The sequence below is a fragment of the Oncorhynchus clarkii genome, chromosome 32, assembly GCF_045791955.1.
Source record: "Oncorhynchus clarkii lewisi isolate Uvic-CL-2024 chromosome 32, UVic_Ocla_1.0, whole genome shotgun sequence".
NCBI lineage: Eukaryota > Metazoa > Chordata > Actinopteri > Salmoniformes > Salmonidae > Oncorhynchus > Oncorhynchus clarkii.
Genome location: NC_092178.1, coordinates 20,374,615 through 20,432,609, shown reverse-complemented (window position 1 = coordinate 20,432,609; position 57,995 = coordinate 20,374,615). Strand labels below are relative to the sequence as shown.

Genomic DNA, 57,995 nt, shown 5'->3' with positions numbered 1-57,995 from the left:
ACCAGCAGCGACATGGAACAGCAGACAGATACTGTACTGTGTCCTGATGGAACCAGCAGCGACATGGAATAGCAGACAGATACTGTACTGTGTCCTGATTCTCCTCTCTGTATTCATGTGATTCAAATGCGACATGGAAAAACACTGAAGAAACCAACCGTAACAGATTATGTTTAACAACCGCTGATCAAACTCCTGGCAAATGTAAGACTCTGTGACAATGTTAGACTCACGTCCCATACATTCATGTTTCACTTATCAGACATTGAGCCAACAGAAATGTACTACTTAGTCTGTATCATACCATCTTAAACAATAGACGAGAGTGACACAAACAGACGCACAGACGGACAGAAAGAGAAAGAAAGACAGGCACTCTCCATTTCATGAAGCTTTATCCCACAGCTCCCCCATGGCAGGAGGCCTAGGCAGCCAGGCTCATATACATGTACACACTGCTCTGCTCCCTCTCCTAGTTCAATAACTCAATTATACAAGACAAAAAGAACTAACACACACTTTGTTCAACTTAAGATAACAATAGCAATAGAATAACAACGATGATGATGATAATAATAATAATAATAATAATTACAACCATAGTCAAATATTGTATATTTCCAGGTCTTATAATTCTCAAAAATTCCTAATATTACACTGTCAGTCGTTTTAAGGTGCACCATAACCTCTGCATGTGACATTTTCAATAAAACTTAACACATGTTGCACTATAACACACCGTGAAGAAGACAGACATCATTTTTTGCTTTTTTTTGTTCATTTTTCAACAAGTATTTCTTCGCAGAGTTTTCTTCCTCCTTCTCGACCTCTGCGGCATTAGATATATGTTTTTAGTGATTTAAAAGCAGTCCATAGTTGTTTTTTTTTGTTTGGCACACTTTTTATTTCTAAGCTGCTGTGTCGTGTGGCACAAACTGATTGGATCGACCGGTGGCCTGGTGTCTCAGAGGACTTCTGGAGGGAGACGAAAAGGAGGGAGAGAGGAGGGGGGAGAGAGAGAGCGAGAGAGAGAGCAAATCATTCATTTGTGCTTCAATTGGGAATATGAGCTATATTCTACAGTACATAATGGCCTACTGTGTATGAGGACATAATATAAGATGTAATTGGTCCTAATGCTTTCTTTGTTTGCTTTGCTTGGTTTAGGCTGTCTTCCAGACCGGCTGTGGGTTCTTGGCATGATGAATGGGGACTCGCTTCCCAACCCAAGGGGCCTGCCCAAACAGGACTGGGACCCCTTTCCCACATAGGGCATGTTGCCTAAGCTCCCTGAGGCTGAGACCCAGGCTTGGGGATAGTGGTAGAGGTTTGGAGCCCCCTCTCTGCATACTGTAGTAATAGTTCTAGTCTAATTATGCTATAATTAGCCTGCCTTTCAGGCTGCCTTTAAGTTCTAGTTAATTGCAGCATAATTAGACCTGCATTGTAGTCATTTAGCAGACACTCTTATCCAGAGCGACTTAGTTAGTGCATTCATCTTAAGATAGCTAGGTGGGACAACCACATATCACAGACATATAAAGTACATTTTCCCTCAATGTAGTAGTCAGTGCTAGAAGGGGGGGGGGGGGGGTCGAGGCCTGCCTTTAAGGTTGCCTTTATGTTCTAGCTAAATACAGCTAGAACTGTGCTGAGCTATACACATGCTGGTATTTTGGTTATAGAGCAATGGATTGCTTATAAAACACTTTATTTGTAATGTTGAAATAAGCATTTTGATCATAAGGCATGTATGTAGGAATTAATCCTGACCTGCATAGCTACCTGCAGCATGCTGAGGCTTCATTGGACATGTTTTCATGAGGAAGGGCTCCAGGATTGGGTCACTGACTATGTCACTCCCCAGTTGCCCTGGCCCGCCGTTGCTGCTCCCGCTGTGATTGGGCATCTGAATGATCTGCTCAAAGTCAGCAGCCTCACCATTGGCTGAGAGACCGTTCTGGTGTTTGGCTGGCTGGACACCGTTCAGCACAGGGGCAGACTCTGCTGCACTCTGCTTGCTCTCAGGAGCTGCAGAAAAAAAAGTTAGTCAAGGACCATTTTCCATTGTTGACTGGCTTCTTTTTTTTCACATGTTGGAGAGTCAGCAGAGTGACACTCTACAAATGTAATTGATATAGTTTACTCTTAAACAAATACTGTACATAGCCCTTAACAGGCTGGGTTTTCAAGGATGGAGAACAAAGTGACATTGCAAGTTACATCGCAGTGAACTTACCTTTACTTCTGTCCGTAGTGTCCTTGCCATTGGCCTGTGCTGGGGAAGTGGAATCCTTCGGCAGTGTAGGCTAGAAGAACATAAAATGGCACATGGTTGCCATGCATCAACCAAGGGTGCTACACATTGGTGGTGCTTTGACGATCTGGAAGAGCACTATATAAATGCAGTCAAACAAAGAGGGGGGGTAGGTCTATACGAAAATAAGAAAATGTATACACTCACTACTGTAAGTCACTCTGGTTAAGAGCATCTGCTAAATGACTCAAATGTAAATGTATTAAGGTCTATAAAGCACTATATAAATATAATGTAGTATTATTATTATAAGGGTTTTAATATGAAGCATAGGCCTTACACTACTCGCCTTTTCTCCAGAATCACGACTCACCCTTTCTCCATCATCACGACTCACCTTTTTCTCCAGCATCACAACTCACCTTTTTTCTCCAGCATCACAAGCCACCTTTTTTCTCCAGCATCACGACTCACCTTTTTCTCCAGCATCACGACTCACCTTTTTCCTCCAGCATCACGACTCACCTTTTCTCCAGCATCACTACTCTTACGTGTCCTCTTCATGATCTCCTCAAGGCGCTGTGAAATTCAACCGCAGAGGCAGATTAAGTCATCATCATTTCATTTTTTACAACTAATGTATTGTATTTCAACAGATTTTTATATAGACTTAGATATTTTCCTTGTAAGGATACATGATAGGTATTTTGATACACACTGTAAAAACTACAGACATGCTTGACTTCTCCACTTTGCTTCCCCCTCCATCCCTCTGTCTCTGATCCCTCCATCCTTCTCTACCTTCTTTCTCTCCAGGCGTGCCTGTTCCTCCTTCTGGAAGTGCTTCTCTCTCTCCAAGCGCTGACGCTCCACCTCCTCACGAGCTCTGACATCAGACTCTTCCCTCTGACACAGACAGACAGGGGAAAGCAACATGATCAATAGATTATCAATAGTATGATTGAATAGGCCTACTATATGTGCTGTTATTATGATAACAAGGAAATTACTTGACAATGAAATGGAACCATGTCAATCTTGATTAACGAAAAATAGAATTAGGATACATTCTTTCAAGGTAATTTGTAAAATGTATCATTTTGCCAATTTGAACATCTAGGGAATTGGTTAATAAATCAATTCCCTAACCACTAGGTGGCAGTAAAAGTCTACACTACAGCAGGCACTGTAGGGCAGGGCTTGATGTCTCAAATAATAATTCCCTTACATGGCTCACAGGGTAGTTACATTTATTTAACTAGGCAAGTCGGTTAATAACAAATGATTATTTACAATGACAGCCTAGGAACAGTGGGTTAACTACCTTGTTCAGGGGCAGAACGACAGATGGTTTACCTTGTCAGCTCTGGGATTTGATCTAGCAACCTTTTGCTTACTGGCCCAACGCTCTAACTACTAGGCTACCTGCCACCCCTTTATTACTGAGTAATCAGTAATAAACAGATTTTGTGAATGGAGGGATGAAAACCAAGCTATGATATGTCAGAATCACATATGTCATTAATTAGACCAACCGAGGGGATTTTTAAATTTTTAATTAATTTTACATCTTATTTAACTAGGCAAGTCAGTTAAGAACAAATTATTATTTTCAATGATGGCCTAGAAACAGTGGGTTAACTGCCTTGTTCAGGGGCAGAACGACATATTTTTACTTTGTCAGCCTGGGGATAAGATCTTGCAACCTTTCGGTCACAAGTCCGACGCTCTAACCAATAGGCTACCTGCCGCCCCAAGTTAAAGCTTGGTCGGAAATACTGCAGGCAGCAAGGAAGTAAATGACAACATCAATAATATGTTATGCTTCACAAATAGTGCAAAAAAAACGAAACTACCTACAGTTAAAGTCGGAAGTTTACATGCACTTAGGTTGGAGTCATTAACTTGTTTTTCAAACACTCCACAAATATATTGTTAACAAACTATAGTTTTGGCAAGTCGGTTAGGACATCTACTTTGTGCATGACATGCAATTTTTCCAACAATTGTTTGCAGACAGATTATTTCACTTATAATTCACTGAATCACAATTCCAGTGGGTCAGAAGTTCACATACACTAAGTTGACTGTGCCTTTTTAAACAGCTTAGAAAATTCCAGAAAATGATGTCATGGCTTTAGAAACCTCTGGGATGCTAATTTACATCTTTTGAGTCAATCGGAGGTTTACCTGTGGATATATTTCAAGGCCTACCTTCAAACTCAGTGCTTCTTTGCTTGACATCATGGGAAAATAAAAACAAATCAGCCAAGACCTCAGAAAAAAATTGTAGACCTTCACAAGTCTGGTTCATCCTTGGGAGCAATTTCCAAACGCCTGAAGGTACCACGTTCATATGTACAAACAATAGTACGCAAGTATAAACACCATGGGACCACGCAGCCGTCGTACCGCTCAGGAAGGAGACGCGTTCTGTCTCCTAGAAATTAACGTACTTTGGTACGAAAAGTGCAAATCAATCCCAGAACAACAGCAAAGGACCTTGTGAAGATGCTGGAGGAAACAGGTACAAAAGTCTCTATATCCACAGTAAAACGAGTCCTATATCGACAACCCGAAAGGCCGCTCAGCAAGGAAGAAGCCACTGCTCCAAAACCGCCATAAAAAATCCAGACTACGGTTTGCAACTGCACATGGGGACAAAGATTGTACTTTTTGGAGAAATATCCTCTGGTCTGATGAAACACAAATAGAACTGTTTGGCCATAATGACCATCATTGTTATGTTTGGAGGTAAAAGGGGGAGGCTTGCAAACCAAAGAACACCATCCCAACCGTGAATAACGGGGGTGGCAGCATCATGTTGTGGGGGTGATTTTCTCTAGGAGGGACTGGTGCACTTCACAAACTAGATGGCATCATGAGGATGGAAATGATGTGTATATATTGAAGCAACATCTCAAGACATCAGTCAGAAAGTTAAAGCTTGGTCGCAAATGGGTCTTCCAAATGGACAATGAACCCAAGCATACTTCCAAAGTTGTGGCAAAATAGCTTAAGGACAACAAAGTCAAGGTATTGGAGTGACCATCACAAAGCCCTGACCTCAATCCTATAGAAAATTTGTGGGCAGAACTGAAAAATCGTGTGCGAGCTAGGAGGCCTACAAACCTGACTCAGTTACACCAGCTCTGTCAGGAGAAATGGGCCAAAATGCACCCACCTTATTATGGGAAGCTTGTGGAAGGCTACCCGAAACATTTGACCCATGTTAAAGAATTAAGGCAATGCTACCAAATACTAATTGAGTGTATGTAAACTTCTGACCCACTGGGAATGTGATGAAAGAAAGAAAAACTTAAATAAATAATTTTCTCTACTATTATTCTGACATTTCACATTCTTAAATTAAAGTGGTGATCTTAACTGACCTAAAACAGGGAATCTTTACTCGGATTAAATGTCAGGAATTGTGAAAAACTGAGTTTAAATGTGTTTGGCTAAGGTGTATGTAAACCTCCGACTTCAACTGTATGTTTGCTATGGCATTTCAATGTTCAAAGTTGCCTGGAATATTAAACTTGCTTAGTCATGGTTCATGAGAGAGCTTAAACTACTGTCTGATGCCTGACTATCTTGACACACTGCATGGAAGATGGCTGGCAGTGTTAGACAAATGGCAAATTGAACTGTGCTTCCCTAGGTGGAGAAGGGACTCAAGTGCGTGTGAATGCTACAGGCATGGGTAGTGGGTACACTGTCGCTCCCTAGCCCCTGTCAGCTCACTGCAATGCGCAGACAGAGGGAGGACAGAACTGTCACCATCTCAGAGTCACAACGGCCCTCTCAGCTCCACTAAATGCTGGGCCAACACTATTATGAAGGTCAACAGCTGGCATCTGCCTAGACTGGGCATGGAGGCTGGTACATGCTGATGGTACACCTCACAGTAACACACATTCCCTCCCATACCTAGACGTACTTAGATGATAGAGCTTCAGAGGATAGGTTTCAGAGTTGGAAATTGGACTGTTCAGTTTATGTATTTTAATATGTTGAGAATCCTTTCATTTGTGGTTATCAGGTGGCTGGCCTGATGGACTATGCAGAAAGCAACTTTGAAGGCTGCCTATCATATCTTCTATGTCAAGACTCTGTTACCCATAATGCTGCTCTCACCTGTTTCTGCAGGCGTTCATTCTGCTCCTGTTCAGCCCTGGCTCTCTCCCGCACCACCACCTCCTCCTCCAGACGCTGCGCCTCGTCTCTCAGACGCTGGTCCTCTGCCATGAGGTGCGCCTCCTCCTCCCTGCGCCTCCTCTCCTCCACCTCCCGAGCCATGCCCTCCTCACGAGCAATCCTGCATGGGGAGCACGCACCGTTAAGTCTGCACATGCTAAGATACGCTCATACTGGACAATATTCTCATATCAACACACACAATGGTTAATGCCAATGCTACACTCTTATATTCGTCGCCAGACCCACTGGCTCCAGGTCATCTATAAATCTATGCTAGGTAAAGTTCCGCCTAATCTCAACTCACTGGTCACGATAACAACACCCACCCGTAGCACGCGCTCCAGCAGGTATATCTCACTGGTCATCCCCAAAGCCAGTCACATTTGGCTGCCTTTCCTTCCAGTTCTCTGCTGCCAATGACTGGAACGAATTGCAAAAATCGCTGGACACTTCTATTTCCCTCACTAACTTTAAACATCAGCTAACTGATCGCTGCAGCTGTACCTAGCCCACCCAATATACCTACCTCATCCCCATATTGTTTTTATGAACTTTTCTGCTCTTTTGCACACCAGTATTTCTACTTGCACATCATCATCTGCTCATCAATCACTCCAGTGTTAATTTGCTAAACTGTAATTACTTCGCTACTATGGCCTATTTATTGCCTTACCACCTCACGCCATTTGCACACACTGTTTATAGACTTTCTTTTTTTCTATTGTGTTATTGACTGTACACTTGTTTATTCTATGTGTAACTCTGTGTTGTTGTTTGTGTCGCACTGCTTTGCTTTATCTTGGCCAGGTCACAGAACTTGTTCTCAACTAGCTTACCTGGTTAAATAAAGGTGAAATAAAATGTAAAAAACTTGTCTTGTACATTCAGTAAACCCTTCACGTCTATAGACAGACATATAAATACACTCCAGTCTATAATACTTCATTATTAAACAGTGCTATAATATTAACACAATGACATTTTTAATCAACTCCAGACAGTTTTAGACTGACCTTAACCTCTGCTCCTGCTCAAGGCGCTCCTGCTCTTCTCTCTCCCGTTGCTCTCTGGCCTGTCTGCGTTTCTCAGCCAGCACTCGTGCTGCTTCCTGTGGGTCGTTGGTGCCGGCTGAGGGTCTGGAAGCTGGAGTAGATGAGGTAGCCGGGGAAGCTGAGGCAGCCGGGGCAGTTGGGGTAGCCAGCTCAAGGTTTGAGGCAGGAGTGGAGGTGACCACTGTGACTGGTGCACTCAGCGATGGGGGTGTCACCGGCGCCGAAGACACCATAATGGCAGGAACGTTACTGACGCCTGTAAGAGCAAGAGGGACAGGAGAGGCCTCTGTTTCAGATGAGAAGCCACATGATAGACCATGACCCTGGAAAATGCTTCAGGGCTCATCTGAAGCAAACATCAAAGTCTAAACAATCTGCGTGTTTTTTCCAGGCAGAGAAGAAAGACTAAGTAGCAGTTGAAGAGAAACATGAGACCCACCTGATCAGTGGGACCGTAGTAATAATGTATGGCCTTTACAGTAGAGTAACTCTGGATAATAAAAGATACATGAACTCCAGAGAAACAAATAGATAATGGAATGTCAGAATATACAGTATGTGCTTGTGCTGAAGGCCACACTCAACCACAGGAGTTTGGTGGCACCTTAATTGTAGAGAACGGGCTTGTGGTAATGACGAACAGAATAAGTGGAATGGTATCAAATACATCAAACATGGTTTCCAGGTGTTTGATGCCATTCCATTTACGCCGTTCCAGTCATTATTATGAGCCGTCCTTCCCTCAGCAGCCTCCACTGCACTCAACGTGTGCTCTCCAGTAACACTACTGGTGTGGCTGTAGGCCAAAACATTTAAAAGACACCCTGGCGCTTGGATACAGTAACCATGGTGAACACACTTACTCTTTGTCTCAGGAGTGTCGGGCTGATGAGGCTCGCTGTTTGTTTCCACGGCGACAGCGGCGACCGGCTGGGGCTGTACCCTGGCAGGTGTCTGGGCTCGTTTGGGGCGGGTTTTGGTGCCCGAGGGGGTCTTCTTGTCTGTGGAGGGGTTTTTGGGGGCCATTGGAGGGCAGGGGGACAACGGTCTGCTTTTGGGCGCCGCAGGCGACGGAGGTCTGTTTTTCGGTTTGGGGGTACTGCTGCAGGAAGGGAGAAAGGAGAGGAAAAGATGGAAAAGGAATGGAAAAGAGAGGGGAGTGTAAATAAAAACAGCAGTATCATATCTGTAGTTTTCCTTTCAGCCAGGTTGCAGGTTATTTAATTTTTCAACATCAACTCTGTGGTCTTGAACTAGGTCAGAAAAAGTATTATTGAGAATGACTGACTGAATCTCTACGTAAACGTTCAACGCTCAATAACGCTGCCATGGTCCCATGGCCCTGTTGTAGTCAGACGTGAGATGAGACCATGGCTGATTCCCAAATAGCACCCTCTTCCCTATGTAGGGCACAACACGGGCTTTGGACAAAAGTAGTGCACTATATAGAGAATAGGGTGCTACTTGGGACGCAACCCATGGTTCTTCTCGGTTTCCCAGCGCTGAGCAGCACCAGCATCACTCAGGGAAACCCCATTCTGTCTGAGTGCTGCTACCTCCCTCCTGCTCCTGGTCTTGGCAGACAGGGCCCTCAGCTGAATGGTGTCCAGCGGCTCTTTGGGCCCAGTTAAAACAGTCGGGACCATCTGTCAGTGAGACAGACCATTTAACCTGGCCCGGGGCTGAACCTCGATCCCCCTGCTAAGCACTAAGCTAACCCGATGCGGATCTCTTTTCACAAACACTCTATTAGCATCTAATACATAAAGGTCAAATACAAGATGGCTGTCTTGTCTTGGTCAATGATTATAGAGAGAGCTAATGTAGCAGAGAGGAAAATAAAACAGTTTGACAGTATATATAAACTGTAGATCAATAGCTTTTTTTAACAAACAAATAGGATTTCTAACTTGAAAGGCTGACAGTATAAGGAAGACAGAGTATTCTACTATAGGGACATGTGGTATAGGACAGTTTAGAGTAGTTGTGCTGTTAAGTCTAAGACCAGATTCTGGGCTCTGATCTGTAACAACACCTTGACGCCGGCCTGGATCTGGTGGTGGTCTGGGTCGTTGTTGCGGTCTTCTTCTTCTTCAGCACGATCTCTTTGGAAAGAGCATTCTTCTCTTTTTCGTTCTCCCTCTCCTTGTCTTTCTTCTCTTTCTTTTTCTTATCCAACTTTGAGAAACAGAGAGAAAGTGGTGACCAGTTAGTGCTAATGACATGGTGGTTGGGAGACCGGAGGAGGGTAGAATACATGTAACTACACATCAGTGTGTGTGTGAGGATGTAAGCTAACCGGCGTTGAGCTCCGTCGGCGTTGGCGCTGTGTGATGTCAGGCGTGCTTGCGGACACTCCTCCCCTCCAGCGCTCAGAGGTGTTCCGGTGAGGGTGGTGGTGGGAGCAGGCGTCCAGGGGGCTGGCGGAGGCTGAACGGGAGCAGTGGTGAGAGTCTGAGTACAACACAGAGATGAAGAGAAACAGGCTGGATGGACTAGGTCAGGTCAAGACTCCTCTTACAGTTATGATAATGATAGGCCACTTAGGCCAGCTACTGAGAACGTGATGGTGGCAGATAGCCACCCTGAATGGTTGTGTCTGGCAATATTAGGTTCTGAAGGATTTAACCACTCATGTTTGTGGCTGAGGTGAGTTTACTTCCTATGGCTGAAATAAGGCATGAAATCATGATACTGTAACTAGTGGGAGTATGATGCATATCATACATGCTGTATGTTTTTCTCTGAAAGAGAAGGAAAACACTAGAATACCCAAGCTTCAACCCTGTAATTGTAAGTTAGCAACAAACAAAAGGAGAGAAGGTACATTTCTTGTCATGTTAAGTTCTATAATAAAAGTAGAGTAAAGGGTCCTAGAGAGGGGTGACTCACGGAGGTCCCGGGAGTCGCTGGGGTTGAGCAGGGTCACAGCGCTGCGGCTGCGGGCCAAAAAGGACAGGGTGGGAGTCATGAGCCTCTCCACGATGCGGCTCTCCCACGGGCTCAGACGCAGACTGCGAGCTGGGAGACACAAGAGGGTGCTGTTAGTACCTGGGTGCTCTTACCCCCCCCCCCCCCACACACACACTGCAGACTCCCCTAAACCAGACACTGCACCACCACCAGGTTCAGCCACCGTTCCCCAGTCACTCACTGACGACACTGCAGCACAGCTTTTCATCCCCCAACACAAACAGGCCTCTGTCTGACCACACTCTCTCTAACTGTACCAACCTCACTCTGACCACACAGAGACAGTCACAGACGTCTCTCCAGTTGTACATTATGATGTGGAGAAATCTGGAGGTGTTTCACCTAGTTACATGTCATTAATACAACTATACCAATCACACATATTAACAAACCGACTCAACCGCTTCATTTTGAAAATGTTACTTCTTTCTAGATGACTTACCATTACAAAACACACCACCCAAAAGCCATGGCTATCTAGTAGGCCTTGCAAAGGCAGGTTAAAGTTTCTGATCAATTCAGCATTATAAACTGGGTGGTTCGAGACCTGAATGCTGATTGGCTGACAGCCATGGTATATCAGACCACATACCACAGGTATGGCAAAACATGTATTTTTACTGCTCTAATTACGTTGGTAACCAGTTTATAATAGCAATAAGGCACCTTGGGGGTTTGTGATATATGGCCAATATACCACGGCTTTGCGTTGTGTCTAAGAACAGCCCTTAGCCGTGGTATATACCACACCCCCCTGGGCCTTATTGCTTAATTATAGCCTACACTACCCGGATGCTACAGGTAAGGCTCACTCTTATAATGTCATTAGGTCAGTATCATATGTTTGTCTGTCATATGATGTTAAGTGTTACATTAGTGTCATAAGATGAAGACTGATCCATATGAAGTTCAACAACAGAAGGATGTGTTTGATGCATTGTGATGGGCTGCTACATAGACATTGGTTGGCACCTCATTCCCTATATAGTGCATTTGTTTTGACCAGGGCCCATAGGACTCTAGACAAAATTTGTGCACTACATGGGGAATAGGGTGGCATTTGGGATGCAGAATTCTGACAAACACTCAAGAACAATCATAACTGGAACAAATGTAATGTCAGAGCAAATGTGTTTTGAACATTGCGAGAGCCTGAAATCATTTGTCCCTAAAACTACACCAATATCAGAAATGAAGAACATTTCAAACACAGCATATAAGGCAAAAAAACACTGGCGTTGTAGTGAAAGAACCAGACTGGTGGATTTGTTAGAGGCCTCTATGAGAGTTCTGTGTAGAGGAGGATTCGGAGGAGAAATGACAAAAACCTTTTGAAGATGAGTTGAAATAGGGACACTGTGCAATGCAGCGTTGCGTAATACTGTAACATACATAATACAGTACCTCCCGTTCCTCTCAAACTGGGGTAACGAGTCTGACCCTCCACCTGAGTCTACTGGTGTCTCGTAAACTTCTTTCTAAGTAATTGGCAATTATCTGACTACAGAGTTTCAGCATCTTCAATGGGCCATTCATAGTATCTCACAATATAATATTTACATGAGCTTCTCAAGTTCAACTCCATCACAAGGACAATTTGACAGTGGAAATGTCTCAAAATGTCCACAATGAGATGACCAAAACGGTAAAGGCCTAAATGCCATTCTGTTAAGAGACTTCCTGTACATTGCTTCGCTGCTGTACATTTTAGCAGACAATATTATCCAAAACGACTTACAGGAGCAATTAGGTTTAAGTGACTTGCTAAAGGGCACATCGACAGATTTTTCCCCTAGTCGGCTCAGGGATTTGAACCAGCAACCTTTCAGATACTGGCCCAACACTCCTAACCGCTACGTTACCTGCCGCATACTGGTTTATTGTGTGGCCCCGAGTCTTTAGATCAAGTTGGCTATGCTAATGAGCATCCCAAATGGCACCCTATCCCCTATTTGTATTTTTTTATTTAACTAGGTAAGTCAGTTAAGAACAAATTCTTATTTACAATGACTGCCTACACAACGCTGGGCCAATTGTGCGCCCCCCTATGGGACTCCCAATCACGGCCGGTGCACTACTTTTGACCAGGGCCCATAGGGTGCCATTTGGGATGCGACCTTGATACGGCTACTTAGGTCAAGTCAGCTATGCTTGTGTAGATCACTGAGCTCTCTCTGCATGCGTTAACTAATCACATACGTACGTACATACATACAGTCACACACACATTCACCCATGTAAGGTAAGCTCACAACAGCGACACATAGAAGCTGATGATAAGCGTGATGTGTAATTTCTGTAGATGCATGTAAAGCACATTTAGGGTGTCACCTGTCAGTGAATGGAAAATCCTGAAAAGCATAGACAAATATACTAAGTTGCTAATATAATTGATTGGTTCATATTATCTAATGGACCTGGGGTTACCTTGGCTATATTTTTGGACAGATCATTTTCACAAAGTATTTTATGGTTGATAACCCAACTAGGCCCTGGCCTTGTTGCTAAGCAACAGTCAGGAGGATTTTTTTTCTCCTTCAATGCGGCAAGACATTTGCTTGGCTGCTGTTTGATAAAATGTACACCTGGTAGTTGGGATCCTGGGTCCATAAACACATCTGGCTGTTATTGGCATACTTACTGTATATCCTGTAGCCAGAACATTTGTAACTGCTAAATCGGTTAAAATTGCTAAAATGGATTTTATATGGAAGCTTCTGGAAAATATACATCTGCTGAGGGAGGACATTCTGTGTTCCTCATGTAAGAATTGACTATTGATGTCTGAATATTGCATTTGAACAACCATTACAGTGGTGTGGTATTGGAGATCAATAAAAGTCGGTCATGAGAGACATGACAACATCTAAAAGAGTGGATGACAATAAAGCTGAATATTAATATTGTAGCAACTTTTAAACATCTCTATCTGAGATCTCCTATCTACATAATGTAATAAGTCAATAAAGAGTTCAGCCATGACTATCTGACCATGCACTTGTACATTTGTGCCACCACTACTGACACCACAGCACCATCACTGACACACCACCACCACTACTGACACCACACCATAACTGACACCACCATCACTGACACCACACCACCACCACTACTGACACCACACCATAACTGACACCACCATCACTGACACCACACCGCTACTGACACACCACCACCACTGACACACCACCACCACTACTGACATCATACCAACACTACTGACATCACACAACCACTACTGACAACACCATTACTGACACCACACAACCACTACTGACATCACACCACCACTACTGACAACACCACTACTGACACCACACAACCACTACTGACATCACACCACCACTACTGACGACACTGCCACTACTGACACCACAATACCACACCACTATCACTGACATCACACCACCACCACAACACCACCACTGCTGACACCACTACTGACACCACACCACCACTATTGACACCATAATACCACAACACCACTACTACTGACACCACAACACCATACCATTGACACCACACCACCACCGACACCACACCACCACCCCTGACACCGCACCACCACCAACACAGCATATCACCACAGCAGAGTGGAGGACAACCAAAGAGTGTGGAAGAGGAGGGTGTTGGAACCGAAGTGACAGAAACATATATACACCATTATAAAAGATTATCACAAAATATGAATGTCAGGGCTGATCAAAAATGCAAAGAGAAGGTAAATCAATCAACAACAACATCAACAAAACCACGATGCACACGAGACTGGGGGTGTGAGGGAGGTGATGTAGTGTTTTAGGGATAGGAAATGACCGGTCACCAAGCAACAGGCAGGCAGGCAGGCAGGCCACCAGCAACAACAGTTAAAAGAAAAACCAAACACTAGATCGGGGTAAGGTAAGGAGATCTGAGAGGGAGGGGGTGGGCAGAGGGGAGGAGGGGGGTTTATATAGAGGCCTGGTGGACATTGACGCAGGTCGGTCGTCCTTACTTCTGTTGGGGGAGTTCCAGAGGGTGGCAGAGGACTTGGACAGCCTGTTGTTAATGACAGGGTCCACCTGTCTTGGCAAGTTGACGGTGGAGGCCGAGCATCTGCCTGCACCGGAGAGAACGCAACAGACAACAACTGTTCACAAAGTTGGCGGGGTGGGGACCCGACGAGGCTGTGCTGGAGTCGTAGGGGAGAGGAGGGTCCGAGATCGCTGAGCTCAGATATATAAGACCCCTCTTCAAATGAAATCCCAAGTTCATGTCATTGTGATACCTAAATGCTATTTATCAAGTTTATTCTGCTGATCTGTTTATTTGTATGTGTATATAGTAACAATTGTTGGTCCACTAATGTTTTTATTACCATCCTCACACAGGTGTGGGCAATTGTAATTATCTGCTAGGCACCTGCATATAAAAAAAAACGATGGCTTTGGCACATCTCTTGTTGATCTGATGAAGGCAAAACTGCCGAAACACGTTAGCCTGTCCGTCCGAAAATAAAAAGGTGAAATAAGGTGACGTCTTTTTTTGTCCCTTAAAAATAATAATAATTGGAGTGCCACCAATTCTCAATGTTCTTGAACTTGGGATTTCATTTGAAGTCATTGTCATATATGGCAGATCACCCAGCTATTAAACGAGATAGCGCACCTGCTACCCACTCCCCAATACAAGACCCCTCTGTCTGTCTCCCTGGACCATGCAGCTGATAGAGCTAGACCTACAGGAGGACCACTTCACCATTCACTGTTTCATTTTAGGCTGTTGGCTCAGACAGACCTGATTCACTCTATTTACACAGGGCTAACTCTTTGATTCACCTCATTCATTACTAAGCAGTCCACTCGGACAGGACAGATTCAGAGTGCTTTTAATCTGGGGAAGGGGTTAGGGTACTGGAAAAAGGTTGGGGTAAAATTGGGAAAGTTAAATGACTGGGTTTATGAATGGCATCTAAAACCCAGAAACAAATCTTTGTATATAAAAGCAACAACCGGAAAAGTGGAAAAATAGATTGTCTTTGTTGCTCAAACCAAACACATCCACACACACTCATTTTCATTTACACTTCAGAGAGGAGAGAAGGTTCTTGACCTCAAGGTCACAATCAAAGAGATAGCCTTTCACAAGCTTGCGTCATTGTTGGACTGAGCAGCATAGGAGAGAGTTGGCACACTGAACCCTGAGTCGATTCCTTACAGCTCTGATCAACTCAACACCTTGCAGCTCACGCAGAAAGTCGAATGAAACGTATACATGACACCTTTTCCCTTCTATCTCCTATTTCTGGACTCTACTGAACAGTGAGAATCTGGAGTGAGAGAAACGGTACGTTAAGAATACAAATCCAGTCTAAATCATAATGGTACTCAGTGATTCAGTGATAAATGAAGTCAAGTAGAAATAGTGAGCCACTGTTAGGCAAAATAATGTTAGTAAACATGAATTATACTGTAGAATGACTAATCTCGCTATTCTAATGGTCCTCAGAACATTACCACCCCAACCAAATTACAGTGCCTAACAATGGCCTAACACCAAAACCTTAGGACACTGTAAATAATTAACATCAGTTAGACTAGAAAGTTACGTTTCTGTCCTGTACTATGAAGGTACTCTGTACAAGCAATTCATTGAAGTTCTGGGTGGTTCATGTCTATACGGTTCTATGAGGTTCTACGTGGTTCCAGTGCGACTCACTTTGTCTGCGGGAGGTCTGGTTGAGGCCGCCAGCCCAGGACCATCTCTGCTGACGGATCTCAGCCCAGGTCTTTTTGGTTGACTTCTTGATGGCCGCCTCGTAGCGCTCCTGTGGTGGGGACATTGGGAGACAAAAACTGTAACTCTCTCAAGAAGCTACACTTAGCTGAGAACAGTGATATGTAATATTTACAAAATACCAAACCACCATGTATGTGCCCTCTCCACCCAAAGCAACCGCTTAGAATTGAATATTATTCCTAAAATGATAATTAATTCAAGCTTAGATCATTGGCTGTGATAGACTAACCAAGCTGATAACAAAACTGCACACAACAATTGAGCAAGAGAGAGATATTGAACATGACCCTCCTCCAGGCCTCTACTCCCCACCTTGTTATTTTCAAGTTTCTGCCTCTGTTTCTCCTCTAGGAGGGCTCTTCGTTTCTCAAGCTTCAGTCTCTGGTCCTCCAGCCTCTTCCTGCGCTCCTCGAGCTGGCTCTCCCTCAGACGCCTCGCCTTCTCCTCCTTCTCCAGCCACTGGGCCTTCTTAGCCGCTATGCAACGGGAGACAACGGGTACAGGTTTAGTTTTATTTGAATATACATGGTTTAGTTTAGTTTTATATACTCATGGTTTAATTGTTTCATTTCAATATACAGTACCAGTCAAAAGTTTGGACACCTACTCATTCAAGGGTTTTTCTTTATTTTTACTATTTTCTACATTATATAAAAATATAAAATATATCAAAACTATGAAATAACACATATGGAATCATGTAGTAACCAAGAAAGTGTTAAACAAATCAAAGTATATTTTATATTTGAGATTCTTCAAAGTAGCCACCCTTTGCCTTGATGATAGCTTTGCACACTCTTGGCATTCTCTCAACCAGCTTCATGAGGGAGTCCCCTGGAATGCATTTCAATTAACAGGTGTGCCTTGTTAAAAGTTAATTTGTGGAATTTCTTTCCTTCTTAATGCATTTCAGACAATCAGTTGTGTTGTGACAATGTACAGTGCCTTGCGAAAGTATTCGGCCCCCTTGAACTTTGCGACCTTTTGCCACATTTCAGGCTTCAAACATAAAGATATAAAACTGTATTTTTTTGTGAAGAATCAACAACAAGTGGGACACAATCATGAAGTGGAACAACATTTATTGGATATTTCAAACTTGTTTAACAAATCAAAAACTGAAGAATTGGGCGTGCAAAATTATTCAGCCCCTTTATTTTCAGTGCAGCAAACTCTCTCCAGAAGTTCAGTGAGGATCTCTGAATGATCCAATGTTGACCTAAATGACTAATGATGATAAATACAATCCACCTGTGTGTAATCAAGTCTCCGTATAAATGCACCTGCACTGTGATAGTCTCAGAGGTCCGTTAAAAGCGCAGAGAGCATCATGAAGAACAAGGAACACACCAGGCAGGTCCGAGATACTGTTGTGAAGAAGTTTAAAGCCGGATTTGAATACAAAAATATTTCCCAAGCTTTAAACATCCCAAGGAGCACTGTGCAAGCGATAATATTGAAATGGAAGGAGTATCAGACCCCTGCAAATCTACCAAGACCTGGCCGTCCCTCTAAACTTTCAGCTCATACAAGGAGAAGACTGATCAGAGATGCAGCCAAGAGGCCCATGATCACTCTGGATGAACTGCAGAGATCTACAGCTGAGGCGGGACACTTTGCCCATAGGACAACAATCAGTCGTATATTGCACAAATCTTGCCTTTATGGAAGAGTGGCAAGAAGAAAGCCATTTCTTAAAGATATCCATAAAAAGTGTTGTTTAAAGTTTGCCACAAGCCACCTGGGAGACACACCAAACATGTGGAAGAAGGTGCTCTGGTCAGATGAAACCAAAATTGAACTTTTTGGCAACAATGCAAAACGTTATGTTTGGCGTAAAAGCAACACAGCTGAACACACCATCCCCACTGTCAAACATGGTGGTGGCAGCATCATGGTTTGGGCCTGCTTTTCTTCAGCAGGGACAGGGAAGATGGTTAAAATTGATGGGAAGATGGATGGAGCCAAATACAGGACCATTCTGGAAGAAAACCTGATGGAGTCTGCAAAAGACCTGAGACTGGGACGGAGATTTGTCTTCCAACAGACAATGATCCAAAACATAAAGCAAAATCTACAATGGAATGGTTCAAAAATAAACATATCCAGGTGTTAGAATAGCCAAGTCAAAGTCCAGACCTTAATCCAATCGAGAATCTGTGGAAAGAACTGAAAACTGCTGTTCACAAATGTCTCCATCCAACCTCACTGAGCTCGAGCTGTTTTGCAAGGAGGAATGGGAAAAAATTTCAGTCTCTCGATGTGCAAAACTGATAGAGACATACCCCAAGCGACTTACAGCTGTAATCGCAGCAAAAGGTGGCGCTACAAAGTATTAACTTAAGGGGGCTGAATAATTTTGCACGCCCAATTTTTCAGTTTTTGATTTGTTAAAATAGTTTGAAATATCCAATAAATGTCATTCCACTTCATGATTGTGTCCCACTTGTTGTTGATTCTTCACAAAAAAAATACAGTTTTATATATTTATGTTTGAAGCCTGAAATGTGGCAAAAGGTCGCAAAGTTCAAGGGGGCCGAATACTTTCGCAAGGCACTGTATGTGGGAACTCCTTCAAGACTGTTGGAAAAGCGTTCCAGGTGAAGCTGGTTGAGAAAATGCCAAGAGTGTGCAAAGCTGTTATCAAGGCAAAGGGTGGCTACTTTGAAGAATTTAAAACTTGTTTGGTTACTACATGATTCCACATGTGTTATATCATAGTTTTGATGTCTTCACTATTATTCTACAATGTAGAAAATAGTCAAAATAAAGAAAAATGTGTAGGTGTGTCCAAACCTTTGACTGGTACTGTACATGGCAGCTATGCAAAGAAAAACAGAAATAAATACATGCGGTACAGTTAGCTAATGAAGAAAGTTCAGAAGTCATGGATGGGATCGTGTACCATTCAGCGTTGTTGAAGCACTTGGGGATAGTGAGCAGAGGAAATATCAGGGTTACATAACTAATACCTTAGACCTGTTCTCTGTTACCAGCCTATTACCTAACTGGGATATAATCTCTCCATCTCTTTCTATTTCTTTCTGCCCTACCTGGTCATAAAAAACTCTGAATGACTGAGCAGTACATCATTTGCTGTTTGTTCACTGAGAGGAATTCTGGCCTGGTGATCTGTTAAAGACTTTTAGAGGCACAAAAGTCTCATGGCTTCCTGGAACCAGATTGGAAAAGGAAGACAAATAGAATGGGAAGATGAAGACATATTGTTGTTTACATCCTGCTAGAGTTGTAATCTTATTAGAATAATTCTAATAACAGTAAACAAGTCGTTGTAGTAGTAGCATCCTACTGTGTTTTACTATTGCTTTCTAGCAGATACTGAGTTTCACGCCACAGATTCTGTGGCTCATTCCTGACAGACACGATTAAAATGCAATCATTCGGGCTTTGTTTAAAATCCAAGCATGCTGTGCACCAGCTGTGTCCTCTCAGCTCATTAAGCCTTCTTTGAGGTAGACGCCACATGTGTACTGTGTCTCAGAGTGGCATTTCCTGTTCTGCAGTCCCTTGCACATGGGCCCACTTCCACACACATGTTGTTTAGCATGGTGGGGGCAAGCTACTTTTGAAGAGTTTTTGGGGGGCTCATAGTTTTTTGGGACCCACTTCCACTGCACACGTTTTGTTTAGCACTAAAATGGTGGGGTCTGGATACTCTTGAAGAGTAAATTTTTTTCAAGATAATGTCTCAGTGCTGATTGTGAGATGTCTTTGATAACGCATGTGTTTGATAATGAATGCAATCCTCACTCTGAAATATTTAAAACATTAAAACGATTTGATCAAAATCTGAAATGCATGAGTGTTTGATGTTCTAAGTTAAGGGCCTTATTTGTATTCTGTTAACATTCCCTAGCCCTTCTCTATAAATAGGTAAAAGGCTAGAATACACTAGTCCAGGGGTTCTCAAACATTTTCGGTCCGGGGACCCCTTTTGTGATAGCAAAATAATCATGGACCTCCTCATAATCAGAACACAACTTGCATATAAGGAGATTTACTATGACTTCTGCAGTGCATGCCCGGACGAACCAAGTCTCCGGCCTTGGGAAGGAACATTTTCAAGTCCCACCTCTTGGCATCGGAGAGAAAATCTTCCAGTCCTCAAGCTAATTTCCTGCAATTCTACCCATTTTATCAAGGGGAAGAGAGATAACTTTGCAGTTTTAAAGGTTAAATTACAGTGCATTTATGTTTTAAAAATATCTATCGTTTTTGGGGAATACAAGAAGTATTGAGTGGAAAAATGTCTAATTGCTGGAGTACTGTGGATACCAATATTCCTGTGAGCCTCCCAGGCCCATGTTGTTCAGGGTTGAGAACATAAACTGTAGATTAATAATATGACATTGTATTTTGCATTACACCCTCTAAACGTATTCCACCAATCCCTTGGCCAAAATGTATCTGTTGTTGTTAGTAATATTCATTAAAAAATATAGAAAAATCAGATCTGGCCACAGACGCCTGCTCTAGTCTGCACCCACAAAGAAAACACTAGCACGTTTCTCCATCATGGATTAAAATTAATTATAGCAATTTTCAATATCTGAGTGGCAGAAATACAATTAGCTAAATACGTTGAATGCATGCACTTTAACATTGTAAAGCCACAGTAATGGCATTATATACAATGTCCCTTACATAACAACCATGTGCTTTAAAATATGTTGTAAATAAACTTGTTTTATTGTCACATACACCAGATATGTGCTGTTTTACAGGGTCAGCCATAGTAGTACGGTGCCCCTTGAGCAAATTAGGGTTCAGGGTATTGCACAAGGGCACATTGACAGATTTTTCACCTTGTCAGCTCAGGTATTTGAACCAGCTACCATTTGGTTACTGGCCCACTGCTCTAACCACTAGGCTACCTGCCACCCTAAAGAGATAAGTACAAAAAATAATCACATTTAGCTTTTTTTTGTATGTCATCACCAGTATAGTATATATATGGCCATAAACTTTAGAACATCTAACCATAAAAGCTTGATGCTGTGAGATCTAAACATTACAATATCTGGTCCATAGGAGATTCATATCTTACATCTGGACCAACAGAGGTCAGCCAAAGGTTTGCCATTATCAGTCAAATAATAGGTTCTGTCCGCTGGCTGGCTGCTGAAACGATTCCTTGGCATGGCGATTATAATGAGACTAATGAAATAAGTAATTACATCTAATCTGTCTGAGAGGCACGTCACGGTCGATTCACGGTAATGACTACACATTTTTCACGCCGCTCCCCAGGGGGATTATGGGACGGCTCAGTGGGATACGCCCGCCAAGTCCTCCTCTGATTGGTTGCTCAGGATTTGGCCTCAGTGCAGAGAAAGAGGGGCTTAGGCCAATGTTGTGGGAGAATAGGGTTGGGGAAAATACTAGCCTACTGCATGTGATCAGAATACAATATCATGAAAAATAGACCCTGAAAACATCTGTAGAGAAAAATCTATATTGGAACGACATTACTAATGCCCCATCAAATGAATGCAAAGTATACATGCAAAAATTGATGGGGGATTTGAACAAATATGGTGAAAGAAAAATATCTGCAAAATGAGAACTTGAAAGAAAAAACATCATAATGGGGTCATATAACTGAACTATCTCATAGTTTTGACCTTCAGAGAAAAACAAGACATTCTAAGGTTCCCAGTGAAAAACGAGGACAACAAACAGAAGACAAAACAACTGATTCATGGAGGAGGTAGAAAAAGGAAATAACTGTTGAGAAGCATACAGAGGGAAATAAAAAAACATTGCATCACCATCACAAGGTGGAGATGTGGAGAATAATAGCATGACTGTTGCTGCTAACAAGTGATGTTACCAGTGCTGATCTTATTGCCTTACCTTGCAGCTGAGTTTGCTGTTCTGAAGCAGCAATACGAGAGGGAAGACAACAGCAAGTGTCAACAAGCATCAATCATGCAAAAGCAGAACCCATGGCAGAGTATTTCAAATGTAAGACAGGAGACCAGTTAAGGGTTGCATAATTCAACATATTGAAGGCTACAGTGTCTAATGGGTTAATAATCCCTACATTCTGTATCACTGTCTAGAGTCAGAAATGTAGTCTGCATCCCAAATGATACCCTATTCCCTTTATAGTGCACTACCTTTAATCAGGGCCCATAAGACTATGTAGGGAATAGGGTGCCATTTGGGACGCCTCCCTAGACAAGACTAGATACGTCTCTTTGCCCTCCACAATAGGCAAACCCAATATGTCACATAGGATACAATGATATCATTTCTCTATAGCATATTTTCCTTTAGGGCTTACCAATGTATTTGGCCCTCTCCTCCCTCCGCTCCTTGGCCTGCTTCTGTCGTTGCTCTGTGCTCAACCCATCTAGGCAGAGAAAGATACACTAAGCATACCAAACATTAAGAACACCTTCCTAATATTGAGTTGCACCCCCCCCCTGTCACCTACTACCATACCCTGTTCAAAGGCACTTACATGTTTTGTCTTGCTCATTCACCCTCTGAATGGTACACACACAATCCATGTCTCAATTGCCTCAATGTTTAAAAATCCTTCTTTAACCTGTCTCCTCCCCTTTATCTACACCGATCGAAGTGGATTTAGTGGCATCAATAAGGGATCATAGCTTTCACCTGGAGTCACCTGGTCAGTCTATTTCAAGGAAAGAGCAGGTGTTCCTAATGATTTGTATACACATTGTACATTTATTATCAACGCACTACAGAGTCCCAGTGCACAGAACAGCTGATCGCACCTGTAATGTAGAGTACAATAGCATAGCAGAGGTCATGTACTTGAAACAATTATTGTATCAATTCTAAACTACAGTGTGTATTCATATATTCAAGATGAAGGTCTATGTGAGCGTTCCAAATGGCACCCTATTGCCTATATAGTGCATTACTTTTGACCAGAGCCCTATTGACCATGGTGGAAAGCAGTGCACTACATAGGGAATAGGGTGTAATTTGGGACGCAGCCTACATCTCCCGCTGCGATGGTATAATGTTATTCACTCTACAGCTTAACAGTTTGTGTGAACCCGAATGAATGGAACTCATGTGATCATATATTTTGCACCTTTTCCTGTCTGCAGCAATCATCAATGTTAACTCTGACCCACTTTAATAAACGCAAACAGCATCAGAGGAAGGATTTTTGTATGCATTTTAAATCCAGTTTCAGCCTAGGCACAGATGTACTGTATTTTGGTGGCCGTGGCTGTGGACCGGACTCTGTTTTGATAAGCTGTATGTATTGGAAACGGGGCCTTAGGTTAATGCCAATCTCTTTCTGAGGAGCTCAAACTTCATGCTATGTAATATGTATGCCCCGGCCGTAACTATAGCATCCGCTCTTTCCTCCCATCACCATCAAAGGGTGAATTTCTGTACTGCAGTCTTATAAGGCTGGAGTCTGAAGAGACAGGCTGGAGAGTGTTCAGGAAAACTCCCTGAGCCTGAGGTCCTCCTGTCCCAACACAGGGCCTCAGTACTCCCCCCTCCTCCTCAAACCCCACCTCCTTATTCCTGCATACCGTACCATCCACAACAAATGATTTGGGGTTCAGCCATTGCCATCTGTCTGATTGGGTGTGTAATGACTAAAGATCAATTCGATCACCAGAAGCATCGGATGGTTCTCCCCTCTGTGGACAGGTAGACCAGACACCTAGAGCTTCAATAGCTCCCTTACTCTACACATTACACTGTATATCTAACCCCAGGCTATTTCCTTATCCTCCTGGTTCTCTCTCTCTCTGGTGCTCAGAGGTGAGACGTTGTATACCGTACCTCCTTTTTTAGGCTGGGGGCTGGTACTAGACCCAGGGGTGCCAGGTCTGGCATCTGTCTTGGTGGAGGACTCTGTCTTTGAGGTGTGCTCTGTTTTGGGACAGATCTCTGTGTTTGGGGAGAGGTCTGTTTTGGGACAGGACTCTGTGTTTGGGGAGAGGTCTGAAATGTCCGAGTCATCTGGTGTCAGTAGGTCCTTGATTATCTCCTTCTCTTCATTCTGGATGGGCCGAGGCTCTGGTGTGGAGGGGAGACCTGGAACACAGGGATAACGCTCCTCAATGAACGGAAATAAAACACTTTACATAAAGGATAGGTTTGAAGACGAGATTATATATATATATATATATATATATATATATAAAACACGGTTCAAAAATTCCGGGTCACTTAAAAATGTCCTTGTTTTTGAAAGAAAAGCACATTTTTTTGTCCATTAAAATAACATCAAATTGATCAGAAATACAGTGTAGACATTGTTAATGTTGTAAATTACTATTGTAGCTGGAAACAGCAGATTTTTTATGGATATATAGAGGCCCATTATCAGCAACCATCACTCCTGTGTTCCAATGGCACGTTGTGTGAGTTAATCCAAGTTTACAATTTTAAAAGGCTAATTGATCATTAGAAAACCATTTTGCAATTATGTTAGCACAGCTGAAAACTGTAGTCCTTATTAAAGAAGCAATAAAACTGGCCTTCTTTAGACTAGTTGAGTATCTGGAGCATCAGCATTTGTGGGTTCAATTACAGGCTCAAAATGGCCAGAAACAAAGAACTTTCTTCAGAAACTTGTCAGTCTATTCCTTTTCTGAGAAATGAAGGCTATTCCATTCGAGAAATTGCCAAGGAACTGAAGATCTCATACAACACTGTGTACTACTCCCTTCACAGAACAGCGAACACTGGCTCTAACCAGAATAGAAAGAGGAGTGGGAGGCCCCGGTGCACAACTGAGCAAGAGAACAAGTACATTAGAGTGTCTAGTTTGAGAAACAGATGCCTCACAAGTCCTCAACTGGCAGCTTCATTAAATGGTACCCGCAAAACCCTAGTCTCAACTAGAGGTCGACCGATTACTCGGAATGGCCGATTAATTAAGGACGATTTCAAGTTTTCATAACAATCGGAAATCTGTATATTTGGGCGCCGATTTCCGATTATTAAAAAAAAAAATATATATATATATATATATATATATTTTATACCTTTAATATAACTAGGCAAGTCAGTTAAAGAACACATTCTTATTTTCAATGACTGCCTAGGAACTGTGGGTTAACTGCCTTGTTCAGGGGCAGAACGACAGATTTTCACCTTGTCAGCTCAGGGGTTCCAATCTTGCAACCGCACAGTTAACTAGACCAACGCTCTAACCATTGCACTCCACGAGTAGCCTGCCTGTTACGCGAATGAAGTAGAAGCCAAGGTAAATTGCTAGCTAGCATTAAACTTATCTTATAAAAAACAATCAATCATAATCACTAGTTATAACTACTAATCCAGTTTAGCAGGCAACATTAAATCAAATCAAATCAAATCAAATCAAATTTTATTTGTCACATACACATGGTTAGCAGATGTTAATGCGAGTGTAGCGAAATGCTTGTGCTTCTAGTTCCGACAATGCAGTAATAACAAGTAATCTAACTAACAATTCCAAAACTACTGTCTTGTACACAGTGTAAGGGGATAAAGAATATGTACATAAGGATATATGAATGAGTGATGGTACAGAGCAGCATAGGCAAGATACAGTAGATGGTATCGGGTACAGTATGTACAAATGAGATGAGTATGTAAACAAAGTGGCATAGTATAGTATAAAGTGGCTAGTGATACATGTATTACATAAGGATACCGTCGATGATATAGAGTACAGTATATACGTATGCGTATGAGATGAATAATGTAGGGTAAGTAACATTTATATAAGGTAGCATTGTTTAAAGTGGCTAGTGATATATTTACATCATTTCCCATCAATTCCCATTATTAAAGTGGCTGGAGTTGAGTCAGTGTCAGTGTGTTGGCAGCAGCCACTCAGTGTTAGTGGTGGCTGTTTAACAGTCTGATGGCCTTGAGATAGAAGCTGTTTTTCAAGCTTTGATGCACCTGTACTGACCTCGCCTTCTGGATGATAGCGGGGTGAACAGGCAGTGGCTCGGGTGGTTGATGTCCTTGATGATCTTTATGGCCTTCCTGTGACATCGGGTGGTGTAGGTGTCCTGGAGGGCAGGTAGTTTGCCCCCGGTGATGCGTTGTGCAGACCTCACTACCCTCTGGAGAGCCTTACGGTTGAGGGCGGTGCAGTTGCCATACCAGGCGGTGATACAGCCCGCCAGGATGCTCTCGATTGTGCATCTGTAGAAGTTTGTGAGTGCTTTTGGTGACAAGCCGAATTTCTTCAGCCTCCTGAGGTTGAAGAGGCGCTGCTGCGCCTTCTTCACGATGCTGTCTGTGTGAGTGGACCAATTCAGTTTGTCTGTGATGTGTATGCCGAGGAACTTAAAACTTGCTACCCTCTCCACTACTGTTCCATCGATGTGGATAGGGGGGATAGGGGGGTGTTCCCTCTGCTGTTTCCTGAAGTCCACAACCAGGTGAAATTGTGTCATTTCTCTTGCGTTCATTGCACGCAGAGTCAGGGTATATGCAATAGTTTGGGCTGCCTGGCTCATTGCGAACTAATTTGCCCGAATTTTACGTAATTATGACATAACATTGAAGGTTGTGCAATGTAACAAGAATATTTAGACTTAGGGATGCCACCCGTTAGATAAAATACCGAACGTTTCCGTATTTCACTGAAATAATAAACGTTTTGTTTTCGAAATGATAGATTCCGGATTCGATCATATTAATCACCAAAGGCTCGTATTTCTGTGTGTTATTATGTTATAATTAAGCCTGATTTGATAGAGCAGTCTGACTGAGCAGCAGGCCCGTAATCATTCATTCAAACAGCACTTTCGTGCGTTTTGCCAGCAGTTCTTCGCAAGCACAGCGCTGTTTATAACCTCAAGCCTATCAGCCTAATGGCTGGTGGAACCAATGTGAAATGGCTAGTGAGTTAGCTGGGTGTGCGCTAATACTGTTTCAAAAGTCACTCGCTTTTAGATTTGGAGTAGTTATTCCCCTTGCGCTGCAAGGGCCGCAGCTTTTGTGGAACGATGTGTAACGATGCTTTGAGTGTGGCTGTTGTCTATGTGTTCCTGGTTCGAGCCCAGGAAGGGCCAAGGAGGGGGACGGAAGCTATACTGTTACACTGGCAATACTATAGTGCCTATAAGAACATCCAATAGTCAAAGGTATATGAAATACAAACGGTATAGAGAGAAATAGTCCTATAAATACTATATTAACTACAACCTAAAACCTCTTACCTTGGAAACCTTAAGTTTCATGTTAAAAGGAACCACCAACTTTCATATGTTCTCATGCTCTGAGCATGGAACTTAAACGTTAGCTTTTTTACATGGCACATATTTTACATGGCACACATTTTTACATGGCACATATTACTTTCTTCTCCAACACTTTGTTTTTGCATTATTTAAACCAAATTGAACATTATTTATTTATTCATTATTTATTTGAGAATAAATTGATTTTATTGATGTTTTATATTACGTTAAAATAAGTGTTAATTCAGTATTGTTGTAATTAATCGGTATCGGCTTTTGTGGTCCTTCAATAATCGGTATCGGCGTTGAAAAATCATAATCGGTCAACCTCTAGTCTCAACGTCAACAGTGAAGAGGCGACCCCGGGATGCTGGCCTTCAAGGCAGAGTAGCAAGGAAAAAGCCATATCTCAGACAGTTCACCAATAAAAATAAAATATTAAGATAGGCAAAAGAACAGACACTGGACAGAGGAACTCTGCCTGGATGGCCAGCTTCCCGGAGTCGCCTCTTCACTGTTGATGTTGAGACTGGTGTTTTGCGGGTACTATTCAATGAAGCTGCCGGTTGAGAACTTGTGAGGCATCTGTTTCTCAAACGTTTTGGTCCACAGTGAGAAGACAAGGCTCAGCCTAGCTTTAGCAAAAATACTAAGCAAGACACAGTCAAAGGCATGGGCAGTTAGGGAATACGTAGATTTTTACAATAGATTGAGAGAGAGAGGGGGGAGAGAGGGAGTAGACTGATAAAGAGAAAGAGACAGAGATGTCAAATTGGCTTTTTACCAAATTATCATACGACAGACCACGTATTCACTCTGCACACCCTAATTGACAAACAAACAAACAAACCAAAACAAAGGCAAAGTCTTCTCATGCTTTGTTGATTTCAAAAAAGCCTTCGACTCAATTTGGCATGAGGGTCTGCTATACAAATTGATGGAAAGTGGTGTTGGGGAAAAACGTACAACATTATAAAATCCATGTACACAAACAATAAGTTTGCAGATAAAATTGGCAAAAAACACACATTTCTTCCCACATGGCCTAAGGGTGAGACAGGGATGCAGCTTAAGCCCCACCCTCTTCGACATATATATCAACAAATTGGCGACGGCACTAGAAAAGTCTGCAGCACCCGGCCTCATCCTACTAGAATCTGAAGTGAAATGTCTACTATTTGCTGATGATCTGGTGCTTCTGTCACCAACCAAGGAGGGCCTGGAGCAGCACCTAGATCTTCTGCACAGATTCTGCCAGACCTGGGCCCTGACAGTAAATCTCAGTAAGACCAAAATAATGGTGTTCCAAAAAATGTCCAGTCGCCAGGACCACAAATACAGTCATGGCCAAAAGTTTTGAGAATGACGCAAATATTAATATTCACAAAGTTTGCTGCTTCAGTGTCTTTATATATTTTTGTCAGATGTTACTATGGAATACTGAAGTATAATTACAAGCATTTTATAGGTGTCAAAGGCTTTTATTGACAATTACATGAAGTTGATGCAAAGAGTCAATATGTGTCAATCCGCCCTAGCATGCTGTCAATTAACTTCTGGGCCACATCCTGACTGATCGCAGCCCATTCTTGCATAATCAATGCTTTGGGTTTGTCAGAATTTGTGGGTTTTTGTTTGTCCACCCGCCTCTTGAGGATTGACCACAAGTTCTCAATTGAATTAAGGTTTGGGGAGTTTCCTGGCCATTGACCCAAAATATTGATGTTTTGTTCCCTGAGTCACTTAGTTATCATTTTTGCCTTATGGCAAGGTGCTCCATCATGCTGGAAAAGGCATTGTTCGTCACCAAACTGTTCCTGGATGGTTGGGAGAAGTTGCTCTCGGAGGATGTGTTGGTACCATTCTTTATTCATGGCTGTGTTCTTAGGCAAAATTGTGAGTAAGCCCACTCCCTTGACTGAGAAGCAACCCCACACATGAATGGTCTCAGGATGCTTTACTGTTGGCATGCCACAGGACTGATGGTAGCGCTCCCCTTGTCGTCTCCGGACAAGCTTTTTCCGGATGCCCCAAACAATCAGAAAGGGGATTGATCAGAGAAAATTACTTTACCGCAGTCCTCAGCTGTCCAATCCCTGTACCTTTTGCAGAATATCAGTCTGTTCCTGATGTTTTTCCTGGAGAGAAGTGGCTTCTTTGCTGCTCTTCTTGACACCAGGCCATCCTCCAAAAGTCTTCGCCTCACTGTGCGTGCAGATGCACTCACACCTGCCTGCTGCCATTCCTGAGCAAGCTCTGTACTGGTGGTGCCCCGATCCCGCAACTGAATCAACTTTAGGAGATGGTCCTGGCATTTTCTGGACTTTCTTGGGCGCCCTGAAGCTTTCTTCACAACTATTGAACCACTGTCCTTGAAGTTTTTGATGATCCGATAAATGGTTGATTTAGGTGAAATCTTACTGGCAGCAATATCCTTGCCTGTGAAGCCCTTTTTGTGCAAAGCAATGATGACGGCACGTGTTTCCTTGCAGGTAACCATGGTTGACAGAGGAAGAACAATGATTCCAAGCACCACCCTCCTTCTGAAGCTTCCAGTCTGTTATTCAAACTCAATCAGCATGACAGAGTGATCTGCAGCCTTGTCCTCGTCAACACTCACACCTGTGTTATTAACGAGAGAATCACTGACATGATGTCAGCTGGTCATTTTGTGGCAGGGCTGAAATGCAGTGGAAATGTTTTTTTGGGGGATTCAGTTCATTTGCATGGCAAAGAGGGACTTTGCAATTGATTGCAATTCTCCTTCATAACATTCTAGAGTATATTAAAATTGCCATCATACAAACTGAGGCAGCATACTTTGTGAAAATTAATATTTGTCATTCTCAAAACTTTTGGCCACGACTGTACAAATTCCATCTAGACACAGTTGTCCTAGAGCACTTAAAAAACTATACATAACTTGGCCTAAACATCAGCGCCACAGGTAACTTCAGGTAGCTGTGAACGATCTGAGAGACAAGACAAGAAGGGCATTCTTTGCCATCAAAAGGAACATAAAATTTGACATACCAATTAGGATCTGGCTAAAAAATACTTGAATCCGTTATAGAACCCATTGCCCTTTATGGTTGTGAGGTCTGGGGTCTGCTCACCAACCAAGAATTCACAAAATGGGACAAACACCAAATTGAGAGACTGCATGCAGAATTCTGCAAAAATATCCTCCGTGTACAGCGTAGAACACCTAATAATGCATGCAGAGCAGAATTAGGCCGATACCCGCTAATTATCAAAAACCAGAAAAGAGACGTTCAATTCTACAACCACCTAAAAGGAAGCGATTCCCAAACCTTCCAAAACAAAGCCATCACCTACAGAGAGATGAACCTGGATTAGAGTCCCCTAAGCAAACTGGTCCTGGGGCTCTGTTCACAAACACAAACACACCCTCCAGCACAGCAACACAATTATACCCAACCAAATCATGAAAAAACTAAAAGATAATTACTTGACACAAAACAAATAAACAGAGCAAACTAGAATGCTATTTGGCCCTAAACAGAGAGTACACAGTGGCAGAATACCTGACCACTGTGACTGACCCAAACTTAAGGAAAGCTTTGACCATGTACAGACTCAGTGAGCATAGCCTTGCTATTGAGAAAGGCCGCCCACAAAATTAGGTGGAAACTGAGCTGCACTTCCTAACCTCCTGCCCAATGTATGACCATGTTAGAGACACATATTTCCCTCAGATTACACAGAGCCACAAAGAATTCGAAAACAAACCCAATTTTGATAAACTCCCATATCTACTGGGTGAAATACCATCATTACAACACTGTATATATACATAATATGACATTTGTAATGTCTTTATTCTTTTGGAACTTCTGTGAGTGTAATGTTTACTGTTAATTTTTATTGTTTATTTCACTTTTGTATATTATCTACTTCACTTGCTTTGGCAATGTTAACATGCCAATAAAGCACCTTGAGTTTAATTGAATTGGGAGAGAGAGAGTACAGAGAAAAAGAAATAGAGAGATGGTATCAGAAAATAAGAGCGTGAGAGAGAAAAGGGGGAGGGAGTAGACTAAGAAAAATAATGGGAGAGAGTAGACTGAGAAAAAGAAAGAGAGAGTAGAATTAGAAAATTAAAGGGAGAGAGTCGATTGAGAGGGAGACTAAAGATATAGGCTATATTTCCATCAAGCACTATCAACAAATGCAGAGAAAAGGCTCAGCCATAGAGCGCCATTTTGAGGGGCAAACAGGCCAATTTCAATACAGGCCTTCTCTTAAAAGGAAAGTGCTGACGTAACATTTAGAATGGCTAATTAATGATGTGCCAACCTCTGCAAGAGCTCTTAAAATGCTAAATATGCTGCTGGTTACTCAAGCTCTATTCTGGAACTGGAACATTATCCCTCTGAGTGGGGGATGCAGTGTTTCCCCTAGGATTTTTTTCAGCAGTGGTAGCAAAAGTTTGAGTGGGAGGGGGGGGGGGGATTTCCTTTTGCTGGGGGGGGGTTCGGGGTCGTGCACCCCCATTTGAACATTTCCAAAATTTCTAAAAACATGTTTTTACTTAGTCATAATGGGTTATTGTGTGTACATGGGTGATAAAATAAAATAAAAGATTTAATCCATTTTGAATTGTGGCTGTAACACAACAAATGTGTAATAAATCAAGGGGTATGAATACTTTCTGAAGGCACTGTACCTCATTTAAAACCACCAAAAGACTCAATGCATCAAATGCTACAAATATACAGTGCTTTGCGAAAGTATTCGGCCCCCTTGAACTTTGCGACCTTTTGCCACATTTCAGGCTTCAAACATAAAGATATAAAACTGTATTTTTTTGTGAAGAATCAACTACAAGTGGGACACAATCATGAAGTGGAACGACATTTATTGGATATTTCAAACTTTTTTAACAAATCAAAAAGTGAAAAATTGGGCGTGCAAAATTATTCAGCCCCTTTACTTTCAGTGCAGAAAACTCTCTCCAGAAGTTCAGTGAGGATCTCTGAATGATCCAATGTTGACCTAAATGACTAATGATGATAAATACAATCCACCTGTGTGTAATCAAGTCTCCGTATAAATGCACCTGCACTGTGATAGTCTCAGAGGTCCGTTAAAAGCGCAGAGAGCATCATGAAGAACAAGGAACACACCAGGCAGGTCCGAGATACTGTTGTGAAGAAGTTTAAAGCCGCATTTGGATACAAAAAGATTTCCCAAGCTTTAAACATCCCAAGGAGCACTGTGCAAGCGATAATATTGAAATGGAAGGAGTATCAGACCACTGCAAATCTACCAAGACCTGGCCGTCCCTCTAAACTTTCAGCTCATACAAGAAGAAGACTGATCAGAGATGCAGCCAAGAGGCCCATGATCACTCTGGATGAACTGCAGAGATCTACAGCTGAGGTGGGAGACTCTGTCCATAGGACAACAATCAGTCGTATATTGCACAAATCTGGCCTTTATGGAAGAGTGGCAAGAAGAAAGCCATTTCTTAAAGATATCCATAAAAAGTGTTGTTTAAAGTTTGCCACAAGCCACCTGGGAGACACACCAAACATGTGGAAGAAGGTGCTCTGGTCAGATGAAACCAAAATTGAACTTTTTGGCAACAATGCAAAACGTTATGTTTGGCGTAAAAGCAACACAGCTCATCACCCTGAACACACCATCCCCACCATGGTGGTGGCAGCATCATGGTTTGGGCCTGCTTTTCTTCAGCAGGGACAGGGAAGATGGTTAAAATTGATAGGAAGATGGATGGAGCCAAATACAGGACCATTCTGGAAGAAAACCTGATGTAGTCTGCAAAAGACCTGAGACTGGGACGGAGATTTGTCTTCCAACAAGACAATGATCCAAAACATAAAGCAAAATCTACAATGGAATGGTTCAAAAATAAACATATCCAGGTGTTAGAATGGCCAAGTCAAAGTCCAGACCTGAATCCAATCGAGAATCTGTGGAAAGAACTGAAAACTGCTGTTCACAAATGCTCTCCATCCAACCTCACTGAGCTCGAGCTGTTTTGCAAGGAGGAATTGTACAAAATTTCAGTCTCTCGATGTGCAAAACTGATAGAGACATACCCCAAGCGACTTAGAGCTGTAATCGCAGCAAAAGGTGGCGCTACAAAGTATTAACTTAAGGGGGCTGAATAATTTTGCAAGCCCAATTTTTCAGTTTTTGATTTGTTAAAAAAGTTTGAAATATCCAATAAATGTCGTTCCACTTCATGATTGTGTTGTTGTTGATTCTTCACAAAAAAATACAGTTTTATATCTTTATGTTTGAAGCCTGAAATGTGGCAAAAGGTCGCAAAGTTCAAGGGGGCCGAATACTTTCGCAAGGCACTGTACATTGCAACTTGTCATTCCAGGGTTTTTTTCTGGAACAAAAGGGGGCTTAGGAGGTGGGTGTGGCGGGGGCATGGTAGTGGGCATGGCCTGCTGCTGCTAAATTAATATAGGGCAAACACTGGGATGCATGAGTCGACAGAATGTGACGTGTGCACATCGACCATTGGAATGAAATACCATACCATCAGGCAGATACTTTGCAGTAACACATAACCAGTAGCATTCAAAGTCAAGTTCCAGGACATATCATATTCTCTATAGGATTCACTAACAAAAGCATGATGAAGCATAATCAGTCTTTGCTCTGATCTTCAGTCCTTGGACCAAGCTTCTTAACATCTGACCTTTGGACAGGTGACAGAGAGGTCACAGGAACCCAAAACATATCCTGTATTAATACCTCATCAGACGTTGTTTTTACCCTTGGCTCCCCTGCTGACAGTGTCTGCGTCCCAGATGGAACCCTATTCCCTATATAATGCACTACTTTTGACCAGGACCGAGGGCTCTGTGTCTCTCTGTAGACTGTGCTATTCAGCTGCTATCTGGGCCTAGCTGTAACAGCAACACTGGTGCTCACAGTGACAAACTGCACTACGACATAATGGAGCATGGTGGGGGAGAGAGAAAAGGAGAGAAAGAGGGAGAGAGCGTTGGGGGGAGGGCGAAGAAAAATTGCACACCTCTACAAAGACCTATGGAGAACAGCGAGAGAGGAGAAGAGAGAGAGAGAGACAGAGATTGATAGAGAGAGGGGGAGGTTCAGTAGAACAAGGGAGAATATAAATTGTGCATCTCTACAATGATTCAAAGGGCAACAAAAGAAAGAGAGACAAAAAAGGAACAGGGGGGGCGAGAGAGAGAGAGAGAGAGAGAGAGAGAGAGAGAGAGAGAGAGAGAGAGAGAGAGAGAGAGAGAGAGAGAGAGAGAGAGAGAGAGAGAGAGAGAGAGAGAGAGAGAGAGAGAGAGAGAGAGAGAGAGAGAGAGAGAGAGAGAGAGAGAGAGAGAGAGAGAGAGAGAGAGAGAGAGAGAGAGAGAGAGAGAGAGAGAGAGAGAGAGAGAGAGAGAGAGAGAGAGAGAGAGAGAGAGAGAGAGAGAGAGAGAGAGAGAGAGAGAGAGAGAGAGAGAGAGAGAGAGAGAGAGAGAGAGAGAGAGAGAGAGAGAGAGAGAGAGAGAGAGAGAGAGAGAGAGAGAGAGAGAGAGAGAGAGAGAGAGAGAGAGAGAGAGAGAGAGAGAGAGAGAGAGAGAGAGAGAGAGAGAGAGAGAGAGAGAGAGAGAGAGAGAGAGAGAGAGAGAGAGAGAGAGAGAGAGAGAGAGAGAGAGAGAGAGGAGAGAGAGAGAGAGGGAGAGAGAGAGAGAGAGAGAGAGAGAGAGAGAGAGAGAGAGAGAGAGAGAGAGAGAGAGAGAGAGAGAGAGAGAGAGAGAGAGAGAGAGAGAGAGAGAGAGAGAGAGAGAGAGAGAGAGAGAGAGAGAGAGAGAGAGAGAGAGAGAGAGAGAGAGAGAGAGAGAGAGAGAGAGAGAGAGAGAGAGAGAGAGAGAGAGAGAGAGAGAGAGAGAGAGAGAGAGAGAGAGAGAGAGAGAGAGAGAGAGAGAGAGAGAGAGAGAGAGAGAGAGAGAGAGAGAGAGAGAGAGAGAGAGAGAGAGAGAGAGAGAGAGAGAGAGAGAGAGAGAGAGAGAGAGAGAGAGAGAGAGAGAGAGAGAGAGAGAGAGAGAGAGAGAGAGAGAGAGAGAGAGAGAGAGAGAGAGAGAGAGAGAGAGAGAGAGAGAGAGAGAGAGAGAGAGAGAGAGAGAGAGAGAGAGAGAGAGAGAGAGAGAGAGAGAGAGAGAGAGAGAGAGAGAGAGAGAGAGAGAGAGAGAGAGAGAGAGAGAGAGACAAAGAAAGAGAAGGATAATGTTGTGTAACATAGGTGTGAAGGCATCCAGCCTGCTCTCTGACTCACATTAAGCTCACAGTGGGCAGATGGAGCGTATCCCTCTCCTCAGACCCTTTGATGGGCCTGCTCATAGGAATCTGGTCAAAAGTAGTGCACTATATAGGGAATATGGTGCCATTTGGGACAGTGAACAAACGCTCACCGAACCCCATAAATCACTGGGCCTCTCTCCAGCTGCCTCTATTTACAGTACACACATCTAGCCAGGAATGGCAACACAGAGGCGAAATTATAGCAGGTTAATGGGAGGATAATTAAGAAATAAGAATTGAGGGGGTGTGGTATATGGCCAATATACCACGGCTAAGGGCAGTTCTTACCACGACGCAACGCGGAGTGCCTGGATACAGCCCTTAGCCGTGGTATATTAGGCATATACCACAAACCCCCGAGGTGCCTTAGTGCTATTATAAACTGGTTACCAACGTAATTAGAAGAGTAAAAATAAATGTTTTGTCATACCCGTGGTATATGGCTTTCAGATTATCAGCATTCATGGCTCGAACCACCCAGTTTATAATGTGCATTGAATCATCTGTCAAGATGACAGAACAACTGCAGGTTTCTGCAAAGACAATCACTCCACTTGTAACTGCCAGAAAATACAATGTGATTTGGCAAGAATAGTACGATAAACCTTCCCAGAGAGTAAACTTGGAATATTTGAACATTACATCACAAGAACCGCAAAATATGACCTAAATAAGAGTGCCATACATTGAGAGGGAAAAGGTGAAGAAACACCCCAAAGTGCTACATTGACAGTGTGAAGGGCTATCATGAGTTCACGAAGCATATCCAGGTCTGTTGGATAACTGGGAGGAAAAGGTTGAAGACACCCTTCAGCTATTATAGTGTCATGAGAGAAAGGTGAGAGAGCCCACATCTGTCACTGAACTATAAACCCTCACGCGACTGGGAAAGACATGAAAAGGTAAAATGTCCAACTTTCCAAAAGCTAAAATAGAAGCTATTGTGAACTCTCTGCATAGAAACAGGAACTTAGCTAAAACCACAACAGAGGGAGAGAGGACGACAGAGTCTGACTTCATCCAAAGTCAAATTTGGGGGTGGTTTAGAAACTGTGCTATGGGGTTATTACAGTAATAAGTATGTTTGTGTGGGTGTGGCCCTGTGTTTTCATCTCTGGGATTTAATGATGTTGAGGGAAGGAACCAAAAGTGGAAGGAGGAGCAGGACAAGAGGGAAGGAGAGAACAGAAGCAAACTCCAAAAGGAACAGACTGCGTGGAAGGAACATTGTGGAACGTTCTGTTAGAAAAACACTAAAGTTGTTTTCATTAGTGAGTCAATCTGTGAGTCTGGTACGGTTGGGTTGTTTATAGGAAGAGTACAAGCAAGTCCAAAATAGTTTCCGTTCATATTTGATCACTGATCATTTTGTAGCAAAATACTGTACATTATAATTTCATAGGGACGTAGTCAAACACAATTCATCTTAGTAACTATAAGGAGCTCCGGCTCCATGTCTGAAAGCCCTTCAGATATGTTCCTAGTCCACTCAACATGTGTAGGTCTCATCAACTAGGCCTATTCATGTGACAGGCCCCCAATGAACACACAAACACAGATCCAGCAGATTCACCCTCCTCCACCCTCCTCCCTTCTTCCGCTCTGCTCCCCTCTACCGCAGCCGGCCATCTCAGGTTTCTGTGCCACTCTGACAGACACGGGAGTTAAAAATAGTGACAAGCAGCTCGGAGCACAGTGCACCCTACGGAGAATGTCAACCATACATGGGACTGGGTTTCTGCTGTGGCACCTTTGGAAAATCACAGAGGCTGGAAGCATGCTCCGACGGTGGGTATAAGACAGTAAGAATCCCAAAGAAAAATAAAGTAATAAGTAAGTAGGTGGAAATTATAAGCAAATTAGAGTATTAACAAATCTATGTGAGAACTGCTTTACACAGGCCAGGACAAGATCATTGTTGTTACATAAGAATTGTGATCAAGTCAAGAGAAGTCCATTCTGGGTATGTTACACACTGCATTAGCCTAAGAACTGTAAGTAGAGCCTGCAATGGGGGCTGCGTTTGACGGAGGCAGTGTGTGTGCAGTTTAGGGTCTGTCTGCCGAGGGAGGGAGGGAGGGAGGGAGGGAGGGAGGGAGGGAGGGAGGGAGGGAGGGAGGAGCACCAGCATACTGGATCTGGGTCAGGCTGACCTCAGGAATCCCTGGTATGTGCACTTCCCCCGAGTCTCAGTGTTTGTGTCTCAGTGATTGTGTTACAGTGATTGTGTCTCTGTGTGTGTGTCACAGTGTGTGTGTCTCAGTGTGTGTGTCACAGTGTGTGTGTCTCAGTGTGTGTGTCACAGTGTGTGTGTACAGTGTTTGTGGCTGGATGGCAACATGGTAAGTGACAGTGACCCCCAGTGAGGAGAGAGAGAGACAAAGATAGACAGTCATAATAAACAATATATCAACAACAACTCAACCGGGACAAGAGACAACATGGCTCCAATGAGGCCTACATTCAACAGTCTTTCTTCTACAATCACTTTCCCAGCTCCATCAGTGGCAGACAACACAGTCTCTGACCACTATAAAACCAAGTAAACCAGAAGGTCAGGGAGTCCAGTCATTCACGCAGCAACCTGCGCCATAACCATCCCCTCTGGGCCCATCCATGACTCTCAGACATCAATAACACCTGAAGCATCTTAGAACTCCCTCACATGCATCTACAATGGGAACGGAGCAATAAAACAAACATTGGCTGAACCTTTGAACTTTTATAATTATCACCCAGCCACCTCAGTAGCTATTTAAAGATGCCTCCAGATGGTCAGTCCTTGCATCCATTGCTCTGTCTATGAATTTGAGAGAGGTTACATTTCTCCAACCCTATCCCTCAGCTGTTTCCCAAAAACAGTGGAGGGTTATCCACTTGGTTGTTGTTTGAACTGCAGACTGCCCCTGTAGAGAGGTCACCAGATGAACACAGCCATAGCAGTCCTAGAGAGACCAGAAAGACCAACAACTGTAACGAATCACTGTCTCTCTTGGAAAAACACTACTTTTAGATTAGTTCAATGAAAGGGCGCTTTCAGAAAATATTTTATATTCTAAAGCAGCCTTTCAATTACAGGGCGCTTGCGCTCAAAGATATGTTCACTATGTGCAGCATATTTCTGTCTTCATTAAGTATCAACTAACTTCCATGTTGCTGGTGCAGCATTTAGGCTAACTCAGACATTTGGATTATGTTAAAACAGTATCGAGAAGAAATTAAAATGATGTTTTTCACAGAGTTAATTCTGCTGTATAGTTTCTTTCAACAGCCATATGTTGTTGTATTGGCACTGAAGAACATGGCTGACTTTTGCATTCTCCCAACCAATTGTGCTATTTTGTAAGATTTTTGGGGTTTTGTGTAAGATGCAGGAAAAGGGGCCGCAGATCGGGCAGCCTTCTGAGAAGCCGGAGGAGAACGAGTAAACTCCCACTGCCGTCCGTTGTTTTGCTAATGTGCAATCGTTAGAAAATAAAATTCATGACCTACTATTAAGATTATCCTACCAACGGGACATTAAAAACTGTAACATCTTATGTTTCACTGAGACGTCGCTGAACGACAATACGGACAATATAGAGCAAGCGGGATTTTCCATGCACCGGCAGAACAGAGACGCTACCTCTGGTAAGACGAGGGGTGGGGGTGTGTGTCTTTTTGTCAATAACAGCTGGTGCGCGATGTCCAATATTAAAGAAGTCTCGAGGTATTGCTCGCCTGAGGTAGAGTACCTTATGATAAGCAGTAGACCACACTATCTACCAAGAGAGTTCTCATCTGTATTATTTGTAGCCATGTATTTACCACCACAGAATGAAGCTGGCACTAAGACCACTCTCAGTCAACTCTATAAGGCCATAATCAAAGAAGAAAATGCTCGCCCAGAAGCGGAGCTCCTAGTGGCCGGGGACTTTAATACAGGCAAACTTAAATCAGTTTTATCACATTTTTACCAGCATGTCACGTGCAACTAGAGGGAGAAAAAAAATACTAGACCACCTTTACTCCACACACAGAGATGCATACAAAGCTCTCCCCCGCCCCCCATTTGGCAAATCTGACCATAATTCTATCCTCCTCATTCCTGCTTAGAAGCAAAAACTAAAGCAGGGAGTACCAGTGACTCGCTCAATGCGGAAGTGGTCAGATGACGTGGATGCTACACTACAGGACTGTTTTGCTAGCACAGACTGGAATATGTTCCAGGATTCATCCAATGGCATTGAGGAGTACACCACCTCAGTCAACGGCTTCATCAAAAAATGCATCGACAACATCGTCCCCACAGTGACTGTACATACATATTCCAACCAGAAGCCATGGATTACAGGCAACATCCGCATTGAGCTAAAGGCTAGAGCTGCCGCTTTCAAGGAGCAAGAGACCAATCTGGACACTTATAAGAAATCCCGCTATGCCCTCAGACGAACCATCAAACAAGCAAAGCGTCAATACAGGATTAAGATTGAATCCTACTACACCGACTCTGACGCTCGTCGGATGTGGCAGGGCTTGAAAACTATTACGGACTACAAAGGGAAAACCAGACGCGAGCTGCCCAGTGACGCGAGCCTACCAGATGAGCTAAATGCCTTTTATGCTCGCTTCGAGGGAAGCAACACTGAAGCATGCACAAGAGCACCAGCTGTTCTAGATGACTGTGTGATAACGCTCTCAGTAGCCGATGTGAATAAAACCTTTAAACAGGTTAACATTCACAAAGCCACTGCTCCAGACCGATTACCAGGACGCGTACTCAAAGCATTTGATTTGATTTGACTGTCTATGGGACAGCCTAGAGGCTGTGTATGCAAGTCTAGCCTGCTCATTCTGTTTCATGGCCTAGACTACTGCTAGAGTGCAGCAATCCAGATGCCTTTACTGACAATCATGGCTAATGGCTCCTCCAGCGAGCTTCGTTTTGGTATCATCACATTACCTATATCAGCGCTGGAGATGCTGCTGTGGGACCAACTCTTTACATCAATATGGAATATGGAAGCCCAATATGGAATACCCCCATCCGTCCCATCCATCCCTTGCCATTAAAAGAGTTAGAGAGCCAGAGCAGTTATAGGGACTCATGTGAGGGAATCAGCTGAATGCTAAGGTTAGACTGCCTGCCAAGGATCTCTACTGATGGTAGGAAACTCCTCATCCCTATCCCCTGCCATTAAGAGCCAGAGAGGTTACAGAGATTCATGTGAGTGCTAAGGTTAGAATAGACTGCCTGCCATGGATCTCTATCTAGAGGGAATGGATCCGAAGGCAACTATAAGAGGAAACTGTAGATGGCAGCTGGCTGAGGAACGTGACTCGTCAGTCCTCCTGTGGAATGAACAAGGGCAATTTGACTCCAACTCTGCTGAGGCTTTCAGTCAGCATGAACTGGGTTACACACTCACACAGATAGACAATATAGAGAAAAGCATGAATCATAAATGGAATCATCAATGATTCAACATGTTCCTGCTCTGCATTCACCAGATAAAGTATGGTTAGAATAGAAGTTATGGAAGTGTTGGCAAACATTAATAGACAGAGATAGAGAAAAGAGGTGAGGCGTTAAGATGGACGGAGCTTTTACAGGAGGGTGCATCACAAATTGCACCCTATTCCCTTTATAGTGCACTACTTTTGACGGGGCCGGTCAAAAGTAGTGCAATATGTAGGGAATAGGGGGGCATTTGGGAGGCAGACAGGGAGAAAATAGACTGGGTGTGGTGACTGTAGAGGAGCCATGGAGGCTGACAGACCATGACCTCATCATTATGTCACACATCCTCTATAGATGGGATGTCATTAGTGCAGTGCATGATGGGAATGAAAACAAGGGTTGCTGCATGAACATAATACTGGAGAGAGATGTGATTTAAATAGAGAAATATGGGACTTCAATTGTGTTTGGTGTTAGAGAGACAGAAAGAGAGAGACAGAAAGACAGAGAGAGACAGAGAAAGATAAAGAGAGAGAGAGATACTGAAGTGTATATTTTCATCAAAATGAAAGCACTATTAACAGAGGAAGACTTGAGTCAGTTCCTGCTGACATGCTATCAGGTCATGGGACGCATTCCAGAGCAGTTGCTCCAGCTAGCTCCTATTTGTTTTCATATGAACAACATTAGCCTTATTACAAATAAAAATTGCCTCAGCATGGCTTCTCCCTACTGACACAAACCCACACATTCAAACACATATACACACACACACAACACAAATACCAAATTGCAGCAGGAGAGGGGAGGGGGCCATAGACAGTTTAAGGAGGGAACATCTGGAGTGGTGGGGTTCAGACCTGCAGAATCAGCAACATACATACAGTAAAGCCCCCACACATTCTCATACCACCACTTCCTAGCTCCGCCTGGGAGCACTCACTCACCGCAGATGTAAAAAGCTGTGATACATGTGTATACTGTAAATATGCTATGCAAGCACATATGACATAGCTTATCACAGCCCACTTCACATAGCCTATCACAGCCCACTTCACAGTCTTGACTAATAGAACACTTTATCAAAGTGTTCCATTTTTTATGCCAAAAAGAGGTGATATTCAATATAATAAAAACGGCCAAGGTAAGCCTTTTAATATTAAAACAGACCACTGAGATGTAATATTAAACACCAGACAGATACTCAATACTAATTATTTAAATAAGATGAGAGGCCCCTAGTTGAGAATTGACATTCAATCAATTCAAATGGGAAATTCAACTCAACCTCCATTTACCTGTGTGTGTGTGTGTGTGTGTGTGTGTGTGTGTGTGTGTGTGTGTGTGTGTGTGTGTGTGTGTGTGTGTGTGTGTGTGTGTGTGTGACCAGTGGTGTGCTTTAAAGTATTACTTAAGTACTTTTAAAGTATTACTTAAGTCGTTTTTTGGGGTATCTGTACACTACTTTACTATTTATATTTTTTTTACAATCTTTACTTTTATGTACACACAAAAGTACTCATTACATTTTGAACGCTTAGCAGAACAGAAATGGTCCAATTCACACACGTCTCAAGGGAACATCCCTGGTCATCCCCACGGCCTCTGATCTGGCGGACTCACTAAACATAAATGCTTTGTTTGTAAATGATGTCAGAGTGTTGGAGAGAGTGACCCTGGCTATCTGTCTGGTTTGCTTAATGTAAGGAATTTTTTATTATTTGTACTTTTACTTTTATTTTTGATACTTAAGCATAGTTTAGCAAATATATTTACTTTTGATACTTAAGTATATTTAAAAACAAATACTTTAAGACTTTTACTCAAGTAGTATATTACCGGGTGACTTTCACTTTAACTTGAGTCATTTTCTATTAAGGTATATTTCTTTTTACTCAAGTATGATAATTTAGTACTTTTTCCACCACTGTGTGTGAGTGTGTGTATGTGTGTGCTTGCGAATGTGCAAGTGTGTTTAAAATGATAACATTGACAAGACTGTTAGGCACATGAAGATCAGCACACACCTGAGGGGAAGGTGAGACAGGAGTCAACACAACACAGCAGAGCCCATATGATTCACTGCAGAGATGATCAGATCTAACAGATACTGTATCTCTTCAAAGGAGGCCACATAAGGAGTCCGGCGAGTGTTTTACTGTTTTCCTGGAACACAGACAGGATGTAACCTTGTTCCTGAGGCTGCCAGGGAAAATAAGTACCAGGAAGGAAAGAGACAAAGGATGTGCATCCCAAATGGCACGCTATTCCCTATGTAGTGCACTACTTTGACCAGGGCCCATTGGGCTCTGGTCAAAAGTAGTGCACTATATAAGGAATGGAATAGAGTGCCATTTGGGACGCATTAAAACCACAAAGACACAGGATTCTAACCTAGCAGTCACAGTTAAATCATTGTAATGGGGGAAGCATCGTGGCATCATTAAGAGACTGAGGAGGGAATCGATCGAACTTATGGAACGGATCGGAAGGATGTTTCAGTAGCTCTCTGTATCAGTGGTGAAGCCTGCCTGCTATTCTGTTGTGATTGAGGAGAGAATAACATTTTATCTATAGTAAGTGGGGTTTCTTTCAATATTAGGAAGGATCTAAATAAATGTGGGGGAAGAAAAGTCAATTCAAGCGTCAGTGACATGAATTATAAACAAGACAATAGTAAAGATGTCGTCCCCCACGAATGATGCAGAGCCCCCCCTTGGGCCAATTGAGATATCGCATGTGACAAACACATTTCAGTTCATTACTATAGCTCCCACCTTGAGCCAATCAGTGTAATTGTGTGAATGCCGTATATCTATGGCAAGACGCATCATTCAACTAAGTTTCGTAACAATCGGGCCAGTACTGTCTGAGATATCACGTGTGACTAACGTATTAACGGACTGTGAAAGATCCTGACACTACACAGTCACAGGTCAAGATAACTATCAAGACAAACGATCCTCTCCCTGTGCTGTCTAGAGCTGTAGACACAGTCTGTTAGGCCCAAGTCTAACCCTTCAGCTGTGCGCTAATATTAGTGCCCTGAGTCCTGTGACCAAGAGCGGTGTGTGTGTGTGTGTGTGTGTGTGTGTGTGTGTGTGTGTGTGTGTGTGTGTGTGTGTGTGTGTGTGTGTGTGTGTGTGTGTGTGTGTGCTTAAATTCAGACACAGATAATGGTCTGCGGGTGGATAGCCTAAATCTGGAGTTCATGTGCACACTTCCAAAACACACACATGCCTTACTTCAAAGATAATAGAGGTTGCAGCTACTGGTGACTCCACTGGGGCTGAGGCAACAATACTTCAACAATAACCACCACAGAGAAATGCAACATGGCTACAGAGGAGCGGGACAACAGGAAGAAGTGCTCTGCTTCACAGCTGGATAGCACTTACACAGAGCAACACTACAAAGCTCTAATAAGACTGTGTCGACCATATATAGAATGGGGTAAAAAAGACTATTGACTTGCGTAGAACTGAAAAAATATGTGTCATATTTCTACATTTCACTCTTATTTATGCATGTATCAGTAGCTGTGTTAAACAAGATATAAAACGGACTGCTTGTTGTAACAAAGGCTATTCACGTTTAATGCGAGGTCAATAGACACCATCCTACCAGTGTGCACAGCAAGAAATGAAGTACTTAACACATAAGATGGAATAAATTGCATTAAAATGACCTAATTCAACTGTACTGTAAAACTGTGTGTGCTACAGAAAAGCAGCAGAAGGATAGAACGTCCTCTGGTTGATGTATAAAAGTTAGACATGAGGGACTTCAGTAACTAATAGTGTCAACAGGTTCTATATCGCCTTATTTCCTGGATTCAATATTGCCTTACTTCCTGGATCTACATCTAAAATACAGAATCCAGGTAGAAGAGGATTGGTTATTCCACCAATAGAGTGCCTTTTGGGTAGTGTAATTTGGTTAAACAAAAAAAATGTCACTAAAGTTTTACATTCTGTAATAAAGAGCACATGTTCAACTTCAGAAAATATATATTTTCTAGATACTGATAAGATTAAATAACACTAGGTCTGATTGAAAACTGTTGTATCAAAAGTAAAACAGACGGCCAGAAACACAAGGACAAAATTGGGAATTATGAAACTAACTGAAATATTAAATAACTAGGCCTGCAGTATGCTTGTACAGTAGCTAAAGTTGAATCCGGCAAATGAAACGCTGTACTGTGTATTTAACAGCACTAATTAGTGAGTCATCTGCATAGATAAGCAAGGAACCATAGTTTAAAGGAAAATTAACATGATAAGCATGGAGTAGATCAAATGCATTTCTTGTTAAGCATTGTCTTGCCATCATAATTATCCAAATTGTGACCCCCTTTCTCCTGCTACCTCAGATTACACACACCCTGTTATTAACTCTAAATAAATTAACTTTAAATCAAAATCTATTACAGTTTTCTGTTTAAAATTTGAATTGAACACACACACCCGTATCTGTTAAAATCAACCAAATGTATGCCTTTTGTAACTTAGATACATATCCAATCAAAAAAGTGTGATCAGGGTAATGACATTTAAACTCAACAAAAAAAGAACATTCCTTTTTCAGGACCCTGTCTTTCAAAGATAATTTGTAAAAATCCAAATATCTTCACAGATCTTCATTGTAAAGGGTTTAAACACTGTTTACCATGCTTGTTCAATGAACCATAAACAATTAATGAACATGGAACGGTCATTAAGACACTAACAGCTTACAGACGGTAAGCAATTAAGGTCACAGTTATGAAAACGTACGACACTAAAGAGGCCTTTCAACTGACTCTGAAAAACACCAAAAGAAAGATGCCCAGGGTCCCTGTTCATCTGTGTGAACGTGCCTTAGGCATGCTGCAGGAGGCATGAGAACTGCAGATGTGGCCAGGGCAATAAATTGTATTGTCCATACTGTGAGACGCCTAAGACAGCACTACAAGAAGACAGGACGGACAGCTGATCATCCTCGTAGTAACAGACCACGTTGTTGGTCTGTCAGTTGACAGTGAGAGGACGTTTCTTTTCTTGCTGAGTTTATATTGTTTCTCCCTTCCTGTAGACAGTGGAAACAAGTGAGACATTTTTGAATTTCTTTCCACAGTAAAATGAATCTGATTAGAAAATGTGAGAGGACTACAGACATGAGTTAGATTTTCAGTCACACATTCGTCAATAAGGCAATTATAATTGAAAAATGTCTTTGATTAGTCATCAATGACTTCAGTGCTTTACTATCGCAACGAAGTGAAATAGGAATAGAAACTGAGCCCGTCTCTGGATCTAGAATCTACTATACTAAGATGCATCACAAAAGTAACCATATTCCCTACATAGTGCACTACTTTGGGTCTATACCAGGGCACATAGGCCATTTGGGACGTATCCTAAGGCAATGACCTCGTCCGTCTCTATACGCTACAGGATGGAGCACTTCCTCTAGTTCCGGTGTGAGTGGTCAGTGGCCCTAATTTATACCAGCTGGTCTGCACGCAGCGAGGTAAGGCTGTGTGTGTGTGTGTGTGTGTGTGTGTGTGTGTGTGTGTGTGTGTGTGTGTGTGTGTGTGTGCGTGCGTGCGTGTGTGCGTGCGTGAGTGAGTGAGTGAGGCTGCTCCTGCTCGCTGACGTGGAGCGCTCGCTCTGGTTGGTCTGCCTAAGAATCACTGCAGACACCTCCCTCTCTCCCTGCACAGGATCGGTACATCCGAACATCACACCTGCGGGACAGGTACAGGATGGCAACAACAACTGCCCGAGTTACACCAGGAACACACAATCCCTCCATCAGTGCTCAGACTGTCAGCAAATAGGCTGAGAGAGGCTGGACTGAGGGCTTGTAGGCCTGTTGTAAGGCAGGTCCTCACCAGACATCACCGGCAACAACGTCGCCTATGGGCACAAACCCACCGTCGCTGGACCAGACAGGACTGGCTAAAAGTGCTCTTCACTGACAGATCGCGGTTTTGTCTCACCAGGGGTGATGGTCGCATTTCGTTTTTTTTCATCTATGGAATGAGCTGGAGGTGGAGGGTCCGTCATGGTCTGGGGCGGTGTGTCACAGCATCATCAGACTGAGCTTGTTGTCATTGCAGGCAATCTCAACGCTGTGCGTTACAGGGAAGACATCCTCCTCCCTCATGTGGTACCCTTCCTGCAGGCTCATCCTGACATGACTCTCCAGCATGACAATGCCACCAGCCATACTGCTCGTTCTGTGTGTGATTTCCTGCAAGACAGGAATGTCAGTGTTCTGCCATGGCCAGCGAAGAGCCCGGATCTCAATCCCATTGAGCACGTCTGGGACCTGTTGGATCGGAGTGTGAGGGCTAGGGCCATTCCCCTCAGAAATGTCTGGGAACTTTCAGGTGCCTTTGTGGAAGAATGGGGTAACACCTCACAGCAAGAACTGGCAAATCTGGTGTAGTCCATGAGGAGGAGATGCACTGCAGTACTTATTACAGCTTGTGGCCACACCGGATACTGACTGTTACTTTTGATTTTGACCCCCCCCCCCCACCCTTTGTTCAGGGACACATTATTCCATTTCTGTTAGTCACATGTCTGTGGAACTTGTTCACTTTATGTCTCAGTTGTTGAATCTTGTTATGTTCATACAAATATTTACACATGTTAAGTTTGCTGAAAATAAACGCAGTTGACAGTGAGAGGACGTTTCTTTTCTTGCTGAGTTTATATTGTTTCTCCCTTCCTGTAGACAGTGGAAACAAGTGAGACATTTTTGAATTTCTTTCCACAGTAAAATTAATCTGATTAGAAAATGTGAGAGGACTACAGACATGAGTTAGATTTTCAGTCACACATTCGTCAATAAGGCAATTATAATTGAAAAATGTCTTTGATTAGTCATCAATGACTTCAGTGCTTTACTATCGCAACGAAGTGAAATGGGAATAGAAACTGAGCCCGTCTCTGGATCTAGAATCTACTATACTAAGATGCATCACAAAATTTACCATATTCCCTACATAGTGCACTACTTTGGGTCTATACCAGGGCACATAGGCCATTTGGGACGTATCCTAAGGCAATGACCTCGTCCGTCTCTATACGCTACAGGATGGAGCACTTCCTCTAGTTCCGGTGTGAGTGGTCAGTGGCCCTAATTTATACCAGCTGGATCTGCACGCAGCGAGGTAAGGCTGTGTGTGTGTGTGTGTGTGTGTGTGTGCGTGCGTGCGTGCGTGTGTGCGTGCGTGAGTGAGTGAGTGAGGCTGCTCCTGCTCGCTGACGTGGAGCGCTCGCTCTGGTTGGTCTGCCTAAGAATCACTGCAGACACCTCCCTCTCTCCCTTCCTCCCTCCATCTCTCACTCCCTTCCTCCCTCCATCTCTCCCTCCCTTCCTCCCTCCATCTCTCACTCCCTCCCTCCGACGCCCATGGCCCAGCTCAAACCCCAATAACACCCCTCGATACCCTCCTAACCCCTCACCCCCCCCTGCTCGCACGCTGCAGATACGGGCCTCTGGAAAAGAATGCCTCACATTCTAACCAGGGCCTTCCACACCCATCCCAACCCCTACTCTCCTCTCTCCACCCGCATGTACAAACTGAACACACAGTCCAGCTGGCAATAGGGGAGAGACATTAGGAAAAGCTGTCAGAACTTCAACATGTCTGACTAAGGAGAAATGGGAGACGGTGCTTTCCTCTTTTCTATTCTCACTCAGTCCCCCTTATACTTCTGACCCTCTTTTTAGCAGTAAATCTTATGAAGTCCAAGGAATAAGTACAGAGTAATCACAGCAGGTTATCCAGGATGTGAACCTCATTATGTGTGGATTAGTAGTGCATTTTAATTAACCACACATGATGACGAAGAAGTAACCTGTTTTTCAACTGTTTTCATGAGAGAGAATGGGGAAACTTCTGTGGAAAGGGATCGTGCTGGGGCCAAAATCTACATCTGCGTACCAAATGGCACTCTATTCCCTATAGTGCACTACTTTTGACCGGGGCACATAGGGCTCTGATAAAAAGTAGTGCACAATATAGGGGATAGGGTGCCATTTGGGGTGCAGACTACACTTCCAAGCCTACTGTAATCTTGAATGTGGGCCAGGAACATTACATTAGGAAAACTTTGGGGGAGTGGAAGAGAGTCCACGTCAGTCCACGTCCAATGATTACTTCCACAGAAGAAGAAGACTTTTAGCAAAATCTCCAGTTCAAAGCTGATTTGCAACCAAGAAGTTAAACCTAGGGCTGGATTCAATCCGTATTACCGAAGATCAGCGTTGTAGCGCGGGGGGAATTTAAAGGTGCTTTCCGATTGAGCCAACGTATGCAGCGTTTACTGTGAATACAGTCTCCACGAACGCGGAAACGTTGCATTTAAATTTCAATCATGCTACAACGCTGATCTTCAGCACTACGGATTGAATCCAGACTCTGGTTCTTCTGAAGTTATACTTCAAGGTTTTATGTTTTTACATTTGAGTAGGTCCCTATATGGCAAGAAAAGCACTTACAAACCTTTGCAGTGTACTACCAGCCCTCAGGATGTCAAAGATAATATAAAGAATCATACAAGTTCAAACCCTTTCTGTCTGCATTAAACACAAATAAATGGGTGCCTCACTTCCTTTTGTAAGCTGCAAACAGAGCTCCTTTGAACATGTTACATCTTGGAGAGGGGCTTGGCTGCCTCGTCAACTACAAAGCCACTAATGTTGCTCTACAACAGGACTCTGGGGCTTGTATCTCTGTCTCTGTCTTTGTACCATGGTGGCCCGCTAGCCCCAGCTGCTTCACACTTCAAGCCAGAGGAGCACTATCCCTGAAGTGTCCAGTCTACACGGTATCATGGTTACGTCCCAAATGCCAACCTATTCCCCAAATAGTGCACTGCTTTTAACCAGTGCCCTGTGCTCCCAGGTCAAAAAGTAGTGCATAGGGTACAATGTGGGATGCATACCATGTCACTGGTTTCAAGGGGCATGAGAGGTGACAGAGGGTCAATGGGGTAGTCTAACTGCATTAGGCCTCAGCCAGCGCTCTGCTAGCCTCACCTCTGTCTGAATGCATCACATTACAACACAAAGATCTGGGATTAAAATCTCTTCTCATAGAACCATGTCAGACCAGGCCAGGCATGTGAGTCTGTCGGAGCAAAACAAACCTTTACAAGGCAGAGTTTGTCTTCAGAAGAGTCAGAGAGAAGGAATGTGTCTGTTTATTTAACATCTCTGCTTGTCCGACATGGACATTCCTGATAACGTCATACCGACCAATCAACACTGTGTATTAGCTGATGGTCCCGAGCCCACTTCAGTATCGTTGAAAAAAACTCCAGAACCACCTCACAGTAATGCGCTAGTTGAGGAAAATGGTGGTCACACCAGATACTGACTGGTTTTCTGATTCACGCTACTACCTTTTTTTTAAGGTATCTGTAACCAAAAGATACATATTTGCATTCCCAGTCATGTGAAATCCATAGATTTGGGCCTAAGGAAATTTTTTCAATTTCCATTTCCAACTGTAACATTGTAAAATCTTTGAGCAAGGCTCTTAACCCTATGATATAGTGGCTCTTGCCACTGTAATGTATAGGCCTAAGGTCAAGACAATAACAAGACACAGTGGCTGAAAAGATTCAACCACACCTTCAACCAAACTGGAGAGCAACATCTGTCCGGTGGAGTCCACAAAGCATATTGCATGTAACATGACCTACAGCATGGTCAGTCAAGTTAATATTTCAGACATTTTCGAACTACTAAACAACTACTGATTTAGAACCACAGAGTTACCGCAAGTCAAGAATTGCCTCCACTATTCCAGCACAATTTCAACTTTAACATTTCAACATCATCAAATCACCTATGTTTAGTCTAATACAGTGACAACTAAAAGATAGCAAAAACTATTTAGTCCAATCAAAGTAAGCTAAATATGATGTGGCTGTCCATAGTACTGATTTCTCTGTGTGTGTGTAAGTAGAAAAAAGCATGTTGTCTCACCCTACTTGAAGAGAAATGCCAATTCCATCCTCCTCTCTTTCATGTTGCTCAAACAGTCTATGACTCTGTCATACATGTACTGTAGTAGCTACATACTTTTAGTTTTGGATGTCCTAGGCTACCTGGCTAAAATGTTTGCTCACTAGCCTAACTTCCTCTCATGGGCAATGATGCGCCAGCTAGTTAATGTTAGCCTCCTACACATATTGAACCTCCATCCTTTTAGGCCAGAGGCACAATGTATGAATTTATGGTTGGATCAGAATCGCCATTATAATCATTGGCCAGTACAGAGAATGAAGTAAAACCACAAGTCCAAATCCTTATCTCTATCCATGGCTAATTTAGGAAAGGGACGATTTTAACAAGCTAGCTAGCCACTGGATGACAGCGACAACACAACGTGATGCAACAATGCAAGTTTTTTTCTGTCAAATAATTTGTCTTCCGATGTGATGTGATACAGTAGGTGTGACGCCAAATCCAACTGGCTTCCCTTTACACTTTTTTTTGGTGTGCAAGGACCATTCACAGTTGAGCTCAGTCAGTTTAGCTCAACGCTGATTGGCTATTATTATTTATTTTTAATCAAGGGAGGCCAAATGCTCACTGGCTTCCCTTGCTTTGAATGCTATGGGCGGCAACAATGTCATACTATTTTGTACCACTGACCAGAAAGCATCAGATAGATATCCTACACATATTAAGACAGAGGGGCGCTGTTTCGTTCGCCTGGCTTTCTCTGGTGAGTTACGTTTAGCCTCTTGCGAATTGAAGGGACATTTATGAAACACAGAGTTGAAAGATACATTGTTTTGTTTCTTTTTTTCTTGGTCAATTTTTGGGGAAGTGTGGCTTCGGTTGGCATCCATGAATACACCCCTCTACTCTGCATTAGATAGAGAGAAAAACATGGACACTTAGACACACATCACACATGCACACAAGGCGAGGGCTATGACAGCCAGATTGTGTGCTTCTGGAATGATAAAGAGCTGCAGTGGTTCTCTTCTCCCTCCATCAAGTGCCTTGTTCACCAAAAGGAGGGGGAGGGTTACCAGCCTCAGCCTCCAGTGACCAAACCATGTCAACATGGCTGGAGGGGTAGACTAGAGGAATACCGCAGTGGATTACTGTACATCCCAATATGATAGCCTATTGTTTACACCATCAAATCAGATTCATACACAAGTGTTATTATTACAAAGCAGTATGATGACCCAGATAACAGCTGTCACTGCTATAAGCTGGTTTATAACTAGATGTTGTAGTCAGACCAGACTAGACCACAGCATGTGCCAGGTTTGCTGATGGAATATTATTGTGGTTGTTACCATGCTGGTTCGCAATGCACTGGTCATCTATTTTAAGGTATAGGGTTTGACACTGAAAGCAGCTGGACACTGTAGAGTGAACGCCAGCAGATTTCCAATGTCAGGATAAATTTGATTACTGCCATGTTAGTTGTGCCTGGTGCTGTGGGCCATTTAACCCTTCCTGTGCAGGATTGGTTGGTAATGGAGAAAATAGGACAGGCTGCAGTATTTTCCAGCTCTCTGGTCAAGGAAAACTGTCAGAGCCTTTTCAAATATGATGAACATGCATCTTTCTGGTCATTTAATTGGAATAGCAGTTTGCCAAAAGGCAGCAAAAACCCTCATATGCTCTTTGGGGTAAAGAATGTGATGCGCCAGTCTGGTGATTCCGTTAGGAACAGTAGGCTATCAGTAGGCTATCAATGACGTTTTTTGCAGTCATGTTTTTGTGAATGGATTTTCAAATAGAACATAAAACAGAACGCTTTTTCAAGCGCACACTGCACAGCCACCCTTATTTCATTAACACGTCGATGAATACCGACACATTCACTCCAAGCCTTCGATCCCCCACTGTTAAAATGTTGAATGTGCAGTTGATAATTTAGCAACAAGAACCAGATTAATCCTCTAACTGTTGCTTATTTCTTGTTTTATGTAGGCTATAATAAAATAACTTACATTTCTCTGTTAATGTCAGTTTCTCATCAAAATCGTTCTCAAGATCGTTGTATTCCATTTTTTCGATTTAAGCAATTCGCAGTCCTTTTCCAGTTGCAGTCATTCCTCAAATATATCGAAGGACAGGATAACAAACTCCCGGTACAGTCTGACCACCAATACGCCCTTCGTAAATCCAAAATGGAACGGTAGGGAGAAAAAGATAATATAATAACTGGACAGAAATCCAGTGAAAAACGGATGTGAAAAATTACAATGACAAGTAGTCGATAAAGTCTCTGTTATTTCCTCTTGAGGTAGAGAACCTATCAGATGCTATTCTATTTCAAATTCTAATAGATCAACTACGAAATCGAGAAGTCCGGGCTGGGCACAGGGACTTGCCCGTAGCAATAGAACTGCTTGACGAATATTTATGAGCTACAGCCGCTGCCTGCCTCTCTGATAGACTCTACCATCTGGGCTACCGGGGGTAACCAAAACGCGGTGCGCCTACTCAAATAAAATATTTTATGGATAACATGCTATCACATCTAGAAATGTTAAACACGTCTAGATCACTTGTTCAACATTTGCATTTGTGTACTATAATGTGTTTTTTTTTACGGAGAAAATAGGAGAATATATCGAGTTTTGCGAAAGGTTGACCCCCATGTTAGAAATGGTTATATCCATCAATAATCTACCCTGGACACTCCAAGCAAGGTAGACTATCTATCCAAGGAGCCCACAGAAATCTGTGCTGTGACCATAATAGCACTTAGGCTATTACAACTTTATAAACAGGTAATTAATCAAAGGGGGTAACACGGTCACTTGAACTCATATAAAATGTGTCATTGCTTTTTGTCTGTCTTTTTTGTATTGCTCTTTATTCCCTAACTAAGAGGCAAACAGTGAATGGAAACAGCTTGCAACATAGGGTACAGGGGAATTAATGTTTTAATTAAATAAGTCTGTAGTGTGACACAGTGAGAGAATAGTGGTGTTGATTAGGTAATTAATAATTAATACGACCTTCCTTTCACTGTAGGGGACACATTTATCTTGCAGAGGATGGAGTCTGGTGCCTATTCCAATTAGATGAGGCAGGGCGAGCATTACGCCTGCTGGACCGGGCCTGTTACACAAAGCCAATGCGAGTGTATATTCTATTAGGTTCACTAACTTTTGTGAATAGTTTTATACCTACAATTTAGTGAAATTATATTTTTAGGATATTGTTTTAAAAAACAATGTCCCCATGTGGTTGAGTCAGTCTGTGTGTGGATAATTCATAAAAAAAATTTAAGAGCCGTTTAAAAAATGGATTTAACCTGATTCTCACCTCCATGCAGTACATTCTGCCTGGTATTTTTTTTTAACTAGGCAAGTGAGTTATGAACAAATTCTTATTTACTATGACGTCCTACACCAGCCAAACCCGACGACGCTGGGCCAATTGTGCGCCACCCTATGGGACTCTCAATCATGGCCAGATGTGATACAGCCTGGATTTGAACCAGGAACTGTAGTGACACCTCTTGCACTGAGATGCAGGCACCACTCGGGATTCTGGTATACTGGGTCTATTGGAGATCAGAGAATCAGGACATTCATGTAACATGATGTCAGGATGCTTTGAAAACGAAAGGCAAAATGCATTTCTAGGTGTTGAGACAAATAAAAAAATGTATGAGCCACTCAGGACAGTAGAAACAGCCATTCAAATATTCCAGAAAGTTTTTACAAGCTTGAGAATCGCATCTGAAGGCTCATCTCCAGTTTGAACGCTAGAATCTCTCTTTTTTTCAAGTTCTTCTGACACTCCTCTCTTTTAAACCACTGCACTCTGTTGAATCAAGACAGTTCAAAATCATACTCTTCCAAGACCGCAGAATGACAAGACCAGAGAATACTGACAAATCCTGCGGGAGATATAAATATAAATATTATTCAACAGGATTGAGAACACTGTGTGTCCTCTCTCCTTGTGTCAGCACTGGCGGGCATGGGAGCCTATGACATGGATCAAAAAACACCAACAAGATGAGTTATGATGTCAGTGAGGGGACTGTTGCTTGTCGGTGTACTATAGTGCACTGTACTGCCTCTCGAACACATCAACAGCCTCTCTTAAACCCAAGACTAGCAGCAACAGCATCCCTAATGGAATTATTTTGTATTAGTTTGAATTGCACTACAGTGCCTGTGAAGGAGAAATGACTCTGGGTAGTAGTAATCTACAGTGCTGTGGAGTCTGGAGGATCTCCTGTTAAGTAATGAGATTTTGAGAAGCAAGGACAGGAAGTAGGGGGTGGGGGGGTGGTAGAGGACATTCAATCACCCACACCCATCCAAGATGAAATAGGGCTCGATTGGAAAATGGTCTCTCTCTATGATGCACACACAATGAAATGTTATCTGCAAAGCTCATAAAAACTTTCCCATACACTAAAAGGCACTCATACATACTGTATGTATAGCCAGTTAAACCCAAACATTATGCAACAGTTATTCAGGTTAATCAAAAAGCTGTTTAATATCCTTCACTCTACTCGTATTTCTTGCTCCCTGAAAGTTCCTGGTTTGAGAATACTGAATATTCAACAATGCAGTGCAATCAACCAGGCTCCAACTCATGTTTGTGCTGTTTTCAGTATGAAAATAGAATGGATAAGTCATGATTCCCGGGGACTTGTGTCCCCTGCTGATACAAACAGCCATTACTAAGCCTATTCTTCCACAAATCATTCAAGTTATGTTTTACAGCTATACAGAAGGAAGCAGGATCAGTAAAGAGGTTTTGTTGAGCTGATGACGATTTTAGGTCACAGTCAGTCTGTCTGCCATCTATTCTATCCATCCACTCTTCTATCCCTCCAATCATCTACCTATCCATCATTCATCTCATCCATCAATCCATACATCCACAGTTATTGCTTGAGGTTATTTTTCACAGAGCATTTTAATTTCTGTCGTATTGTCTGTAGGCTATTACATATTCATAATTAAAAGCACAGCTTCCTAATTCAACGAATCAAAGGCTCTCACAATCCCACCAAGAGGCAACAAAATAGAGGTTCTAATATTTTTCTATTTCTTGTCACATGGTCCCCTGACGCAATCTGAGATTGTCTACACACTCCTGTAAATATCTCTGGCAGTTTTTAAACGTCTTATGCAATCTTTATGAAATAATAGCACCATATTCTGCCCCTAATCCCCTGATGTACTGCCAAATCAGAGAAATAAGCTTAGATACCCTCAGCCGGGCCTCCCGGGTGGCGCAGTGGTTAAGGGCGCTGTACTGTAGCGCCAGCTGTGGGTTCGCGCCCAGGCTCTGTCGTAACCGGCCGCGACCGGGAGGTCCGTGGGGCGAGGCACAATTGGCCTAGCGTCGTCCGTGTTAGGGAGGGCTTGGTCGGTAGGGATGTCCTTGTCTCATCGCGCACCAGCGACTCCTGTGGCGGGCCGGGCGCAGTGCGCGCTAACCAAGGTTGCCAGGTGCACGGTGTAGCCTCCGACACATTGGTGCGGCTGGCTTCCGGGTTGGTTGTGTATCGGAGGACGCATGACATTCAACCTTCGTCTCTCCCGAGCCCGTATGGGAGTTGCAGCGATGAGACAAGCTACTACAACAATTGGATACCACGAAAAAGGGGTAAAAATTCAAAACAAACAAAAAAATAAGATACCCTCAGCCACCCCAACACTTTAGCAGCGTTCTGTGGATACTCCGAATTATGAATCCCAAAATTCAACTGGATCTCTCATTCCTTTATTTTCCAGATCAGTAATTCATGGAGTTATTGCTCTTTTATTTGATAAATAAAATGTTTTATTCAAGAAAGAGTGATATGCTGAATATGTAGCATGCCTTTCGGTGCACCAATGATTATTTAGATTGGCTAAGAAGTGTGACAATAAAGAGATTACAGATATCAGTGTTAAATCATAAATATTTTAAGGGTCAGGCAGGTTTCTCACTACACAGCTAATCACTATACAGCACCTGGGGAAAGGGGAAAATAAACATTTTGATCTCACAATACACACAAATGCAAAACGTTGCACAAACATACCTTCTCTCACAACAAAAGGCTGTATCAAGGGAGGGCTCTTTTGAATGAACACGCTTAAACTTGCTCAAATGTGAGTACAAACTGTAATAAACCCCAGACAGCTCCCATAAAACCACAGAGGTATGTGTTTCAGTGTCTCTGCCCCCTGTGGAACTACAATTTCAACACCCGTGGCCTCAGACAAGAGCCGTTAGTTGAGCCAATAGTTTAAATGTCAGGAAATTCTGTCACAGGGAGCTAGCTCCATAACACAAAGCTTCCTAAAGGCTTAAAGCAGGGGTGTCAAACTAATTTAGCCCCCCGGGCCGCATTCGGCCTTCAATGAGGTCTGGCTATATTTCCTCGCCGTCAAAATTGACCTAAAGTAGTTGCTGTATGAATATAGGTCCATTATGATTTCTACACAGTTTCGATTTGGTTTTAGTCATTTAAAACTATAGAGCATGTTTCCCCCCCAACTAATTATATTATTTTAATATTTTTTAAATACAATGATTTTAATTCAAATCGGGCAAAATTGGACCCCCTCGCGAGCCGGATCTGGCCTGCGGGCAGCATGTTTGACACCCCTGGTCTAAAGCCTACTCTGAAAGATTTTTATTTTACAGGATGAAACAGTCTTCCTAGCAGTTTCCCAGACCAGTGGAAGACCAGAGGAGTAAAAAAAAAACACATTCATTTCTCAAAA

At 42.9% G+C, this 57,995-nt stretch overlaps 1 protein-coding gene across 13 annotated transcripts; it reads right to left on the bottom strand.

The window, feature by feature from the left end:
* Positions 1-378: 378 nt before the first annotated feature.
* Positions 379-53,650, bottom strand: LOC139392065 (MAP7 domain containing 1b). Of its 13 annotated transcripts, none has more exons than XM_071139739.1 (18): positions 53,244-53,636; positions 24,076-24,330; positions 22,577-22,645; positions 22,144-22,164; positions 16,579-16,742; positions 16,186-16,294; positions 14,483-14,587; positions 10,405-10,533; positions 9,812-9,966; positions 9,548-9,690; positions 8,376-8,614; positions 7,474-7,768; positions 6,398-6,578; positions 3,059-3,163; positions 2,783-2,836; positions 2,240-2,309; positions 1,774-2,031; positions 379-975 (listed from the first exon to the last, which is right to left on the bottom strand). In XM_071139739.1, the coding sequence occupies exons 1-18, from the start codon at positions 53,299-53,301 to the stop codon at positions 965-967; spliced, it is 2,421 nt and encodes an 806-aa protein (XP_070995840.1). In that variant the 5' UTR covers positions 53,302-53,636; the 3' UTR covers positions 379-964. The 13 variants fall into 13 exon arrangements, 12 of the variants coding, with proteins under 12 accessions (XP_070995840.1, XP_070995841.1, XP_070995843.1 ...); XM_071139740.1 differs by having other exon boundaries at positions 379-972; XM_071139742.1 differs by having other exon boundaries at positions 1,786-2,031.
* Positions 53,651-57,995: the final 4,345 nt, after the last annotated feature.

What these genes read in the sequence shown, in the direction of transcription:
- LOC139392065 (XM_071139739.1), bottom strand. Translation starts at nt 53,301, where the DNA reads ATGGAATACAACGATCTTGAGAACGATTTTGATGAGAAACTGACATTA. An exon ending in CTGGAACTCCCCCAACAGAA is followed by an intron (nt 10,534 to 14,482) that starts GTAAGGACGACC and finishes TGTGTCTCCCAG; the next exon opens with CTCGCAGTCTGCGTCTGAGC. An exon ending in GTAGTGATGCTGGAGAAAAG is followed by an intron (nt 2,310 to 2,782) that starts GTGAGTCGTGAT and finishes ATGTTCTTCTAG; the next exon opens with CCTACACTGCCGAAGGATTC.